Consider the following 71724-nt stretch of genomic DNA (forward strand, 5'->3'; position numbering starts at 1 on the left):
TTGTTTCTACAGATTTTACAGCTAGTTGCCTGCCTTGAGCTTGTAATAGTTATTTTTCATGTTTTTACATTAACCTAGCTCTTTATTAAAGGTGACTTCATTGTGAGCGTTTTCTCCCAGCCCACAGCTGCCAGGTAGGGCAGTGAATACATCTGCTAATTCAGAATAGTGGGAGAAATGTCACTGTGACTCCAGAACCTTTGTGAAACAAGCCTTTACATTGCACGGTGCTCGCTTCATTAACTTGATTCTTAAAATGAAGTTGTGTTTAATCATCTGTTACCTTAAATATGCTGGGACACTACTGAATTCTAATGGTGTGGAAAGACTTGTGGAAGTCAGTCTGAGTCACGCTGTACTTCTGACAAGGTACCTGGTGGTTGTTCTCGTCATGGGTGCTGACTAACGCTGGCAGCTGTGGGTTGGGAGAGCGGTGGTGAGTTTCTTGATCTACGATAGTGGAATTTTCTGGGGTGAGAGGGCAGGTTTCTGAGAAGGTGAGAGGAAATATCAGCTTTCACAACGCAGACCAAAGCAAAGGAAGGGGTGTCAGGTATGGGCGCAAGAAGTCCTCGGTGTGGGCGGGATTTTCTGAAGTTTCTGCAACACAAATAGTGGACCAAAATAATGAACAAACATTTGGTACTTCCTCAAGAACAGATACTTTGCTCATGCAGGAAACTTGAATATCATCTTGATTGCTATCAAAGTAGGAACAGAACAGTGACTCATTTAAAACATACATATAAAAACATATATACGTGTATATATACACTTATACACGTATATATGGTTTCCTTTTCAGCTAGTCAAGGTATGGTGGTTGTAGAAGTGTTGGAGGGGCTACTGGAGCTGGCAAAGACTTGACCCAGGATTGATGTCAATGACCTATGACGCCATCTAAAATAAATGCAGTTAGGCACTAAAAAGTTGTACTGTCACTGGTGTATTTTCCTTGTGGCATTATTTGCCAAGAGTAAATCGATTTGAATATAAACGGTAAAGGATCTTGCACTTATTCTTTAAATATGCTTTTAAAAAAATCACAATATTCATATTTTTTCTTTTGATTTTTTGTTGTTAAAACGCATCGTGGTTTCATTATCATTAATAACCCGCAGTTCAAACTTTGGTAATAATTTGGATTGAATAACTGAATTGGGATAACATTATATACGATAACACTTTGGAATCAAGTGCAAGCCCTGTCATACCGAATGTCAGCTTTCAGCAGACCGTCTTGCCCCTAAAATGTTGGTGTTGGAGAAATCTGTTACAATAAATCACAAAATGGAAAGACTTTTGCAAGGTAACAGCACTGATATTCTCCAGAAGATTGCTTACTTGTTAATTCATTGGGTTATACATTCCTAATTTCAGCCATTGAAGAAAACCAATCCAACTGCTATTTAGCGAAGCTACTAATTTCTGCTCTCCCTGTATTGACTGGAGAAGGATACGGGCACTGTCAAACTGATTCAGCACGTCCTGAGACGGGGAGGGAGATCTTCTCTGACACCCCAAAAGTGTTCATCCCATCTCTCACTTCCTCCTCATCCTGAACAAGCAGCTGAGCATTCCTGCCTTGTCACTGCTTCTTACTGATCCGCATGTCTCCCAAATAACATCCAAAATAAGCTTTAGGGTAGCATCAGTCACCCCAGCAGAGCTCCGAATGTCAGCAGCTGCCCTATTTTAACTAAAGGCAGGCAGATGTCTGGGCAGAATAGATCTGGTTTAGGAGTTCTGCTGGCCAGGATGTAAAGATCAGCTTGAAATTATGGGGACAGGTGCTGGGAGTTAAGATTCAACCTGCCTCTGCTCGGATTATTTGAGTAATCATAAAGTAGTTGCATTTATAAATGTCTAAAGCAGCGAAGAAGGAAAGAATTGGAGCACAAATCTCTCTGTAGCAATCCTGTTTCTGCCATTCTTGCTTCAGGATCCCACTTATGAATGTAATAGCTTTAGTAAGTCTGTAATAGCTTTAGCAACTTCTGAATTTAAAGGTAGAAGAGCAGCAAGGCTGCTAAAGCTCCCTTACAGCTGAATGACACTTGTTCAGCTCTAGCTGAATCCTCTGACAGATCTGAGGCTTGGTTCTTAACTGTTCAGCCTAGAAAGGTGCTCTCAACTGCCTTGCATACTCCATCAAATTCATAACTTTAAGCTTCTTTAGTTATCCATGAGAACTTATCTTTTCCTGCTACCAGCACAGGAAGCCACGCTACAAAAGCATTGCCCTTGAATCTAGCATGAACCTGAATGTGTTTCAGGTGTTCAAGTCTTCCTGAAACACCGTGATCCAGCTTCTAAATGGATTAGTTCACTGCTTTGACATCATTACCCAAAATAAAACATGCTTACAGGCAAGTAACTTGAAGAGCAATGGATTTCTCCAGGATCCCACCCTGGATGATCCATCTTTTTTGTGAAGCCTGGCACGTGTGATACTGCAGGACATCATACACACATGCTGCAGCAGGATACGTGTGCTCCATTCCTGATGAACGGCAGTGGGTTTCTGCCTTAGGAGCAGTGTTGGATAAAAAACTCCGTGATCCTTGGGAGCACAAAGAGTTTTGACGCATTCCAGTAATGGTGAGATGAGTAACTTCTTAAGTACGCCAACAAAATTAGTTACCATGTAGATCGACTTATAAGGTATTTGATGCCATAATTTAATTTCAGGCAGAAAAGCAGTGCCTTGGAAGAATCTTTATTTAACCTTGAAATATTGAAGAGCTTTAATACGCCTTGACATTCAGTACCACATGCAGAATCCCTGTAATTATTCCTTCCTACTCTAATAAAGAGCAGGCACTGTACAGCACGAGTACTGAGGATAGTTTTGTTTCATGCTTGAAAGGAGGAACACGTCGTATAAAGTGCACTTTGTACTGAGCTGTGGGAAAAGAGGTGAATGGGAGGCTAAACCAGAAGCTTTACAAGCAGTTCAAAATGTCTCGTACGCTTCTTCTCTGCCTGCCTCTGTGGGCAGCTTTGAATGAATGACGAAGCCACACAAAATGAAAGAGGCACAAAGCCAAGAGCTTACTGGAGTGGGGAGAGCTCTGGAGGAAACCTCTTCTCCCATGGCTCCCACCTGACTGGGAGGGCAGGCATCTGCCCATCAGGCAGGGTTTGTGCCATGGTGTTCTGCCCCTTCCCTCTGTCTGACACTTGTGCCTCTGTCTCCTTGGAGAGTGACCTGAGCGCTGGTGCTACCACAGGAACAAATACAGGAAATTAATGTTGAAACAACCTAAGGTGGGACTAGCAGAGCATTTGTGGGCAGTACTGGTGGCTGTGCTCTGCCACGTAGGTTTAAGCATTGAGGATTTTCTTGTCATGCTTTGGTGTCAAGAAATGCGAGACTGGTACCTGAAGCCAGAATGTTAGAAACTTCTGGACTGTTTCTGGCAGAGGGTTAAAGAAAAGGAGGTGGGATGATGAGTGGGTGTGAAGGATTTTTTTGCTTTCTTAAAGGAGGTGGCAACTAGGCTAGCTATCGAGGTGCCCCTTACTGAGGAGAGAGTGGAATTGAGAGGACTTGGTGAATGTATTAGTCTCATCAGCTGGATAACTGAGGGAGCTTATGGAAGAGACAGCGCAAAGGCTACAGCCTTTGGTCAGATCTGACCTTACAAGGTGTGAAGGAGGCATCAATAAGGATTGAGGGTTGGAAGTTGGACATCTCAAGGTTTGTAGATATCAACCAGAGAGGACAACAAGGAGCCAGGAGTTCACAAGGTACATGGAAATGGCAAGTCTGGTGTGATGGAGGAACAAAGCAGAAGGAAGTGTATGGTCTAGTGGAATCACCAGAAAGTCTTTGTGATGGACTGAATTACCAGAAGACAAAACTGAGTTTAACTTTTGCAAAGGGAATGAAAATACACGTACAGATTCCTTAACTATAAAAAGAAAACCAGGGAAAAAGCACAAAGGGGGAGGAGCAGGAACCGGGCTGAGACCAGAGACCAGCAACTGTAAGTAAATGTTTTCAAGAAGATTGACATTGCCACCCCATGGCCAGTCAGTACAAGGACACAGCGATGCACATCCAAAGGCTACGGCAGAAGGGATGGTGGGGTTACGTTCCTACAGTAAGTGTCACAACTGCTTCTCTGAATTGACAGTGAAGGTCGGGCACCTTGGGTAGAGCACAGCCTGAGCTGTTCGTCATTCCCGCCACGGGCACCAGGGTAAGCCCCACGGGTTCACTTACACCCCACGGTACGTGGTCTGAACAGAGCAGACTCCATATGCCAAGAACACCCCAGTGACTCACAGGGTCACCTGCTGACCTCCTCTGAGCTTTTAGTTATCACAACAGGTTACTTTCCTCGAGGCTTCAAGCAAAGGTAATAGAAGCCTCCCTGTGGTTTGCTGTGCTCTGCTCTATGGAAATTAAACATTTTCTTTGCATCTTTCGTTACCTGGACAGATGATGTGAAGCACGGCAGGGTTACAAGCCTGAAGTCACTCTGTGGGTCCTAGCAGTCAGAAGGAAGATGCTCAAATCTCTCAACATCTACTCAGTGGGCAAGTTATTAGCTTGCATGAACTCCCCATGCCTTGCCAGTCACCTCTTCTAACCTCCACAATATTCTGACAGGCAAATCAAAATGTCAAGTCAAATAAAACACTGAGCACCTACGACAGCAGGCTGTCATATGGAAAACAGAAAAAAAAGAAAAAAAAAAAGCCAAAAAAGGAGGTTCAGGGTGTTCAGACAGCCTTTTTCCAAAAGACTAATATATAGTTTGTAGGAAAAGAAACAGCATGACAGAAAATACCGGCTCTCATTCAACTGCAAACATGGAGCACTTGTGTCACTTCTCACATACCGCTCCACCTCTTCACAGGTGTGTGTGTGGCCGTCATCAGCTCCACTCATCCCAATTCATATTTCTTGGGGAAATTTTCTTTTTCTGTTGAGTTATATAGAAGGTGACTGAATTATCTGAAAAAAGCCACATGGAGCTATATGAGAATGTAGGATAACAGAGAAATACTGGGTTACTGATAAATCCTAACTTTTTATAAGCTACCGCATTGTATAGATTAAATGATAGTTTTGCTGTCATAGTTATCTGTGCTAATTACAGCAATTAGAATGCTTGTGGAGAAGGAAATTTGCAAAAAAGAATATTAAGTGTTCAGCACTCAGCTGCCTGTCAGCTGAAAGGAGGGCGAGTTAATTGAATGTAACAGTCTATCCTCTTTCTGCTGTAAATCAGCGGTTAATTATAACGTGCAGCTACATGGCCATATGTCATTTGCGCTGGCACAACAGTATCGTGTCCCGTTATTGATCACCGCACTAGTGGAGCTGAAAGCGGTTATACCCCTGCACTAAAGGCCTCACGGAGGTCTGACTGGTTTCAGCATTGCATAAAACTCACCTTCATTCAAAACGTAGGAATTAAAATTATGCCAAATATCCTACCGGAATCTAACATATGTTTAGTGTGTTGCATTAATATGTGAAACCTTCTTTCACTATTGCTATTCACTGTAAATATACTTAAATATAAAAGGAATAGATGAAGTGGCAGAAATATCCCCTAGGAGCAGGTACAGAATTACTGAAAAAAGAGCTGTTGCCGAGTGCAATTTTTCTGTAGGCTTCCTGAAACTAAGCAGAGCTGTCCCAAACTGATTTAGTGTCTCCAGGTATCTAGAAACTGGCTACTTTTAATCTATAGCAGCTTTGGTTGCCTACTAAAAAAAAATGCAGAGTTGTCTAAAGGCCTGCTTTTCTCAAATGTTTGTTTTCTATTTAATGGTGCCTGATTTGAAATCCTGCTTAGAAAGTAAATGTGGTTTTCATATGAGCGTGCCATAGAAATTGTTCCTCTACCTCACCCCTCGTGATGAGTTTTCAGGCCAGAGGACTGGTCTGTGTAGCTGCAGATACCAGAAACGAGTGTGGGAAAGAAGAAAAAGCCTTAAACCCAAGAGGCCAGTTGTTTGGTGCAATAGAGCCTGGGGCCCCAGCTGCAGCCACTGGGAACAGGAGATAATGGCATAGTTATTGGAATATTTTAAAAGGACAATAAGGAATATACGCTAGAATATACTGCCAGACATTCCTCTAACTTCCCCCCCCATAAGCACTTTTTCTCTGTGAGGATAAACCGGACCATAACAGTATGTATTTGGCACAAAGTGCAATACAGCAGGGCAGAGAAGTAGGCTTAATGAAGCCAGCCAGGCTAATTGTGAAAGGGAGGTGCTTTCCAACACAGATCAATCATGTCTTATGTTCTGCTTCAGATATAACTCAATATTGGACATCATGCAAAAATATGACGTTTTGTGGTGCCAAGAAAGCCGTTATTAGGCCACTTTATTAGACTGAGCATATGGTAGTCTGTGTGTTTAATCATTTTTATTCCCTATTAACCAAATAATAACTGGTGAGTAACGTGAGGTATTTTGTTGAAAAGGGGAGTTGAGTCTTTACAGTATTTGGTTGGTTGAAGGTGAGAAAGCATCCAGCTCCCTTCAACCAGAGGAGCAAACACACCACTTACTTACACATCCATTTATACACCTGTGTCTGGCAAACAGGGAGTTAGGTGCCCATCTAAATGTTTGCACTGAGGACTCAGTGTAAGCACAGACAGAAAATTAAAGGATAATTAACGCTTTGCCCATTTAGACCAGAGCCCTTGATGCCACATTCTCCTCATGACAGCTGCAGCTAGAAAGGTTTGCTCCAAAAGGACAGCGCAGAATTAATCTCATTTCAATAAATCAGAATCTCACTGAAGACATTACCTTTATCTTAGATTGTGTGTTTTTATTGCACCTACCTTACCTTTCCTTCTTTGGGTATGTAGCTTCATAAATAATCGCCTCTTCCGTGCAGATTGTTATTTGAAAGTCAATGGCTTTCAAATTTGTTTTTTTTCAGGTCAGCATTGGGATACCTTGTGGAACCAGAGCTTCCAACATGTGAGCTCTGAGCTCTCTGCAGTGCCTTGCTCTGCTTGGTCCTATGTTTTTGGTGCTGCAGCTCTGGTTTTGCAGCATCTCTGGAACTCTCAGTCATATGGTGACTGCTCAAAAGGTGTATCAGTCATATGCATCCTCTATGGTATAAGAGCCCTCTCTAATTTGGCTGCTCTTGGCCTTGGGTTGCTCCCCCTCACCTTGCCCCTCATAGGAAGCCACAAGCAGAAAAGCAGGGACCCGATGGAGGTTGTTCTGGTGCTCTCTGCTCCAAAAAGCCAAGATGAATGTCATTTCTGAGAGGCATTTTTATTTCTGAAAGTACAGAAATCTATCGAAGAGCTGGTATCTATTCAAACAGCTGACTGTTTGGGGCAGCATGCCCAGAAATGTTGGTATTTGAGCTGAAAATGTAAGTGTTCATACACCCTACTTCCTGCGGTTGTGTAGTTATGGTATGAGTCTGCTTTGTCAGGCGGAAACAAAAATACCGTTCTGCCTTTTCCCTTTTTCTCAGATGTCATTTTGCAACGTACGTCTCTTTCCCAGGATTACAGGGGCATAAGCTCTTCCTGAAGCTGGGTTGGTGGTGGCTGCCTCCATCTAGTTGTTTGTAGACTGACTTGGAAATTGCAGTGACAGAGAACAAAGAAATAAGGAGTCCTGCATAAGGAACGACTGCTGTTTGCGGTTCCTGTGAAGGAGCGAAATGGAATATCCTGGGTGAAGAGGTCAAAAGCAAGACACAATGGCACTAATGCCACTGAGAGCCTACACTGATGTCACAGTGTTATGGCTTGAGGTAGAAGGAATTTATTTCTTCTTGTCTCGTGATGGACTGCCTGCTTTCAGGTAACACAGTCTTGTAGCAGTGTTCATCAAACTTTTTGCTTGCCTTCTGTGTTAACAGAAACTCAGTTGCCCTCAGGTGAGTGCGAACAAACCAGTTTCTGACTGTAGTGCAAACCTGGCTCTGCAGGAGGGGAACCCATACCACTGCTTAAAAGGTATTTTATAGTTACAATGTCAAGATATTGATACCATAATTGCAGTTTCTTCTCACTGGCCTGGCCAGGAAAAAGGGTGTTGCTGCTGAGCAGCACTGTGTTTTTCTGATATTTCGTATTTCACTTGCCAGACCTAATCATGACCTTGCAATCTGAGAAACACCCACCACCTGTACAGGGCTGGGTGGGAGCATGAACTTCTCTTACACAGAAACGCTAGTATTTTGAAATGCTTTGTTCCAAAATGGGACTTTTACAAGGAAAAATGTCAGAAACACTAGTATGTGTCTTTTCCATTGTCCCTCTATGTATTCTATATATAATATATAAAAGGAAATAATGTCCTATTTCATCTCCTGGCCGCTCTTGCCAGCTCCCAAAGATGTCTGTGCACAAAGCTGAATTCTGGCCCTCATGGTCAAAGATTTGCCCATGACCTTTTTTGTATCACTGCTTCACACAAATCTGAAGGAAGCTAATTGAAAGGTGGGCACCTCTAACAATTGTCTTGTGAAGTTTATCTCCTGCAATTAGTTAACCAACTCCATATTTAACATGTACCTATCAGCAGGTGACAGAGCACCCCTTTCCTCTGTAGCTAGAGTAACACTCCAAACCTTTTCCTCAGCATGTGCTTCATTCTTGGAGATCTGAAAGTCTGCACTTCATCTGCAAGCGATGCCTGGGCTGGCATCTTTGCACTGCACTTCTATGCAGGCAGGTTCATGGGGCTTTTCAGGATGGTGATAGGGTTTATCCAATGAACTTGTTTATTTTCTAATGCAAACACGTCGGTGATGACTTCAAAACAGAGGTGTTGCACAGCTGGATGAGAGCTCCTTTACATTTTGGCAGTGGCTCATGCACCTCCTCCTTCCAGCTCCTGGTTATTGCCTTGCTGCCTACCAGGGATGCTGCAGGCTTGCACTGAACTGAGACTGAGTGCATGTGGCGTGGCTGAATTACTGTCAGTACCTGGTGCTTCGCTGCTTTCACAGCTTAATTAAACTCCAAGTGTAATTCTGGGGCTCTGCAATTTAGTAATGTCTGAATTAAAACTCTTTATTCTTGGAGATAATCTAGAAAGTGGATTATTCTTTCTGCTGGGCTGCTATGACCCGTCTTGCCTGGCAAATCAAAAGTTGTTGTGGTCAGCTGTGAGGGATCAGACATAGCATGGGAGGTCCCGAGTACAGTGGAGCAGCTTTTGTAGTCACCACAGCCTGGTCTGGACCTCTTGCGGTCCTTTGTAGTCAGGTCATCTCCCGCCTCTAACAACTCTGGGTAGCCAAATGACTGAGAGTGTCCTGCAGGTCACCTACCCTGTTTATCGCCTGGCAGAGATGGTTCTTAGCAAATCAGGCTTTCCTCCTTCCCAGAGCTCATCTTTTGGCTTGAGATAAACTATGTGCCAAGTATATACCAAGGCAGACGCCTTGCAAGCCTTCTAACATTAATTAAGAGAACAAATACAGAGTGAAATTCTGCTCTTGAGCTCTGTAAATACAGAGGCACTCCAGAGAAGGCAATTTTGAGATTGCTCTGGATTTAAGACATTTTACTTGGCTTATCTGATGCTGCAGCCTTGTTACCATCCTCCTGGATGGACCTCAGGCTGCTGGGTCTTTTGCTGACAGGTTTGGCTGTGTTGTGGCTGGTCTCAAAGTGCAGGTCTTTGGCCTTGTCATAAACAGAACAATTCCTTAATTTTTCTGCTGGGAATGGTTTTCCGTGTTAACAAACCAGTCCATTCTTTTAACCCTCTGTTCTGCTGTTGCTGCTGCTGTTTGCACGCATTTCCACTTATACTTCATACCAGCCTTCATTTTTCCATTACAAATCTCCACAGCTGCTGTAGATATTCCTGATCCCATTATATTAGCAATTATAATCTCTCTGAAATATATCATTTAATGCCACACACAATCTTTGACAGCATGCACATGAATGCTCTGTCGAAACGTAAATGAAGCTTGTAAATGTTAAGGTATCATACTCAGTGAAAGAAAACGCTAAAATCGGGGGCGGGGGGGCTCCATGTCCTATGTCTGCTGAAGCACAGACATTAAAATGCTGAAGTACATGTGAAATAATTAAAACACTGAGGTGGCCAATATAAACAGCTTGAAAAATAACAAAGTTGTGCCCACCAAAATAGTAAATGGAGAACCGATAGTGTGCATTTCCCATAACGTGTGTCGGAGGATTTGAAAACACCGCTCCCACTGGTGTCGTGAAGTTACTGCTCTAAATTTACTGTTAGTGGGAGAAAAGCCACCATTCACGGTTTAATATCTTACTGCTTGTGCCCAGCAATGAAAGCTATACGTTATTGCTGACAGGAGGCTAAATCCTGACTTTACCTTAAATCCTGAAGCTGAGGTTTGCTAGTCCTCATCAGTGCTGGGTATGGAGTCGAGAGGGGCGAGCCTGCGTTCAGCAGTCAGTGTTAGAACGTGCCACTATGTGACAGCATTAGACACTCTGAAATGCAGGACAGCACAGTAAAGTCACCAATTAATCTGCTGTGCCTAGTTATGAAAAACCAATCTCGATCAGCTGAAAACTGACCAGTAGAAGCCTGCACGCTCCTGGCTTTTAGCCCTGTTTTAGCTACTCACTATTACTTGGCAGTAGAATCTTAAAATCCATTCTCAGTAACCTTTTTCTTCGTTCTGTAATTGGATTCATTAGTGACACCGGGACTAAGGTGTTTCCCATGTCAGTGACTTGAGAGACAGCTGCAGTTAAGCAGGACAGCCTGGAAACTCCAGCCGCCTGAAGAGGAGAAAAAAATTGCAAATGCATGATGCAACACCTTAAAGAGGACAAAACTTCACTGATCTAACAGTTTACTCCTCGGATTCTAATGCAGAGTGATATCTTCTTGGGACAAGTATATGGACACCCCAGAGGACTGGAAGCTCTAAGGCTGGATTTATCCAAGTTGGAGATAAATCAAATTTGGCACAAGCTAGCCTTTGCATTTTTTTCTAACGTTGAGATCTAATTAAAAATGGAAGGTAAATGTGGTTAAGATCCCACAGAAGAATGTAGTAAGAGATGCCACACACTGTCCTAAATACAATCTTAATGCAGAATCCTTGTTCTCGACCAATCATAGAGCCATGCTCCCGGCCTATTTTTGTCACCACACACTTTTTGGCTTTTTCAAAGTTTGGGCTGGACTCTGGCATAGCATTCACCACAACTGTAAGGTAAGTGCATGAAATTTTATTTTTTTTTTAAATTTGTTGTGGAAACTGGAATAAGAAAATTCAGGAGAACTATCTGTTCCTGCCCCTACTACAGAACTCCTATGTATCAACCGAATCACTCCAGTCAAAATGTTCCTAATTTTCTAATGTCAAATATTTGCATGTGTGGTTCTAGGTAGCTGAAACATTGAGTATTTTCAAGCTGCAGCTTAGGTTTGCTGTATGTGTATATACATATATACACACACATATAAACATATATATACTCAGTAATGTCTTGGTATTGATATCCAAGCTGGCTCATTTTAAATTAAATCTGATCTGATAAACCTACAGTTCTGTACTGTATATGTACATTTATATACATAAAATGCATGCACAAGTGTCTATACATATGTACATACATATACATGTGCGAGCTGCAGGTTTTTCAGAATTAACTTAAGACAATCTAGTTTGGATACCAGTATCATTCCTGCAGGAAGCACAACCTTCCCCGTGAGTCATAAACCAGTTTCTTGATGGCAGTGACACTGCAACTCACCAGGTGGCTGGTGAAAAATGTTTGTGCCTTAACGTTTTTTTAGCCTTCTAAAAGTGCTGGGTACTCTGCAAATGCTGACACCCTCCCTCTACAAACCAGGCCTTATGCCCTATTGAGTAGGAAGAATACGACCTTACAAGAAAGCTGATTAAATGCATTAAAGTTTAGGGCTCCTGTAACTCCTATGTTCCAGTAAGATGCCCATAAGATGACCACGGAGAAATAATTTTATTGAGTGCACTTAAAATGAAACCAACAGTAGTTTATAAAATGCATTGTAACTACTGGTTTATTATACAGAAAACTCAACAAATACTAAATTTACTATAAAAACATACAACAATCAGAGAAGCAGAAAGGAAAAAAAAATTTAAAAAAACACCCCCGTGTGCACAGGGGTAAGAAGCATTTGTGCAAATGGATGTACTCCTGGCTTGGAGCCAATGGGGGAGAAAAAGAAATTGCTATACACAGATTCCCAGAAGGAGTAACAGAAGTTGCAGCAGACTGTTGGGGGCTGAAGTATGTCAAGAACGAGATTAGTGATTAGTAGCTTCAGACAATTTGAGCTGAGTCTGCTCCCAGGTAGTAGACTCCACAAAATTCTAAACATGGAAGCAATCCTTGGTGTTTTGCTGCTACTTGTGACAGTAAGTATAAAAATGCTTAATTTACTTAATGGGAGAAGGACACTTGAGCGCATGTTTAAGGGTCCTGGCAACTTGACAGCAGCAGGCTTTAATTTTCATTGATGTAGAATTATCTTTTCACTGTCATTAAAACTCCCATCTCTGAAAAACCATTACCCGAGTAACTGATTTTGATCAAATACAAGCTTTATACACAGCATATTCAAATTTATTTCATTTTTAAAATCCAAAACTAAGTATACGTTGCCAATAAAATACTATTTTATTTTTTGTCACAGGCACACAACAATGTCATGTTCTTTATTCAGACAGTATATATCTAGCCATTTGTTTCCATATAAAGAAATACAGCAAGAGGCCTATGGTCAATCCGCCCAGAGCAACACCTACTGCTCTAAGACAGTTATTTTGCATCATCTGCAACTCCCTCTGTACTTGAGTTGGGCCTGCTCAGCAGAACAAACACAACTGCACATATCAACGACATGCTTCCGAGGTAGTAATATCTTAACTGCTCTTAAATAATATTTTTTTTTAACATTTCACATATATACTACAAGTAAAAGGGAAAGCTGGGTACAAACAAAAGAGAATATACGCTGTTAGTGTAAGAAAAGATCATTGTGGAGGTAGAGCTGTAAACCTATGAAGCTTACAGCAGGAAAAACTTGCCATGCTCCCAAAAGCTCAAGCTTATTTCCCCTTTAAAATGGTTAATGGTTTTAACTGAAAGACATAACCAGTTACACAAGTAACAATAACAAGGTAAAATTCTCCTTTAGCTCCATGTATTGAACAGATATAACTGCTATGGTAGAACTTACCTCTCATTTTCCCCATATTCAGGACATTTTTACCATTAATTTTCATATACACCTTATTTTACATAATTGCTTTATCAACACTTTTTCTATTTATACATGATTTTTATCTTTACAGCTTAAAAGTTATCTGTCAAAAAAGCTTCAAAAGTGTAGAGTGGATTTATCTGTGATTTTAATATAAAGGGAATTTTATCATGGAAAGCTTTGTTTCTTACCATAGAGCAACAGGTAAAGGAAGCCACCTATAAGATGGGAAGATGGGTTTAGATTTATCTGGGGGGCAGATGGATGTTGTCCTTCCCATGAACCCACACCTTTGCTCTCTTGCTGGAGAATGTGCTGGCTCTTCCAGCATATCATACTTCCGCACTGAGAATGAAGAACCTGTTAGCACTGTTGCAAGAGACTGAGAGAGTGGATTAAATGAGAGAGCTAAAGCCCCCTCACTCTGAAATATAGCAAATCTAAAAAATTCTGGAAGGTATTGTTGCTACATCAAAATTAAGGTTTAATTTTAGACTCAAAATATGGTATATTATATGTATCCTTCCCAAAATCATAGCATTTTCCCTGGGAGTATGAAATATATTTTGTTTAACTTATAGGTAGCAATGTACAATTTGGAATGAATTAAAGAAGTTTGACACTGGAAACCACAATTCACAAAGCAGCAGTTTTAGTTAATTGAATCGTTATCTTTCTTGCTGCTTCTTGAGCTAAGGGATACAGTGGTTTACTATAAAATTAGTCTGTAAATAAATGATTTCAATTAGTGGTTATTTTGAGAAGAGAGCTTACCTTCTGCAGAAGATTTAAAAAAAAAAAATCTTTTCCCTTTTGAGATAATTGCATTTTCAGGCCTCTTATAGAAAGTGTTTTGGAGATGTCAACTCTGTGAGGTGTAAAATTGTCAAGTACAAGGAGAAATAATCAAGAATCTTAAAGGAATTCAAAGTGGACTCTTGTAATCTATACTTACAAACCTTTACACAGTACTTAGAAAATCTCAAATATAGTTTAAAAGGCAGTAACAGGCTAATGTAAAGGTTGTCTGAAAACCTTCCCGGCACATCTGTGTCCCTGGACTTACTTCTTCAGAGGTTAACCTGAAATTCATTGCTTGAATTTACGGTAGTAAGTTTTGGAATAACTCCCACATTGTTTTAATTTCCTTTAAACCACTGCCAGATATTTCCGACTCCTATTTTAGCATGATTTGTCTGGAAATACACCAAAAATTCATGACACAGTAACAGGTTATTCAGTATTTGAGTCCAAACTGTAAGTGCCCACTCATCCACATTCTAATTTATAATCTTCAATGTGGTCCTTTTCAATGGAGTCATACAAACCGATGACTAATTCCCACCATCAACAAATGTCCACTGCAAACTAGCAGTAAGAAAAAAATGAAAAAAATGCATTGTGCTATGTGCTCGTTCATTCTACAAATGGGGTATTCAATATGCAGCACCGAATGTTCTGTGGTATATCTTATACAGGTCTTAGAAATGGCAGGCTTTGTAACAGCATACCTCCGGTCTTCTGTAGAAACAGAAAGAACAGTTTACACTCAGGCTTATAGATTAAAAAAAAAACCAGCGTATTTTTATAATTTAAAAAGCTGTTACAATGGCTAATGACCTCCTAAGCATACAAAGAAAATGGTATAGATAGTCAACATTAATCCCACAAATGTTACTGATCACAGGTAAATAAGGTGGGCTTGGTGAGTTAAGGGGAAGCCTATTGTAGGACTCATAATTTGAAACCCCCTTAAGTAAAGATGAAGGGGAGGGAGGAACAGTCTATTAGCATCTTAATCCTTCACCTGTATGCAAATTGACTTTTTAACAGTACATTCCTAGTACTGAGATTGGAACGGCTTTAAAGGCCTACATAGAAAGGCTCTTGGAAAGAGTACAACTTAAAGAATGACAAATATACATAAAAATGCAGAGTACTTGTTTCAATAACAAAATACTAGTCTTAAAGCAGATCTTTAGCCACCTGATCGCCATCCTTCTTGAGGAGAATATTCTTCTCAAGAGCGACAACCTGCCTGTCAGGTTACCTACCTTTTTCATCAGTGTAGGCTCCTCAGCAATCTGGGCTGCCAGCAATCCTTTCCATAGGTTGCAAGAGTTAGACATGACATAGGTTATTTGTGCAAAAAATATGCTTGGGCACTGCACCAGATCTCAGAAATCTGAATTTTGTTCTTGCTTCTGTAGGTCAGCTAGATGGGTAACTTGCAAGGTTACCACTCTATTGCTTAGCTTCTTCAACTGTAAGAGGAGGATGATGATATTCACTAGCTTTCAAAAACCATTTTAAGATATACATGGTTAGTTACTAAGCAGTGTGGATTTTCCCATGTGAGTAACACACAGCTGCTAATACCCTGACTTATCCCCTTTCATATTACCATCTTTATTTAAACATTCGCTATTCTTACTGCGACATAGCAAAACACTCATTTTGTCAAACAGCAATTGTAAAGAAGCTTTTATTCAGCACAAGTGTAATTAGAATAGTAGAGAACTGATGAGATTGTCATCAGCTTTGAGCTCCAGGGACTATCTGGTATTTTAAGTTCAAGTAACTGAAGTAGCAAAAATAGTTTTCAATTCAAGTCTGCCCTCCACTGGCTTAATGAAACACTGCTAATAAATTTTGGATCATAGTGTCTTTCTGTAATGAAGTGAAGGAACTAAATTAATAGAGGCTGATACAATTTATTAATTGCGACCTTTAGTCAGCATTTACTTTTAAATTTTTTAATAGTAGTTAAATAATTTGTAGATTTCTTTTTCAAGTCCCACTTAGGCTCCCTGGCAGGCTTTTGCTCTTCAGGTTTTCAAAAGCCCACCGGCGTATCATTCTTTTCAGTTGCTGGAACTAATATACAACATAGGAAGTAACATTCTGCACGTGGTTTGAAAGACATTTAATAGAAAAACTACAGAAAATAATTTTGCTGTGATACAATTAACAATTCTAATATATAGTGCTATGTAGTAATCAAGTCCTAATATCCTAAAAGAGACCAGTATCAGTCTAGTCTAGCCTAGTCCTGTCACTAGAAGTAGTCCTTCCCCCTAAAATGCGAAAGGAAGAACAACTTTTATTACTGCATTTATTTTAGAGAAAACTTTCCATCACAATTCCTACATGCAATTAACTCATCTCTTAACTCAGGAGGACTCATTCGCCGTTCTATATTTAAAGTAGGAAGGTAATTGGGGGTGGGGGTGGGGAGAAAAAGCTATCTTAGTTATACTTACTCACATAGACTCATCTAGCATGATTCCAATCCCAAGGTGACATTTGCGTCTGGAATACAAAATCTGTAGCATTATGCACTGGAGGATGTGATCAAGCTGAAAAGCCTCTGGTTCATTTATCTTGTCATCGTCATGCTTCGTTACACTTAACAGCATCTAATCTCTTGTGACTGCTACCTAAACCTAAAATAAAGAAGTAAAATGTTGTTTCTTCAGATATGTACTTAATGTACACTTACAAAAAAAAAGGGAAAGAATAAAAGTATTATAGAAATGTCATTTTACTTGGACCTTTCAAATGCTTGAAAATCAGGGTCAGATTCATAGCTTGCTCCAAGTGTGTCTAACAGACTTTATAAAGCAGAACATAAAGAACTTTCAGAAGTTCCTTGAATGTCCTCTGCTTCTGCTAAAATTCTTGCTGAAATGGCTATCATTCAAAATAAAACCCTTAGGAATCCATATGCTATTTACCAGGAAGCAGTGAAAGGCCCACAACTAATCTGTCCTTACTGGTTTGTGGGTGTTGTGGTGGTGGTGTTGGGTTTTGTCGTTTTCTGTTTGGTTGGTTGTTTTTGGTTCAGGTTTTTTTTTGTTTGTTTGTTCGTTTTGGTTTTTTTTTGGTTTAGGTAGGAAGGTATACAAAAACCCACTGAAATCTCATTAATCAGTCCTGTATGTACTGTTACAAATCACCCTCTTCCAAACCACCAGACTCCAAAAAATCAGTATCTAAAATGACTGCCATTCTGCACTTCTAGGAGATCGCTGTTTGAAACCAAGCATCTTGTAAGTCCTTTAAAATCTTTATAGATGTATACTGTTATAACAACATATTCTTCAGCAACAAAAATCTAGTTGAGATCTGTTGACACATAAAAGGTTTATATTCAAATATCTTTACAGGAAAATCCTCCTAGAGCTACTGAAACCTTCACTGCTCAGATGCTAAAAAAAGAAGCTTAATTTAAAAACAAAGAATGAGTAAATATGGATATTAGTTTTGGCCTCAGAAAATCCTTTAATCCATCAGATTTTTGCGTATCACTGAAAGTATGTAAGGAATCAGATTACTGTTTTCATCCTCGGCCAAGCAATCCATGCAATCATAAAAACATGCATTTAAGAACTATTGTGTTTTTAGAGGAACTACTTACAGTAAAAGGTAGCAGTATCTTTAAATGTAATACTTCGTTTTCATTATTAAATGAAGATGAGGGGAATGGGAAAGTCAAGTTTCAAACAACAGTGAAGTTTCGCAGCAGGCAATATTCAATTTTCAAGTACAACAGTTCTTATCAAAGGTCTCTAAAAGCATTTGATGAGGTTCTGTTGAATGCTGTCTCACCTCAGACTGCTCTTTCACTGGCCTCAGGAGCTGTGATGAAAAAAAAAAAAGAAATTATTACTTTGTTTGCACTCAACTCCATAGTACCACTCAGTTTTGTTTTATTTTTAAAGAAATAAATTGTATAGTTTTTGTACTGAAAATAAAACACCACTATACTCTGCTTTTTGCTCTTACTGCCCTGATCATTAAACTAATTTTCTAGCTACGCATCTGACAATACCACTTTTCTTTAAAATATCCTGTATCAGACAGTGACCAGAGTACTACCAAGAAGCATTACACAGAAATTCACATGAAAGATTATAATCTGGACAGAACTTTTTTTATATGCATTATATATGCGTTACTACCGCATTACAAGTATGTTCTGAAAATATGCTAAATGCAACAACTCAAACATATTCACCTCCAAGTAATCTAGGTCTTAACAATATTCAAGAAAGAGATATTTTACAATTCTGACATTTCCCACAACGTAATCAGACGGCCTTAGTCTTTTTTATTTTGACTGTATTGCTTTCCATTTCTATTTGTCTCTTTGAAATGACAAGGAACGTTGTAGTACTGCACAGTAGCTGGGTTTTATTAGACTAAATGAATGGGAATACTAAAATAGAATGGAAGAAAAGGACCATCATCACTAGGGCACAGTGAAAATAGAAAGTTTAATCGTAATAATAAAGTGAAATAGAATGTCTAGTCACAATACACTACCATTTTTACTGATATCATAAAGATTCAGCCTGTAATGGAAATCTGTTAAACACCTCTTGCTTATGGTCTTGTATTATTTATACTGATTTACAGTGTAATCCTTAAGTATGAAATATCTACTGCAGTTCTTTGAAATGTAAGTTCCTCCTAAACAGAGTCAAACTCAAACTTTGTTCCCAAGCAGATTAATTTAACGCAGTTTCTTGACAGTAAATTGAAGGGGAAATCTCAGAAGTGAGAGTGGTAAGTGCATAATGGAAGTCTGCAGGGATTTCCTATGCAGGGTTTACAGTGATTTTTCACAAACGTTAATGTGTCACTTCACTTGGTCTCCTTCTTCAGACTTGTGAGTTGCATGCATTGTTGCATGGCTTTACATGTGGTGTGTTGAGATAAAGCTTTAGAGGTCCGGAATTCTTTAACCTGAAATGTATCCTTTGCACCAAAAACCAAAGACTAAAGCTATCACACCGAGTGACATCATTTCCCTGAGCTAGAGACTGATGCTTAAGTGATTCAGTCACATCTATAAGAATCTCATTTCTCTCCTTTACCCATAAAAACGGAAACATTTGTCCAGTTTACAATGAGTGTTAGTGGTATTTATTTGCTATGAAAACACAGCTCTTGTGGAATTACTGCTAATCAAGTTAATAAAACAGTAGGGATTCACATTCCTGTTGTCCCAGTTAAAATCTCTGCAATTTTATTTCTGATTTTATTGTTGTTGCTGATCACGTGAACTATGAGGCAAAAGAAATTCAAAGAGGATTTTTGTAACAAAAAACTTTCAGCACATATAAACACTAGTTTTCTTTTGTCACTCCAGCAATTTGGTCTCATTTTTCTAATTCAGTGGATACAACATTCCAAGTGGTTTTGTCTCCATTATCAGCCATAAGAAAAAAAAAAAATCAAGTAAAACAATACCCTTCATGGAAGTGTTACCACAATAAATTATAAACATGAACTAGTACCCACAGTACTCTCACAACATTCTACTTCTGTCTTCTCCAGGCAAAGCTGCCTCCATCAATTTATTACAGTACCCATTTCTTTGGGCATTATTTCTCCTTTCAAAACAGCTCATTGTTTCATGCCCAAGCGTAGGTACCTTAGTTTTAGGGGCCAATTTTCAGTATTTCAGTCATTTGACGAGTGATGTCCCACCAGCTTGAACTTTCAGGGAAGACAACTGATGCTCTCTTTTAGCATTTGGCTGAGTCAATAGCTCACCAAAGGACTGCTGAGCTCGTAGACCCTCTGACATCCTAGGTGCAACAGGAGCCAGATAAAGGCACAGAAGACTTCTGGAGTCAATACAAACCTTTATCATTGGCATGCTCTGTTTTTTTGTGTTGTGTGGGGATTTTGTTTGTGTGTTTGTTTTGGTTTGGGAAGGCTTGTTGGGGTTTGGGTTGGTTTGTTTTTTACTGCAAATATGATACTTTGGACAGTACGAGGCCATGGATATGTGTTAATGGTAGAAGCACTGTTCTCCAGTCACCACAGATATCCCTTCTCAGCTTCAGTCTGTAACACTGTATAAATGGAGACCATTAGATATACAGAATCAACTTTGTTTCATTTGCATACAAAACACATGCACTTGGGCTGCTCTAGGCCACACCACTGATTTTGTTTGCAAGAAAACTGCGGCAAAGAAATACTAACTTTCTTGCTACTAATTTCTTGGCTTCTATGGTTAAATACAGGAAATAACTTACAAGCTTTTGGTCAAACATCAGAATTAGCAGACATGAGAAATGAAAGCAATCAAGGAAAGGTTCTGTGCTCTGAAAATTATTCCTTGACTTGATGCGTGAAGGAAAGAAGAGAAGCAGCTGGTACATGTGGCACGCAGTTGTAAGTACCCTTTCTCAGAACACCCACAATAAGAATATACTGTATCACATGTGGCACTCAAACCAATTTATACTCAAAGGAGACAGACCTGTTTAACCATATTGATCCGTTGTTTAACACACTTGATCCTCTGAATCTCACTTACACTAAATTACAAGAAGTTTAATGAAAATACCTTTTGAATTTCATTCCAATGCAGCTGGTCATGTTTTACTGCAATATTTTGTAAGAGATCATTAACAAACCGTGTGCTGTAATGAACAGTTGGTTTTGTGTGTTTAGAAAGAACAAGCTGTAACAGTAACTACATTGTAGAAACAGATCTGATTTGGTCCCATCTACAAAGGAAAAACAATTTAATAAAAACTGCTGAAAATAAGTTCCTGCAGCAACCTCTTCTCTTCCTTTGCAAGGGTCAGAAAAGGTTCATTGGTTTGAGTTTTTTCTCTTTTGAGGATGAAAAGCCATTACTGACAAATGAATATGCCTCTTGCACTACACTTGTTCAGAAGAATAGTAAATTTATCATTTTGAATGTTTGTACAATTCTACTCATGAGTACTAGTTTGGAAAGTTTGACAACAGTGATATACCAAAAAATATTGTAAGCTAATGCAAACCTATGGATAGGAAGACCTACCACAATTTCAAGCTAGAATTCTCAGCTCGAATAGAAGGCTATCCCTAAAATAATTTAGCAATAGTTATATAGTACTCAATTTCAAGATCAGAAATACAGCAATCCACTGATGGACAAGTAGCAGGCCAGATATGACAAAGCAGGAATACGTGACCACACTGGTTAAGTACAAACTCACCTTTAGTGCCATCAAGAAAAAAGCAACAGACAAACAGTATGTCACAGGGAGCTCTGTCTTTATGGATGAATTATTTGTATTACTAGTTGCCTAAGGCTGCCACAGGAAAGCCTTCATTAGTATGTTCCATACATTCTGGATTTATTACTAAAAGTGTTCCATTAATCTGGAGATACTATTTTGAAGTAACATCATATTGGTTGCTAAACAATGAACTGGAAAAAGCCCTACCTGCAAGATGATACCAGGAACACTTTATTTTTTTAAAGTGAAATGAAGATATCTAGCTAGTATTTTTCTACCTATCCCATCAGCTTATTTGCTGCAGAACGAGCGGATTCAGCCAAAACTGATTGTTTGAAAACTTCATCAAGCAAAACTAACTCTTACAAAGTCAATTGACACAACATGTTCTTCCCATTATTATGTGTCATTACTTGGAGCATACTTTGTTGCCCCTAATGGCTGAGAATATAAAGAAAATATGACATATGATCATGTCATGTGCTACTTGTCATGAAGGCATATTCTTTTGGGAAAGGTGTAGGCTCACAGTCCAAGCTTCAAACTGATGTTCATCTGCTGATAAACTACAGCACTAGTGCCTAACCTTTCTTTAGGGGATAAGCTACTCAGTTTATAAAGAAGCCACTCACAAACTCTAAGCCTCAGCTTTACTTGTTAGATAGCATTAAATAGTGTCAGTCACTAGACCAGAAATACTGATGTATCCCATCAACATGTTTAATGCCTAAGAAAGCACAGTGCATACGGACTGGTTTATGTGAGGAAAGGCTGTTCATGCATTCTGTAACGTAACAGTGCCTTTCTGCCACCACATCACCAAAATACTCTTTTATCCTCCACATTTTGATTAATAGTAGATCGTGGCAAAAGCAAGCTGTGGGCTGCCAGAAACCCTCGTGTGGCTTGCAGTTTGCTACCTGTCCATACCTGGAAAGCTAGGAGCAAGCTCATATTTTGATCATTTCAGAATGGCAGAGCAGGCATCCACACGTTGGAAGAGAAAATGAGGTATTTGTGTAAGTGATATTTATTATCGCCCTGAATTCTTTTTTGGATCTAAAAGCACTGACCTGATGTTATTCTTAATGCGACAAAATAGCTACAGAACTTCAAGTAATTGCCTTAGGCAAACCAATACATAACATGGAGAACCTTAAGCGTGTCTGATCAGTAAATCATGACTATGAACAAAACTGAGTAGATTTCTGCGCTGCCACAAGGAGTGATTTCTAAGAACTTTTTTCAGGGTTTCCATATGCAATTAAATTCCCTCCAAACTATGACAGGAGTTTGACATAGTTAGCAGACATGATACAAATTGCCAATACTAAATACTGCAGCCACATTAGTAATACTACGAACATGAACACCTGGATCTAGCATTACAGCAAAAGGCAACAGACTACCTGAGAAACAATGAAAACATGGTACACATATGACATAACCGGCAGAGTCAACAGCACAGAGGTCATGCAGCAAAATGTCTCATAAGTAGTTGTGTCAAACATCTCGGTGTTTAGGGTGCTGCAAGGGGATCCTGCAGAGGCCACTCATTTATTAATTAGAAAAGAAAGTGCCTCAGGACTTAATCCAGGCTCTGAGTTTGGAAGGACAACAAGCCCTAAGTGCTATACTGACATTTTTTAGATATTAGGTCTAAAACCAGAACACCTGTCCCCATTATTTCTAGTCAAGCTTTCATCCCCAGAACACACTTCCACAGACCGAACGCACCGCACAGTCTGGTATCAAAGGCGGAGAGGCATTTCCAATTTCACCCAGAAACATTTTACCTATCGCTCCACCTCTACCTCCCACTTACCAAAAGGCACTTCCTCCTAGCCTCCAGAGCCGGCCACTAAAGTCTGCGCGTAACTTGAGAGGTCCGGGGGAAAAAAAAAAGAAAAAAAAAAGGCAAACCAAAACAATTAAATAAACGCAGGACCTACAGGCAGAGGAAGAATGCCCACAGCTTTTGCAACCCTCCTCACCCTCGAACAGCGCGCTGCCCTTGGCCGGTCACCCTGGCCTTGCGCGGTGACAGGCCGCGGCGGGCCAGGCCGCGCTGGATCTGAGGCGGCAGCGAGACACGGCACTGCGCATGCCCGGTGGGCGGGGAGGAGCGCTAGGATCCCCACAGCCGCCATTTTCTTGCCCTTCTCAGGGAAGAACCGCCTCGCACCGGCGTGTCTCCTCCCCGCGACCCGGCGGCGGCGCGATGGAGTCCCGCCCCCCGCCGCTGGCGCAGGGTTACGAGGCAGGCTGGGCGGCTCCTCCTCCTCCTCCTCTTCCTCCTCTCTGCCCCGCCGCCGGCATGCCGAAGCTTAGCAAGGAGGCCAAGCAGCGGCTACAGCAGCTCTTCAAAGGCGGCCAGTTCGCCATCCGCTGGGGCTTCATCCCCGTCGTGCTCTACCTGGGTCAGTGGGGACCGGGGGACCGGCCGCTCGGTGGGGCGGAGGAGGGGGAGCGCTGAGGTGGGGGCGGCCGTCGGCGCGCGCTGCCCGCCCGGGCCGTTACTGGCCGTTACGGACCGCGCGCGCTGTGGGGGGGGAAGGGCACGTGCGTGGGGGAGGGGCGCCCCGCCGCGACCGGGGCCCGGCGGCCCCTCTGCGCGCATGCGCGGGCAGGGGATCGCTGAGGGGCCTGGAGCGCCCAGGGCCCAGTGTGGCGGACGGTGGGGACCCACCGGGTAAGGGTTGGGGGACTTGCTCTTGACAGAGCTGCCAGGTAGTTGGGTTTTGTTATTTATTTGTGTTTCCCCTTACAAAGGTTTTTCTGACTCTTTCCTGGAGGCTGTTGCCGCCCTGGGAGAGCATGTTGGGCCTGCGTGCCCAGTGAGGGGAGGGCCGCGGCGGGTCGGGCACTTCTGGGGAGCAGGCTGAGCATGCACCGGGGCAGCTTAACAGCGAACGATTAAATCCTGCATTCAGTGACTGACGGCTTTATTGAGCAAGCCTGTGTGTTTCTTGCAGTAGGGAGTCAGTGTGTGAGGAGAAAGGTGCCCGCAGCCGGGAGCTCTGCTTCCTGGCGCTGAGGAAGCCTCTATCTGAAGTTCAATTTCCAGCTAGGTGAGGGTTACCGTTTCTCCCAAAATGGCGTGGCTCCTGTGGAGCATTCAGGGGATGCCTTGATGTCGTGCCTGGCGTCCAGGATGTATTTTGCTTGCTCCTGTTATGGGGCTGGCAGGACATCGCTGCCACATGGTAGTTCTCCCGCTGAGTTTGGGCTGTGTGCCATCAGCTGTCCTTGTTAAAAAGCCTGACCTACTTAAGATACTCACGTGTGCAATAGGCCTGACATACTTGTTCACTTGGTTTTGGGGTCCCAGGAAGGATGATCCCCGTGGTTCGTCTGGCTCACTTTCTGCCCCAACTCTGTTGGGCCTTTTGGGAAAAGCATCTAAATTGGTTAGACATCTCTGCCTTGAATGCAGACAAGGAGGGCTGGGAGCTTGGTGTGTTTACAGTCAAAGCTGATAGGCTGTTTTAATTAATTGAGGGGAATGCAGTGTCCAATTTGAAGGGCTTTGATTGTTCACATAATAGATAACAATTGGAGAAAAGTTAGTCTCTTCACCAGTTACATATGTGCTTTAACAACTACAAGTAAAAGAGGTCACTTCAAATACTATAGAAAAATCTAATTGGTAGTATTAGATTTAAAGTTTAATTACACTTTCATTTTTAAAATTATTTTAAAGTTAAAAAGTTAAAAAAATATTTTAATTTTTTAAGTTATTTTAAATTGATAATTTTTGGGTGGGAATTTCAGCAGTGTTGTGTGACCTGATTTTGCTCTTGCCAAATTTTTTTTTTTTTTAATTTTATGACTATGAATACGGGAAGGATGTTCTTTGTTCTGAGGGACACTAAGGGAAATTAAATAAGTTACTTCAAGTCATATAAAGCCTTCTTATTGTGTTTACAGTTTCACAAATATCAGGGTGCCTAGTGTATTTCTGTTACGTAGCGGTGAGAAACTTAAGTTGTAGTAGTTTAACTTCATGTCTTCAGAAAATGTGTGCTGTTCCACATCTACATTGCTGCCTTATAAATTTGTCTGCTGTAATGAAAGGACATTAAATGTAAGCACATGAGAGGGGGATGTGCAGGTCCCATCTTTGCTTGCCATAGGCATTTGGAGTTTGGAGATGGCATGCACACAAAGTCTGTAGAATTGGAAGACCCTCTTTTGTACTGGGATTACACTTGAATGTGTGAGGGAAGGTGCAATGCAGTGGAAGGGTAAGAGGCTACACAGTCCTTGATGTCACTGATCCAAGGTTAATTTTTGTATTGACCCCTGTGTATATGAAATAGATGCTAAACTAAACACAGCTGAGGGAACTTTCAGAAATGTTGAGCTTTTAACTTTCTCTGAACAGCTTTCTAGGTCAGGATGGGGTGCTCAGGGGATGTAGGAGGGAGCCTGGTATGTAAATGCAATTATAGATCATTGGTAAGGTTTTTTGGTTGTATTTTTTAAACTTGCTTTGAAGTGGCTGCCCCTGTTTTAAGTAGGGAAATTAGATGAGGACAGTTTTGTTAAACCTGGCATGCTAATTTAAAAGTACTTGGGGGTGGAAAAAGCCAGAAACATTCACACACACAGAGTGTTACTCCTAATACAACTTCATGAATTTTAAAGCAATTTTGCTGGACAGTATGGCAACCAAAGAAAGTGGGTCAGGATGTTTAATAGTCTCAAATCACACACAAGGTTAACTTCACAGGCACTGCGTTAGCTCTTTGAAGATAATGGAGATTTTTCCATTAACCTTCATGGCCTGTGTTTCAGGCAAGCTGACATTATTTATTTTCTGTAAACGAGGGAACTAATAATAATTTTCCATATAACATCCATTTCTAGATAGCGAGCGTGAGAGTGTGTTGAACAGTGCATGAATTGCATGATTCCACTTCAAGACTTTTAATTTACAGTCCAGCAGGCAAAGATATTTCATACACTGAAGCTTCAATTGCTTCTCTAGCATACATTTGCTTTAGTGAATTGGTATTTGAGTCATTAGCTGGGGATGAACTCTTCACAATTAACTTTCTTTTCATTTTCTTGAGTGTTAGTAGATTGATAAACATCTTGTTTCTTTACAAGTTTTAGTACTAGGTAGCTTTTCAAAAAGTGCCAGTAAAAATAGAAGATTTTAGGATGATTTAACATTAGAATTCTGTTATCTTAAGTTGAGTGAACTGTTACTGAAATATTACTTCGAAGTTCTGCATCAGATGTCATTGTAGAACATTTCCTGTTAGGACTCGAGGTGCTCACTTATACCAGTTATAGGTGTCACTCTTGGTACCACCCTGCTAGGTTGCTTTCTGAACAACATTTAAAATTGCGTGCTTCTGCGTGTATAGGTATGTATGTTTTGATCTCTGGGGTAGATAACTTCCTCCATTTCACACAGCTAGTTGTCACTGAATTTTAAGTCTGATAAAGATGAAGGTAAGAGTTTAAAAAAAACAAAAAACAAACCTCATGCGGCTGTTATTTATTTTGTCTGTTTTCTAACCCTGATAAGAACGTTTAGTTTGTATTCAGGTTAGTACACAACTTCATGAATCAGTTCTCTGCTCAGTACATTTTCTGTTTTATTGCAATTTAATGTGCTGTAATAATTTAATAGTGATTTAACTATATAGGAATCTGCACATACATTACATACATACATATATAAATATAAAAAAATACGTATGTTTCACTTCAGGTTTTAAGAGAGGTGCAGATCCTGGGATGCCTGAGCCAACTATCTGGAGGTATGTATCGGTTCCAAATGTACATACTAACCCAGTGCAGATGGTTACCATTTTGGGTGTTTGTCTGGACAGCAATTGGTTTTAATTGTTTGGGATGAAAGCATAGCTGGTTGTGGTTCTTATTTCTTTAGAAATCCAAAGGAGATGACAGCAAAACGCAAGTTCTTGGGAGGGCCTTTCTCTGAATCTTGCATGGCTTTTAATGGATGGGACTTCTTGTACCTTTTGAGTGGAAGCTGCCCTTCTGATATGTTGTAGAGCTAGCGTATGCAAGATTCTGCACTGAGGAATAACTTCTCAGCTTTCTAGCATGAGATTGTAACAAAACCCATTCTTCTGCCTTTGCAAATATGGTAGTAACACTGCATGAAGTAAAGGGCTATATCCTTCAATATTGGTCACTATCATGAAGCAAAGCGCATTTGCTCATGTTGCCTCTTTCTTGTGTGACTGTTTATTAGTGCTGCAATGTCATGGCATTAGTAATACTTGAATTCTTGTGGTATTTGAGTCTTGTTGGAGGGCTTCCATGGGTCAAACTAATTAAATTTAAATTTTGAAGAAAGTGTGACTCCGTTATTTTTTTTTAATTAGCTTTTGTTACTGTGCAGAACCAGGTATTCCTAAAACAAATAATTGATGGACTGTATTGTTTGCAAAGTCATATATTAACTCTTCTAGCTTCACATAGTTACAATGTATAGAAATCCTGCTTTTAGGATTCAAGGATTCAAGGTAGCTACTTTTTAACGGTAGAAAACATGGCCGGGGGGGGGAGGAGGAAGGTGTCAAGATCTTATTACAATTTCAGTAAAATCTTTTGTTGTCTTCAAAGCTAATCTGCTGGAGTTGTTTGCTGACCGTTTCTATGTTTAGCTTCACTAGCAGTTTGAGACTCTCTTTCCTGGTCCATTGAGTGTGTCTCTGCACAGCGTAAAGAATGTATTTCATACCAGAGTGTATGTACATAGATACCAGAAGCATGTGTTTGGTCTAATCTGCAGCTTACAGATGCTCATTTTTCTGAACATGTGTTTGCGCTCTGTAGGCTTAAATTTTATTTTAAAGGTGGCATTATTTCAGTATTTTGGCGGCTAGTATTCTGCATGTTTACAGGCCTGTTCCTCCAGACTTGTGTTTTACAAATATCCATTTAAAAACAAAAACATGCTGCAAATCTGACTTTTGTTTCCTTTCCCCCCTTCCCCCCCTTTCAGTCTACTTTGGGGATGAAGGATGTGGCGGTGCTGTTCTAGAACCAGGCGATGGACAGAGAAAGTGTCTGAAGATGTGTACATTCCAGAGGATGAGACGGACACTTACACCAGCTGGCGCGATCAGCTTGCTAATGGCATAGGTTGTACATACAACAAAATGGAGTTTATATGGACCTAACTTATTTGCATTACAGTGTAATTAAATAAATACAATTTGAAAGGATACACATTGCTTTTAAGTCTTTACATAAGTATAATGTAGTATTTTCTTTATTACAGAAAGGGTAACCCATCGTGTGGTTTTGGGCTTTTTTTTTTTTTTTTTTCCAAAGTATGGTGACATTCAACCCCCATATTTATCCCTTTTCTTTTGCGTAAGGATTCCTCTTTATCTTCACAGTAATCAGAAAACTGAGTTAATGTTCAAAATACTTCAATTATTCTCCAAAGATTTCTTGCCTGGATGTTGGTAAGCTTCTACAGCTGGTCACTGCAGAGGCTTTTTCTTTCCTCCTGAACGTGTTCATCTCTGGATGCATTAAGGATTGAGAGATGTGTATGTTTTTTCCTAGAATAGCCAGATAGTAAAAAGTATTTTTTTCTACCAACTCTATCTTTAAACACTACATTACATTTTCTGTAATTTGGGATGGGAGTACATGACAAAAGTGGTCTTTGTGTGTGTCATGGGTATGTAGTGCTCTTACTGTAAGAGGAAGTTATTAACGTACAACTGAAGGAAGAAAACAAGTACACGAAACAAGGTGTATGCTCTGTTTTTACTCCGAAGTCTTGCTCTTTGGAATCTTGGTGGTGTGACTTGCAGTTGGTTTTCTCCCTTTTAACACTGACATTCAAGCACTGAAATGGCAACTGCTTGGTTTCTGTTAAATAGAAGCTGCATTGGATAAATTAGTCTCTCCCTTCTAGAACTGAACAGGCTGGTTTCTATCTATGCTGCCATTTAAAAAAGTGTTTATTGGCTCCAAATTATCATTGCAACAAAAGTGTTCTAACTTTCAGATTGTTTTTTTGTTTTTTAACCCCATAGATTTTCAGACAATTTTTACGTTAATTAAATGTTTAAGGAAAAGGAGATTCCTTGGTTTCTCATCTGGTATGAAAATTCGTGGTAAAATGTTACTGTATTTAAGGGCAGACGTGATTGGAAAGGAGATGAACCAAAAGGAAAAAAATTAAATTGAAAGACAAGAATTGGGAAGAAAAAAAAAAGTGGGAAGCATTGATGGGAGCTAATGCAAATCAGCATGTTCCTTAAAATCCCACTAATTGTGGTAATTAAATCAAATGGCGTGGAATAGCTAATGATAGTAGACCACTGACAGGGGAACAGAGCAAGGACTGAAGGCAGAACACTTGTGACCCTGTGTCCTGTTGCTGGTGCAACTTTTCTAGTGCCTTTTTTCTAATGATAACTTGAGATTAATGTAACCGCTTGTATGTCTCAAATTATGAAAGGAGTCTTAAATTACGAAAGGAGTTCAAATTCTGATCCTTTTTCTTGGCTGATCCTAATTCAGATAGTAGTGAAATAACCTGTTTGTACTTGATAGTGGCTTTAATAATGATCAGGAATGCTTTTTCTGTTGAAACTAGTGGAGTAACCTGAGATACTCAATACTAAGAGATACGGTATTCAGTGTAAAGTAACTCAGATTTCTCAAATCGGATTTTGCATTTCACAGGGATATACAATGCAGCAGTAGCTGGATGGACCCAAACACCTGCTAAAGTATATTTCATGTGCTCTTATTTTTGTGTCAGATGCTTCGGGATGTGGTTTGTGGGTCCTAACCGCCGCATGGTTGCTCTGGCTGCTTTCCATGAATGATAGTATTTGGCAAGAGATAGAGAAATAGGGAAGTGTTCTTGTCTCTTTCATTAAAAGCTTTACATAAGCATGGATGTGTCAAGCACAGGCCAGATTCTGTGACCTCAGCATCCTGAAAATTTCCCTTAAAATTTTTTGTAGTTCATTTTTTTTCTCGAAGACTTGAAATTACTGGATAAACATTGCTTATGCAATTCTTAGTTTTAAAATTTCACTTAAAGCACATTGGATAGCAGATTTCCGGTGAGTCACTGCTATTGTGGAAATAAGTGAAATTCGTGTTCTCTTTAAAACAAATCAAGTATAGTGTAGGGAAGTCAGTGTAGACTCTTTGGAGTTTCACATTGAGGAAAAGGTGGCTTTCATAGTGTGTTCAAGTCAAGAGAAGTTGAATGCTAATATGTAGTAGAACATTTTTCATTTGTACAACCAGACAGTGTTTCATTCAGGATAGCCCTTTCTCTGTACCTAAATGGTGAGTGAAACTTCTTGAATAAACACTCCTTTTCTTTTCGCTGAAAACCGGAATAAGCATTAATCGTCTTGGTAATCGTCTCTTGAAATTACTTTGCAGTTACTGTCGTTTTCACAAAATTCAGATGTGCTTATAAGAGCAGTGTTCTGTTAAATGTTAAACAAATTCCTATGAAGAACCTTCATTCCCTAAAGTAACTTCAACAAGTATGCTACTTTTTTTTTGTTGTGGGGTTTTTTTTTTGTTCGGTTGGTTTTTGTGTTTTTTGTGGTGGTGGTAGGGAGAAGAGGGCAGGTCTCTGGAGTAAAGTGGAGGGACTCTCATGTTGATTGAGGCTGTGGGCTTGATGTCAGGTGTTACTTGTTCCAAGTGGTTTAATCTCTAATTTTTGCTTTTCCATCTTTCTCTGGGTAAAACCTGAGACAGTTTTATTTTACTGTCGGATGGGAGACACTTAAAAGAACAATCATGAACTCCCCTGCTTGACTGTATTGATCTCTGTCAAGTGAATCAGTAGCTTCTGGAGCTGAGTATGGATTCTTTCCTGTAGTGAGGTTTGCGATGAAGTCCTGTAGGACCACGTATAAATTCCTGCTGTTGGAATAAGGTTGATGAGTGTAGTTTACTGAAAATCAAGCTGTGATTTCCACAGCTGAGCTCAAGGCTACAGTCTGAGATGTGTGAAATAAAATCATTGATGCTTTCCTGCGTGCTGTGAAGATTGTACTAACTTTGAGGTATCTTCATCTGATCTTACCTGGAGATAGCAGCTGTTTGGCTGTGTGTCTTGTGCCACAAAGTGGAGATGGCATGTGCCTGTGGTTGCCTTAGTGTCAGGGAAGTACTCCGGGTGGGAGGCTGTCCTTGGAATCTGTTGTACCTGGTGACAAACAATTGCACAAGGGCCCAAGGGGAATGTTTCCACCTGGACCAGTCTTAGGAAGATCAGAGACTGCTGTGCTCGTTATGTTGCTTGCCAGAAATGAGGGCATCTTGAGGATTTTAATGCAAGAAGAATGCCCCATTTTCCATCTCAAGTGACCTGTAGTCCCATGCTCATGGTCCTTTCACATCAGGAAGACAAGGCTTGTCTTTGCCAGAAGGTGCTTGCAGAAGGTCTGCCTCTGGGATGTCTCCTGCAAGAGTGACAATGGCAGCAATGGCTTTTGTTTGGTTTCCAAGGAGGGTGTCTGTGAACAAGGGATTGTCCTTAACCTATAACTGAAAAAATAGTTTCTCCTCCAGCCAGACCATATAGGAAATATTAGCAGTGTCAGGAAGTTATGATGGGCAAGGAGCAATGTGGTATCCTGTCTTCTGAGTATCTGGTTCACTGGCACACTGACCACAACAGCTGCTGGTGGCCTTACCATTCAGGGACAGTTTCTCTATTTTCTGATAATTCTATATTTTCTTAAAACTGCCTCTCCCATCATTGTATTGAGCTGGAGTCAGAACATCAGTTACGACCTGGTACCACTGGGTAATCGTGGTGGGCGGTAACTCTTCAGACCTCAGTTGTGACAGCCCCTTTAGCAAAGCTTCCCCTGCAGACTCTGCTCTGAGGAGCTGCCCTCGGGTGCAGCCAGCAAACAGTGGAAAGGGGGACAAAGACGATGGGATGGGAGAAAGTTAGGGTCCTGAAAAGGCAATAAAGACAAGGAGGTTGGTCAGAAGAAGAATAAAGAGTTGGAAAAAGGCACAGGGTTTTTAATGGTGAAAATGAAGTAAGTGGTGAGAAAAAGGCATGCATGTCAGAGAAGGAACCGCCGAGCCCTGTGGTGCTTGGTGTGTGATGCTGAGGGAGTCTTGTGAGTTTGGTGGTTTTCTTGGTCTCGGTGCATGGATGGGGAATCTCCTGGTAGCAGGGTGTGAAAAACTGGTCCATTTAGTGTCATCCCTAAACAAGGGAGAAAAAAAGAGAAAGATACCTGGCTTTCAGTGTAAGTTTGTTCTTAATAAATTAATCTACAAAGGAACCTATTTGTTCCAAAAACTCAAAGCCTGACCAGTTGTGAGGTAAAAATGAAGCTGACAGGAAATTTGCAACAAGTATTTAATTCTGCTACAAATTCCTGTTGTAGGTTTGGCTAGTATAAAGTTGCTGTACTGTGTCTCATCACAACTATAAAATGGAGGGTATGTGGTTTTTTTCTTGAATTAGTTTATCAGCAAAACTCACATTGACTTATTTCTACAGCTTTCAAACATTTCAACTCTGCAGCCCAAAGCAATGTTCATAATTTTGTCACAGCAGACCCCTGTGTAGGCAATGTATAAAAACCCCTCCTTTGCCTCTTTATACAGCCGTCTTCCAAAATGGATGTAGATGACAAAATGCTTCTTAAGATGTGTTTATATTGCATTGTGTTGTAAGGGAAACAGGAATCTAACGCATTGGGTTTTATCAGGAAAACAATGCTCAGACAAACTATATACCCTGGGTATTTTTGGAAATATTTCATTACAGACTTGGAATTTAAGCTATGATGATACTGATGATATATTTGGAAATAAAAGCTCATTACATCTGTTCTCACCACAGGAGCAGAGACCACATCCTGGTGAAATGTCATATGACTAATTTAATTTTTACAAGTGACTACTTAATTGCAATTTCTAAATAGTTTTCCATGATGGTATGCAATGCAATAGCTGTTTCTTGGTTAAGCTTGTGGGCTACATGCATTGTTTCTTGGTTATGCTTATGTTAATTCGGGATTAGGGGACGGGTAAGACAGAGGGGATGCTTATCTGCTAAGTGGAAAAGGATATTTCCTCTCTGATTATTTCTTCTGGTTAAGACATAATTTCCAAGTTCCTATCAAAAATAAGAAGTTCGAGCAACTGCAAAGCAGGGAGCAGTTATTAGCCTGGGAAGCGAGATAAGCCTGGATTTCCATTTATGTTTCAATTCTGTTTTTTGGGGTCCACCTGATTCTCGTGGAGAAGTGGAAGAGGAGACAAAGACTATTGCTGTGCAGGAGCGACGGAGTAGTAGCTAAATTTTGTCTTTTGGGGACTTTTGAGCTGAGGACGGGACTTTGAGCTTTCCCTCAGTGATTTTGCTTTTGTGGGTGTAAGCTCTATGTGATTCGGGTAATAAAACTGTTAATAGGGACAATATGATGAATAGCAAATTCTATTTATGTGGCACAGGATATACAACTGTATTAATATGTAAGTTCAAAGGGATAAAGAAACAACTAATCATAAATACATTTGCTGTTACTGAAACCAGTCAGAATTTTGCCCTTGGTACAGTTGAAACAGAATAAAACCTTGAGAGTGCTGTGTTAGGTAAGCACTGTCTGGTAGAAGTAAGTATGGCAAGGCAAATCCAATCTGAGTTTTCTGAATCTGAAGATTAATGTTTAATTTTTTTAAAAAATAGATTTTCTCATGAAAGAGTCAATCTTCTTAGATCCTGGTCACTCAATAGAAATTCAGATTCCAAAATTTCTGAAGTGTGTTTTCTGATGACCGCCAAAGTCAGTCTTAAAAGTATACTGAGATTTGGCTAGATAAGTTTAGATGACAGGTATTAGTAGATTTTGTTAAGAGTTCAGCGAGGAAATGGCATTTCAGTGTTGGAGCCTGCAGAGATTGCATTTTCTGAGGGGTGAGGGGGTAGGTTTTGGTTTTCCTCTTATCAAGAGTAAGAAAGAAATTCACTGAGATCAGAAATTGTTACCTAATCATTCTGCTCAAGAGGCAAGGGTTTACAGAAAGCTTCCACCCCCAATATCACAAGGTTTGTAGTAACATGAATGTATTTGGCGGCACTTCTTGACCATTAGGATCTGACTGATGTATACTATGGTGTACTTACCTCTCCACCATTTCATCTTTTAAATTGAACACAGAAAAGATTTAGTCACACGTAACAGTGGCGAACTTAGGGGGAAGTTTCCCATCGAGCTAAGCCAACCTAATGGCTCATTGCTGCTGAAAAGTGATCCAGAAATCTTCCATCTCTTGTAGCATCGGCTCTGTCTTGCTAACCTCACTTGTCGTCAGCTGTTAATAAAACCCATAAAGTCTCTTTCATGTAGGTGCTGTTCTTTCCACCAAAATTTAGTGTTTACATAGGTTACTTGGCAGGGGATGGCACTGCAACCTGGGAAGTGCACCAGGCTGAAATGTTTTCCTTTTTTTTTTTTTTTAATGTTTCTTACCCATCTGATGAAAAATATGGTTGAAAAATAGAAAAACGATACTTCAGAGACTGTCATTGCCAAAAAAATTAAGTAATTTTGCATTACATATTAGTATTAGGTTGCGTTCTGTCTTTTAAATTTTCTTTTCTCTCTCGTCTAGCATTTTAGTGTGATGTCCACAGCACAGAGGAATATTTTGTTTCTCATATTTAACACTGTATCTTAATACCGTGGGCTTTTTCTTGCATACTGTAGAGTGTGTGCATGCTTTTTAACATAGCTTCACCCTCTTCCTGCGATGGGAAAGCAAATTCAGGATGAAGCGAATTAGGAATCCTTTGAGCGTTCCGAAATCTCTGTGTGAGGTTAACGAGTAGGGAGGCAATGGAAATACAGGGAAGGGCTAGCTGGGATCTGCCAGGGGAGGCTGGTTCTCTACAGCAGCAGCCAAAAGGCTTCTTTGCTGGGTAGTTTCCTAGTTTTTATAGGCAATTATTAGCAAGTCTTGTTGGCTTGGGGTGGTTTTTTTTGCCTTGCTCTGTGAGTTAGCTGTCAGTTAGGAGGAGCTCTCTTCAATAGAAGTGTTGAGGTATTTCATTGTTCCCAAAAGTAGCACAGTTATTTTTGAGGATTGATTTATAAGAGTTAGAAGTGCTTGTTTTTACTATCATTCTGGTTTTTTTTTATGTGTTTGTGCTGGTCTGCCAACTAAAATAAATGTCTGTGTGTGTTTATTGATTGCTGTAAAATACTTTCTATGCAGCAGGCTGGAAAAAGGACGGTAAGTTGTTTAGATTGAGAGGCCCCATGACACGCTCAACGGTGTTTAGTTCTCCTCTGACTTCCCCGTGAATTCCCCACCACAAGCCTTTGTGTGCCAGAAGCACCAATGAGTGTAGGTTTCAGCACATGGTGCTTATCCTGGGGACAGTCCCTGAGGTTGGCATGGTGACAGCAAGATGATGGCCAATGGGCAGCAAGCTGTGCTGAAGCACTGTGAGAACTGTGGGTGGCTGTGGAGGAGCCACAGGTAAGGTGGTGGCAGCTCAGTGGCATCTTCAGTGATACCTATCCCCCCAGGAAGGACTTGAAGTTGACCTTCCTACCCAGCAAGCGGTGATCTTTGCTCATCTTCTACAGCCAAAAATGTAGTAGTATTTATATATTTACTCGAATGGCAGACAACCTGGGTTGGCCACCAGCTGAAGGGTGCCAGCGGGAAGTGTGGAAGCTTGTCTATTAATTGTGTGAGATTTCAGAACCCTGTATCTTAGATGCCTCCTGGAATTCAAGGAGGAAACTGTGAGTTTGTTTAGCTGCAGTGTACATAGTAACTGATGGTGACCTCAGGCAACCACCCACTACTGGGAGGGGTGAGGCCAGGAGATGCCTTTCTTTTTGGTTGGTCTTCTTTTCTTTCATTTTTTCCCCCTACTCGGTTCTCACATAGTCATAATAAAGTCCTTAAAAAGTCCAGTGTGGGATCCATGGGCAGCAAAGCTGGTGAGGGGTCTGGAGTGCAAGTCTTACGAGGAGCAGCTGAGGGAACTGAGGTTGTTCAGCCTGGAGAAAAAGAGGCTGAGGGGAGACCTTCTCACTCTCTACAACTACCTGAAAGGAGGGTGTAGCGAGGTGGGGGTCTCTTCTCCCAAGTAACTGGTGGCAGGACAAGAGGAAATGGCATTGAGTTGCACCGGGGAGGTTCAGATTGGATATTAGGAAAAAATTTTACACTGAAAAGGTTATTAAGCATTGGAATGGGCTGCCCAGGGAAGTGGTTGAGGCACCATCCCTGGACGTATTTAAAAGACAGGTAGACATAGTGCTTAGTGACGTGGTTTAGTGATGGTTTTGTCAGAGTTAGGTTGATGGTTGGACTAGATGATCTGAAAGGTCCCTTCCAACCTAGACAATTCTATGATTTTATGATCAGTATTTGGGTCTCATAGCTATTATGGACATAATAAGGGCCAGAATGGTCTCTAACCTAATGGTCACTAAGAAAATCTCTGTGAAGGTAAGCTGTGAAAAAGCCAAACCAGGCTTTTCTCTGTCTCCTAGAGCATGTGCCAGGACAGCTAAAGCAGGTTCTTCTGTGTTGCGAGAAAAAACGCGTTTGCCACAGACATCTTGAAAGTGACTACTTTGAGGTCTCCTCCTTCCTTCTTGAGATGTTGCACAACTGGAGACGTAGGTTTTACCATATTGGGCAAAGCCGTGGTTTGGTTTGTTTTGAGCCTCTGAGATGCAGGCTCTGGGTGGACTGGTCACTGTTTTGGCATCCCCAGCAGTGGAATGCATGTGCGGACCATCAGATGGCTCAGGAAGAGGAGAATTTAGCGACATCGTTATCCACATTCCATGGCATGCCTTTCATCTCCTCATCTGCACCACTGTGCTGCAGGAAAGAGAGGGCAATTAATGTTCCACCATTTGTAGGGACAAAGCTCAGGGGGCTCTGGCCGCTTCCATCATTTGTGTGTGCTGTGAATTCCTCGAGTTTGGGTACAGGAGGTACCTGCACAGCCGCAATGCAGCAGATGCTACAGTTAAGGAATGTTTCAGGGCTTTGGTACTCAGGCTGAGGATGTGGGTTTTTTTTTCTCTGCAGGATATTCAAGAATTCTCATTCACATTGTGTGGCCTGTCCATGCTAGTGGGATATAAATTACAAAAGATATACATTAGATTGTCAGGAGTCATCGAGGTCTCAGCAGCACTATGTTGATTTATGTCACCTAAGAAAAGAACCTAAGATTTTACATTTTTTTTCTGCTTCTTGGGGAAGGTGGGGGAGAGATGTTGAATCAAACTTGGGAAATTCCCTTGGGTGACAGCAGTAAGTCTAATAGATGACAGTATTCACATGAAACCTGTTAATTCGGTGTCTTACCATTTTATTCGCTTAAAAGAGGTTGCTTGACTTGTAAGCATCTGTTTGAAAACAACTACAATTTTATGGAGTGGTGTTTACTAAATATAGGGGACTCGTTCATTTGTTTCTCAAGAGCAATGATGCTTTATCATGTTCATTCTGAAGTGCCATGTGCAGCGCGTCTGGTTCCTTTATATTGCATTTTAAGAATATGTTGATCAAGCTGTCTGTATGTGTGTACGTCTGTGCTATGTTGATAACTGACCTAATTATGCAGATAGCCACTTTCAAGATCTTAAATTTTATTTTGATAATTGTGAGTATTAGAAGTTGGATACATTAGAGTTCCTTATTTAAAGTTCAAACAGGTTATACAGGTGTTTTCTTTAAAATCAGCTTTTATTTGTTCTGAAAATATAAATAAGTCATAAATACCATCACAAATATTTTAAATGCATAAGTTATACAAAAATTTTTCTGGCTTCTGAAAATATTTTTTTTAATACATATTAAATAAGTTGATGTTCTGAATAATACTGTTAGAAATGAAATAAAATAGGTCCTTTGTTTAAATTATTTCTAAATATCGAAAATATAAATAGGAATCATTCCAAACGAATAAATATTTTAAATATAATAAATAGGTTCCTGCAAGGAAATGAGAATATACATAAATGCAAACCATTGTTACTCTTTCTGGTTCTTAAAACAGAACAACACTGTCATCTGCCACATGACAGATTTGTAACAAAGGATTGTACCTGAATTAAAACATTCAGGCACTGAAACTCCTGGTGTTTTTCACATAGCGAACGGCCCTCACGGTTTTCTCCATAAACGAAGTAAAATCTCGGAGGATGAGGTGGGTGGTGATTTTCTCTATCCAGGTCTTATCAGACTTCAGCTTTGCGCGGAGGGATTCCTGGGTAGCTGAGTCCGGGATGATCACTTCATCGGGGTTTATCACCTGTGAGAGAGACAATATTGGGGTGCCCCGGTTAAAACATTGTCATTGAGCTTGTTGGAGAGCATCAGTTTATACGGTGAATATGTTCCCGACCAGCTGTGTATCCACCCCTTCTGTACCTCCCTGGGACCTGGACCTCCCTACAGCCCCCCCACAGCTTCTGCGGTGGGGTTTGAGGTACCTCAGCAACTGCTACAATTCCTGCAGAAGCATCAGAGGGTCTTATCTGATCTACACCATGTGTTCCGCTTTGAATGCTACATCTGGTGTTGTGGCCCAACACGCTGCACTGAACAGATCCGTACATCCCTCCTGCTGCCTGCCAACTGCAGGTTACTTGGGAACATGCTGAGCGTGATTCGTCCTAACCTGCACTGGCTGCTATGTCCTGAGTCATAAGTTAATTAGGTGACATTGTATTTTGTAGATTAACAGTTTGTAAAGATCTTGAACTTGTTTAGCTGCTTAATTCTTACTTTCCAGGCATTTAGGCACGTGGGAGACCGAGTGTCAACCACTTTCCCTGATGTGTGGGATCGTAACTGCAAGATGAGTAAAAGGAGCTGTGTACCTAACGCTGACTGACAGCGCCAGGCACCTGGTACCCAAACGCCTTCTGAGAACTTGTCCTGTGAAGTGGGTAGGTGACTTCTGAAAATGGGACTTACCCAAATCATGGAGCTGTTTTAGATGATGTGAGGTCTAGAAGCCTAACAATGAAATATCTACTTCATCCTATTCCATTTTGTGATCCTGGTTTTAGGATCTACCCTTTAATAAGAGACAAGAGTATGTGCACCTCCTCCTGGATCATCTTTCTTTGTTGAAGTTCAGTAAGATACAAATAACATTCTTTCTGCCCAGACTATTTGGAAGTGGATCGTGATCGCACACCCAGTTACTGGTATATCCAGCTCCTAGCTGCATGCTGTAAAAGTTTGTATCTGGTTACCCAGACAGGTATCATGCTGATGGATCTACCTGACCACAAGTGCCAGCTTCTCTCCTTGCTCTGTTTGCCTTAAAAAGCAGATTTAAGATGACTTCTCTCATAAAGAAAAAATTCTAGCCCTGGAGATCAAGACCCCTCTGTAGTTTCTGTAAGCACAGATTTTGCTTTTGACCATTGTGTTGAATTCTGCCATTTCCAATTATCTCAGCCTAATTGTCAAAAAAAGGACAGGCTCCCCCGTTTATGAAACGAACTTTCTACAAACTAATATATCAAGTTGGGAGCCAGTATTCAGTTGCTGTCTTGTGATGGGACTATTCTTCTTAGCTAGTACAGTGTGGAAAAAAACAAACAAACAAACAAAAAAGGCAGTTCAGCTCCCTTTCACTTAAAGAATGATGGACATAAATAAACGTGTTAGAAAAGGTATGGCAAACACACAATGGGCTTTTTCAAACACCAAAAAACACCTTGAAGGAAATAAATGGCTCGAGATTTCTGCAGTCCTTACTCACCTGGGTGGTTCTTACTCAGGCAAATAGTTTCCCTGATGACGAAGTATTCATGTTAAGGGTTATTAACATGAGTAAGAACTGCAGGAATGAAGTGAATTTTTGAAGTGGGATCTCTCAAAGCTCTCCAAAACATAGGAAATGACCATCAGAAATGAATAGCATTTCATTTACCAAAGCGAAAGAGAATTGGGTGTTTGTAAAGAAGGAATATTATTATTTTTTCATCATGATTGCAAGCTAAAAGTGTGCTTGTCAATGGGCAGCACCTTTAATTTAGTCAAAATATGAACTTATGTTCTGAATTTAACTGCCTGCCTTGATTTTTTTTTTAAGCTGCTGCTATCTCAATATACCATACAGCTTGGCTTAAAAGTTTGGTTTGGAGAGTTTTAAAGATTATTAATATTGTAAAAATGCATTTGCTTATATTTGTGTGGGTTTGTTTTTTTAAAAGAAAAGTTATTTATTCCTACTTCTTAGGGAGTTGCAACATTAGAAGGCTTGGACTGAACTGCAGTTCTGCAATGAGGAACAAACTCACCGAGAAATCTTATTTCTAACAGCCAGGCAGCATTAGTGTATTTGTTCTTAAAACAATATGATGCATTTAATTGTTGGTTTTGGAAATTAGAAATAATCATGGAAAGTAGGAAGAAGAGTTGGTTGTGTGTGTGTTTTTTTTTTTTTTTTTTTTTTTTAGGAAAAGAAAACAAAACCTTGTAAAATCTGTAAGTTAGTCATAAGGGGAAGTATGTGAGCGTTAAGGAGCCATCACCTGCTTCCGCTGAGAGAAATGAAAGCGGGAAACGTTCAACTTCGTGTAGCATCCCATTTCTCTGACTACACATCCTTGCTAAGCCGTAACAATTAGCGGAGGGAATTTAAAATCAACTCACCATCTGTCTTATGGTACGTGCCAGGTGCTCTGTACCGTAGCACAGCGATTCCACGTTTTGCTTTTCACTAGTGAAAGTGTCTTGTACGTATTCAAGGTATGTCTGAAACGCGTAAAGCCCGCTGGAGATTTTCCTCAAGCATTTATCCTGAAATGAGAGGAAGGTGAGAAAGTCACTCAGAGTTTAAAAATGCCTCGATTGTACAGCGCAGGTAAGCGGGTGATGCTTATAGATAAAAGCGTGGAATTCTGTGCCGCCCCAAAGCCGACTGGAACCGGCACAAATCTTTAGGTCAACTTCTGCAGTTTTTTGGAGCAGGCAAAAAAGCATTGCCCCAGGGCTATAGGGTTAGAGCAGAAAGGAGAGCGGTTCCTTGCCTCATCGAAGCCGGTGAGCAGACACCCATCTTCCTCCGTCACCTTGGGGAGGTTGAGGTGGTTCTGGGCCAGCATTTCCATGCTGTTCTCGCAGACGGTGAACTTCTCGCACATCTGGGGAGAGACACCAAGAGGTTTCATCGCACCTCGCCCGCAGGCAGCCTCCCCCGGGCCGGTTCTGAGTGAAGTGTACGAGCCCCCCTCCCACCCCCCCCACCTCCATAACCCCGTAAACCCACCTCCTCCTTCAGCTGGGTCGCCCGGGCGTGCAGCAGCAGGGCCAGCCGCAGGCTGTCGGGCAGCGCCGCCCGCCGCGCCGCCGCCGCCGCCTCCTCCAGCTCGGCCTCCCCCGAGGAGTCGGCGGCGGGCAGCGGGGCGGCGGCGGCGCTGGGCAGCAGCAGGAGGAGCAGCAGCGGCGGCAGCAGGGCGGCGGCGCGGAGGGCGGGCTGCCGGCGGCGGCGGGCGGTTGGGTCGCAGTCGCAGCCTTGGGGAAACTTCATGGTGCGGCTCCTCGGCTGCTGCCCCGGCCCTTTCTCGTCGGGGAGGTTGGCGGGTTGAATGAGCTCCGGGCATCCCTGAACGTGTATTTATCGAGGGGGCTTCGAGATTATTCATGGCCCGGGAAAATCCGGCATGAGAACACGGGGGTGTGTGCGAGGCGCAGGGCGCCGGGCTTGACACAGCGCTCGCCCCGTCCGAGCCCGGCAGGATTGTGAAACGCGGCCGGGGGGGGCGGCCGGGGGACGGGGGGGGGGGGACGGGGGTGCAGCCGAGAGCGGCCCGCGGCGGCATGAAGTCATCGTTCTCCTGCACCGTAACTCCTTGAGGGCCGGGCAACACCGGCCCCCCCCGTTCCCCCCACCGCCAATAGCTCACCTGGACCCCCAGGACGGGGGTCGGGATCGGGGCTGGAGGCGCTGCCGGCAGCCTCGGAGCCTGCCAGCTCCAGCCGCACAGAAAGTCTCGGAAATCATACGTACATGCATACTTTATATATTTTATATATTTTCATGTGTTTCAATATTTTCACTTATTTTAATATTTTCACGTGTTTTAATGTTTTATAAATTTTGAATTATGTATATGTATCTCCATATTTTATCTATTTTAATTATTTATGTACATGAAACTAAATGGGCACGTTGAGGTGCTGTGTGTGTATAAGCCCCGAGTTGCCGCTCTCCCTGTGGACTCCATATGGGTCAGGGCGAAATACACCACGTTCATACACTTTAAATGCCCGGGGAACGGGCTGAAGCCAGCCCCTATAGCTCCAACGGGAGAGCGGCTGCAGGAAATGCCACGCAGTTCCCCGTTATCTTTCACGTTATCTCCCTTATCTCTTTCTGCCTACCTGGGAAGTGTGGGGGGAATTTTCACCTTTCACGGAGGAACTCTTCACCCAGGGCAAGTGTGCCCATTTGGCTCAAGCGTGTAGAGCGTGGACTGAGTCAAACTGCAAGGCATGCTGACATTGAACTTTTGGAGTGTCTTGAACTGATTTTGGCCAAACAGACTTTTTTTTTTTTTTTTTTTTAATTAAATTGGTGCTGTTTTCTCATGTAAGGAAGAGCAGAGAAAGACTTGATTCTGCTCCATGAGGGCACAGAGTGTGGAGAACAAGAACACGGGGCATAAGAGAGTTGATAGAGAGACTGAACTTGGGTGTCATCATTTGGACTCTCCCTTTTAAAAAACCCTATATACTACTAATTCATTTTCTAAGAACGGCCTGAATAGAGAGCCTCAGGAAAGGAGCAGGGTCCTACTGGTTTTATCTTCGATGTCCATTTCTGCCAGTAGCAGAAAGGCAGCTGCAGTAATTTTGCCCAGTGGAGAGATATTAGCGCTGAAACACAAGTGTGAGAGAGCGAATCTCAACAGCAGCGAGTTCCCTGAGCCCAGTTCCCTGAGCGCGGCAGAGGGGAGCTGTAGCAATAATCTTCTGTAACGTTAGCTCTCCCTGACCAGGTCTGTGGCATTAGGCGTAAGAATAAAGCATTCCACTAACGGTATGTTTGACTAGTATCAAATTAAAGGATCCTGTTGCAAGGTGCCAAAGGATTAAAAGAGCCAGCCCATGTGAGCTCAGTGCTGGTATTTGCCTTCTGATAAGCATCAGGGGCAGATACAGCAGGGACAGGAACTCTTGATAGCACATGGACGTACACGTCTCGGAGAGGGATTTCCTTCCGCTGCCAGGCGGCTCACAGGCTGCTCACTGCAGACAGCCAAACTTTTCCTCACCCAAGTGAAAATCCTGACTGTTCCTAAAATTGTCAAGGCTTGGTAGAAGACTACATTTCCTTAATAATGTCTTTTCAGCAGGGATTCTGTAAGTTAGTCTTGTTTGTAGTTCTGTAATTTTTAATTTTGTAACCTTATTTTATGAGTTGTCCTTTCCTTCTTGTGTCATGAAAATGTCTATTCCTTAGCAATGTCCAGAGAATCTTTTTGCACTGATCAGTGTTGTACAGGGATCAGTCTCGGTGATGTGTGTAGTTACATCATCGGAGTGAAATGAAAACAAATTTCAACTGTTGTTCCTCATCTAAAAGTCCCTGAGCCTTCAGTTACTATTGTCTCCTTTTGCATTTTGGGTTTTTTTTTAACTCTTTTATGTGATTGTCTGTGTGACTTTTCAGAAGTACAAAGTATACTTGCATGCCCCAGCGGAAGTTGCTCATTAATGCCTTGGAAACTCAGTTTGATAATCTAGGACAAAGCGTAGCATTCAAGGGAAGGAGGAACTCAAATTTACACAATAGCATTAAAATGCTTCTGCTATCACTCTGGACAGTTTTGTGTGGAAAAACACTTTTTTAATTGGCACTGCACATATAAGAAATATTTTGCACTGATCTATCTATGGTTTAAGTTTGGGGAAGGTTTAAAGGGGGTTAATTAATCCGCACTGTGCTGCACTGAGTTACACTGATTCATCAGTAGCCACATTGTTCAAAATCTAGTAAGCTCTGACCAAGCTGCACTTGCTCATGAGTTAGCTACAGATCAGGAGATTTGCCTGCTGGTACTTTAAAATGTCTAAATAGTATTACTGAGACTCTAAGGTATAATTTCTAGATACAGAGGAACCAGCATAGCATCTTTGTAATACTGCAGATTACTCTTTTATCCTTTTATTGCTATTGTTCTTCATTTTTCTGTGTGTGTTCTTTTTTTTTTTTCTTGTCTTTTAGGCTATAAGCCAGGTGGCTGCAACCTGACATACAAAACTTTCCTTAGGTGGGATTTCAGAAATTCTGGGTGTTTATCCGACTTTTTCTTCTGGCTGAGCAATGAGTGGTACTACTGTACTTTTCTGTGGGAGCAGAGGGACCAGTTCTGAATGTTGTAAAAAAACCTTTCCTCTTGGACTGTCCACATGTGGAAATTACTCCCGGTTACAGTCGAGAGCGAGTTTATAGCCAGGGAGCCAATCCAGGATCATTCCGTGTGTCAAACTCTTTTCTAGGATCAGCAACTCACAGACCCATCCCAGAACAGGTTCTGGTTCTTCTAGAATTGCTCTGCCTGGGGGCAAGCCCGTGCCACTTTTTTCCCCTGATAACCTGGGAGATCTGCAGACAGGAGGCTGTTCTCAGGAGAGGTGGGTGACACCAGCATGGAAATGCTACCGTCGCTGAAGAATTCAACAGACTGCAGAGCTGTCGTGGTCAAAGCTTGTCATCCCTTTTCTGTCAGCCATCAACCACATGTCGGCAAGGAGCCCCACCATGGGCAGAGGTAAAACCCAGTGCTACTGGCAGCAGCATAAGACCTTGCTTGCCGAATGCCGAGTCAACTAAATGACTATATAAATGGCATTCCTAGATGGAAAAATGAGGTCTTTTCATGAAGTAAGAGAATTACTAGGGCTGCAGTATGTTCCGCTGATTTATTTGTGTGTTTGGTTTGGCTGATTTTTCTTTCTGATAATCTCTGCTATTCTACAGTAGTAATACAAACCACTAATGTCTGGAGAATATGACTTCAGATTGTACTGTTGGTAATAAGAGAAGGAATACAACTAAAAATTTGGTGTTCCTCTGAAAAAGTTTTAGTTTGTGTGTGGAAGAAAATACCAATGGTTGGTAGGACCATTCAAGTGGAATCATGACAATGACTAAACAAATAACTTCCAGATGTCTTGAGTGAGATGGAAAGCTGATGTCCAGGTTCCCCTAACATATTTTTGGTTGAATATCTCAAAGTTTGAAATGAGGGATCTTGAGTTCCTACAGACCCTGTAAGCAGTGGAGATGAGTTCTTTGTAGTCCATCAATATGTGAACACTTCACCCATTCTGGAGCTTGTTTATTATAAGGATCTTGATGTTGAGCATGCACTGACATTACAGGGTCTGTAAATGTTTATGTGCTTCTCCTCTACATTTTCTGGAGTTTTCATGGTACAAAGCATTAGTAGTATCATCTTCAACAGTCTCCGTCAAATATCCCAACCTTCAAAAACTGGAACTTTTTTTTTCGCCCATGTGTTTTCAAATAAACGGTCACCACGGGCTCTGCTAAGAGCCTGAATGTGTCAGTGTCAAACCAAGCTGCCCTGTGCTGTGTTTGAAGTGAACAGGTTGAACAGGTCAATAATATCCTCTGTTGGTGTTTCTCATGAGCAAACATTGCTTTGAGAAGCTGCGCGTCACGGCAGAGCGCTGGAGCGCTTGACTAACGGCCCTTTGCTTCTGCAGCTCTGCAAGTTCTTTGGTTCTCTCTTGGTTGTTTGCCAGGGAACTACGGAGTTATTTGGGGATTTTGGGGTGAAAAGCTCTGCAGATTGCTCATTTTTTTTTCCCTAGAGGCAGACTTGCATCATTTTTAAACAAGACTGGGATGTGTAGTAATAGACTTCAATTATTTACTTGAGTATATTACATGCAAACACCATAAATTTCCATGCCTTAAGCTAAATCAGAGGTTTAGAGGAAAAAATCTTAGTTAGCTTTAAATGATGCCCTGATTTTCAGCTTTATCTTCTTAATCTTGAGAAGATAAATCATGCCATGGCCTTCTCTAGTCAGCTTCCAGGCTGGCAGGTGTGCAGTCCTGGGTGAAAGAGGTCCTGGAGATAACTGGTCTTGGGGAGTATCCAAATGCCACAGGTCACTTTAAATAGACACAACTTCAAATCAAAATGATTGCAGGCATTTTAACTCCAGAAAGGGAATATTGTAACACTCGCCAGTGGACCTAGGTGTGCACTCGGAGCACTTTGCTGCTGTGGCTGCGCTGATGAACAGCATTGGGAAGCGATTCCACAAACTTTTCTCATGGGAGGAAGGTAGCTCTCACTTTGCCTCTTATCGCGGCGCAGTGGTGCCTGGTGCGGTGGGTGATGCCTCTTCACAGGGCTGCATGAGGCACCAGAGCAAAGAGTTGACTGAGTTAGAAATACCCCGGTGGCCTTTTTGTCTTTCACAAGCACGATACCTGCACGCTGCCTGTTATCTGGCTTGGTTGTGATCCTCGCCCGCTATGGCCACACACACTGTTTTGACAAGGATCCCATTTTACGAATATTGTGTTTGTTGGGCTGTGTTTCTATGGAAAATCTCTGTCCTCTTTTAAAAATAAATTGGTTGTAAATTCCGCTTCTGTTTAAGGAACTTTTTATTTCCCTTTGAGCTGTCTTCGAAGCATGACAGATGAAAATTCGAAGAAGTTCTATGACAGAGGAGGAAAGGGAGGTTTTTCAGTCACTGGGAACGATGACGAAGATGAAAAGAGAACACAATGAGGAGCGTGAGTGTATGGGAGGTACTGAATGGTCCAAGTATTTGTTATCTTTATTGTTTACTATTTTTAACATAGTACATTAGATGCAGATTGTCTTTTACAAAGCATTTAAACGGCAAGTTCTCCCACTGAGGAGCTTGCTCAATGCCAAAGGAAACCGAAGAGGTGTCAATGTTTATCCATAAAGTAATGACACTCGTGAATGCATACCAAGTCCGGTTCACTTCATTAACCATAGGATCTATTTCACTCTTACATAAAACTTTGACGTGTTGCTCAACAATGCATCTGTAGATCAAAATGTGTTTACCCTGGTTATGCCTAATTTTGTGGTGCCCGTAATCTCTTCATCAGACTGTTGTCTCGCTCAGTTTGACATTTAGCCGTGCATCCTCTTTCTGCTTTTCCGGGTGACATTGTAAGTTATTGACGCATAACCCAAGTCACTTAAATGATATTTTTTGTACTTTTTCCTGGATAGTAGCAGTTTCTTTCTGTACTGAGAACAGAAGTTGGGTGGTATCAGTGGTTATTTTTGCCGCTGCATGCAAAATGACGCAAGAGATAGTACTTCTCATGCTTCGGGGAGCTCTATTTCTACATCAGAGCTTAGAACAGGGAAATATAGCTGAGTGTGGGTAATATGTATCCCATCTGAGTATAATGAGACATGTAGACTGTCCAGCTGGAGGGCTATCTTTTACATATGCTATAATGTGGTAGTACTGCTTAACAGGCCACTGATAAAAGTGTTGTAACTCCATCACCAGAATCAGATGCAAGGCTTCAGCACGCTCCTTTCAGGAGATAACATTTCATTAGCAGTTTGTATGTGTTGGGAATTTTTCTTAGGAGATGGGTAAGTAGAAAACCAAACTGCACTCTACGCCTGCAATAGCTGTCGTGTGGTTTCATGAAGGTTTTCTAGCTCAAGGATCCTGCAGTGACATGGTGGAGCTGCTGTGGAGTCTGCCACTTCGGTCACAACATTTGACCTTACAATCTTGTTGAGAAACCTGAATATCACTACTCAGAAAGTGCCTCACGCTTTGGGTTTTTTTTTTGGTCTTTCTTCCTCTCTGGGTGAGTTCTAGCAGACTCCTTTATTGTTCTAAAGAGAACTTGTGAAAGAGAACCTACTTACTGTAGCGGGAGCCCTTTCTAATTACATGCTAGCACACTAGAATAGGATTAATAGGTTGTGCTGGGTCTGTAGTCTTCACTCTTCCCACACTGCTGTTATTGAAGCAAAAGTATCCCAGGGGACAGTCTGACTATAAGGACTTTGGTCCCATCACCAGAGGATTCAAGTGGTCTAGATCCAACTAGATTTTTCCTTCAGATGGCCAATTAGATGGTCTGGTGCTTTTTGTTTAGATTGCTCAACCAGGATGTGGGAGATGTTGAATCATATCCCTTCCCTATCTAAAAGGATTATGAACCCAGATTTGCTACTTTACAGGAAATTCTCCCAACTCCTAAGAATAATATTGGCCAAGATATTTTCCAGTCCCTCCTCTTAAAGTGAACCATTTCTTGTCAGAAAGAGAAAGCTGGGAGTCCGCCTGCCATCTTGGTGCGCTGGCCTGGATTCCAGGTGAAGTTTGCTCAAATGCATAGTACAAGAAATTTGGCCCTGGGGCAGAAATAGAAAGAGGAGGGCTCTGACCTCAGAGCTGTTGGGTAAGCCTGGGCAGGGGTGGGGACCTCGCTTCCTCCGTGGACTGCCTTTTGGGAAAAAGAGCTGGTGTCTGTGGTGAAACCCAGGAGGGTTGGGTGTCGCATCCTCCCCGGCAATGGGTCCTGGTTGCCTGGGAGAGACACCTGCTTTCCGAGGGGGGAAAAAAATCTCTTCTCCCTGGAGTTTTTTACAGGTTGATGCAAGAGCTCCTCATGCAACAAAGCGGCTCTCGCTTATCCCTTCCTCGGTGGGGGATCTGCCCATGCCTGGCCGGGGAACACCGCGGCTCTGCCTGCCCCAGTCAGGCGCTGCTGGCTGTAAAGTCCCCTGGTATCGCTCGTCCCAAACGCAGAATGTGCTCCGTTTCCCCCGCTGAATGTTAAAAATACATGCGAAACCAAAAGTTGAAAGTGAAAAAACAGAAGCAGTCTGGTTGAACCGCTCGGATCTGAAAAACCCCCAGCTCTTCCCTACGGCCGAAGCTACGTGCGACCGGCAATTCTGGTGTGGGGAGGGAAGACGTCGGGTATCTCCTTTTGCACTTTAGCTCTGTAGCATCAAGCATCACTCCCTGCTGCTTTTACTTTGATCTTCTACATTGTTTTTTATGAAACAATGCTCAAATCTTGGGATTTCTCTGATCTACTTTTTCCTGATACTGCTTGTCTGGACTTGTCGGGCTGAAGTGCTTAGACTTCCAAAACATGTCTGTGTCAATGCAGTGAAATGTATTCTCTTTATTCCCTGTGAGTACATTAAGCATTGGCAAACGTGAACAGAGAGCAAAGGCTTTGGTCAGAATTACAGAATTTATCCTTTTAAGAAAGGAAAAATTAAACTTTTGTGTTTCATTTCACAATATTTTCATTATGTGTTTGTAATAATCTATGCAAAATTTCTGGTGTGAAGTTGCATATTTTATACATTTTGCAAAACTGTTATTTTCAAAAATTTCCCTGAATTTCACTGAATTTTTAGAGTTGGGAGGGACCATAAAGATCATCTAGTCCAACTCCCCTGCTGAAGCAGGATTGCCCAGAGCATGTTAGAGCAGAGTTAGTTGTTTTCTACTATTTTTTTTTTTTTAAATGACTTTTAAAAAGTTGTATAGAAGACATTCCTTGATCCTGCTGTGCAGTTATCGGCTATGTGCTGTGTCTCCCCTTTAGCCGGGGTGCCACATGCGTATTCAGTGAAATCTGCTGCTTTCTGCCTGACATTTGGAATGTGGTTCCACAACTGTTATGAGCTGGTATCAATGTGGGAAAGATGCTACCAAAAAGAGTGACGCTGCTAGTCCGTAGTCTGAGACTCCTGCCTCGAGTCACTTTTTCTCACCGCCTCCCATGTGTGTCAGCGCTGGTGTTTGAACAGCTGTGTCAGACCGGGGAGAGGATCTAGTTGAAAATTAAGCCACCAAAGGAATTTAATAAAAAAAAAGTTTTCATTGGGATCTGTTCTGTGGTCTGAGTCAGTGTGTGTCTGCCCGGACGCTTGTGTCAGTATGATGGAGCCAGTTGCAATGCAGCTCCTAGGACCGTATCAGTAACAAATAATAAAAATCACTGTGGCTCTGTGGGCTTTGTGTTGTACACGACAAAGGTTTTACCTCATCTCAAAATAACAGTCACCTCTCACATCTCCAAAGCAGCACATGCTCTTGAAACCAGATTAAAAAAAAGTTTAAGACATTGACGTGTTCATCGCTTTTTATTAACAGACAAAGCTAATAGCTAAATTAAACTTGAATTCATGAGGACTTCTGTCTCCCCCGCTACTTTGAGTTCCAGATTATGTTTTGGACATATTTGCTATTCCCTGGATGGTTTTTTTGGCCAGCCTTACTCCCTTTTGCCCATGGAAAGCCATTACACGTGTTTTATGCCGTTGTAACTCCGCTGATGTTGACAGGACTCCTCTTGCCTGATGAAAGAGCGAAGAGAGCCAGGCTGAAGAGTTTTGCAGCCACAGACCGCTGTCAGGGCATGCTTTGCCATCTGAATAGGTAAGTCCCCAGCTGGCAATTTTTCCTTCTAAGCAACATGATGGGCTTGCAAGACCCTTTAGATTGCAAATTTCATGAGCTCCTAACCTCTGGAAAGCAGAGGTTTTGAAAGCAGTGTTGATGTGTGGACAGATGGTCTAGACAGAGCTCACCAGTGCTCTTGGGTCTACCGAGAGCCTCTGCAGAATCAGGAGGCTGCAAACAGTCAGCAAAACAAAGCTGACATTTTCTGGCTTGTGACGATGATAAAAAAATGCGTGGGAGGCTCCTTTAACATTTCTAGAATTCCATTACTTTTTGTTTCATGTTTCATGGCTTACTTATTCTGTTAATAATAAGCAAATTTTTGTATATTGTTTCAGAGAACCGGTCACAAGGGCAACGCTTCTCAAAAGGGAAAGATCAGTGTCACACAGAGGTAAAGCTGTTTTAAAACTTCCTCAGTGGTATGGTAAAATTACTGTAAGAGGGTGAACTCAATGGCAACACTTCTATTTAATTCACTATGAACCTGGCACTGTCTTAAATGTAAAAGGAAAGACAGAGAAATGGATAAAGTGGGAAATGGCTTCTACCATCCTCCTACTCTCTGTACAATTGGTTCACTCTCTCCTGAGCCTCAGCTCCTTCTCATTAAACTTCTGAGAAAACTTTTCTAAAAGTAGTACCATCAGAACAAAGGCTGGCACAGTAAGAAAGAGGTCTAATATTTGTGAGCTACCACAAGGAAGAAAACAAGTCAGATCATATCAGAAAAGGAGGAACTACTGGTCCCAAACCATCAGGTGACATCTGCTTGAAATCCTTTGCTTGTCATTGACGCAGGACACTTCTTTGCCAGCGTACAAAGGCACTCTGCCCGTTCTGCCACTTCTTCCTTTGAGTTAGCCCCTGAAGCACTGGTAATCTTGACATAGCCTGGAGTAACAAGAAGAGTGTAGCGATTAAATGTCACAATGTACAGGACGGGACCACGGCATTTCATAATTCCAAAATGCAGTCCCAGGTTTTCTGGAGTGACAAGCTTTTTGTTTTGAAATTATTTTCCTGTGACCACTTGCCAGAAGTGACAGCTTCTTTCAAAGATTTTGAAATAGATTATTGTTTTTTTAATTTTAAAAAAATATGTTGAAACACTTTTAATTGGTTTAATAAGGGCCTTTTCCTGAATAGCTCCTCCTGACATCTGTAGGAATCTGTAATCCCACAGTGCAACATCTCTTGATACTCCTGAAGTTTGCTATTAATTCCCTACTTATATGTATACTTTTTGCATCCTCAGAAACCTCCCCCTGCACTTACCTTCTCTTTCCCCAAATGTCTTTTCCCTCAAATCAGCTTTTGTCTAGGATGTTCCTTTGTGCATAAGTGAGAGGCTCCCTTTCAGTGTTAATACAGCATCACACTATAAAGTATAGAGAGTTTCAGGTAGCACGAATCTTCAACTGGACTGAAAAACCCATGAGATGCCATTTCCTTGGTTAGCATCAGAGAATTTTTTTTTTTTTTTTCCTGGTAAAGCACTGGCGAAATCCTTTGGAGCAGCTTGTGCAAGTAACTATTCTACTTCTGCTCTTTCCTGTTTTATTTTTCTCTTTTGCCTCTTGCTTTAGCACTTCTAACTTGCCATTCTCAAGCAAGAGTTTATCAGGAAGGGAAAGGTCACATGAAAAGCATCCTTAAGTTACGCTACCACAAGCCAAGGCTACTCTGTAGCCTTGCAAAAGAAAAATCAGTGGCAGTTTTGCAGCACCCTCATTTTTTTCCCTTACAGTAATCTGGAATGATTTTAGTAAGTCAGAAGTTATTTACATGAAATAGAAAATATTCCTTTTTAGCTGGGAATACTCTAAAAAATCGGGATCTTGGTGTGTCTAAACTGCAGGACAGCTGTGATAGCTGCTCAGCTTTCTTGTCTTGGAAGTGAATTAGAAACGAGTCTAGAATGTTGGGTATTTTTCTGTGCCAAAACTGGGCACATTTGAAGAGGTAACTATTAAGAAACTTACTGTATATTAGGTGACATGTAACTGATCGTTATGTTGTTGGTTCAAGACTGATCGGCTCATGATGTCCCTTGCTCTGGAGGTGGGTAGCAACGCTGCGAGGATGATGAGGGTGATGTTACACACCAAACGTAAATGCCCCAGGGCCAGGGACTGCTGGCACTGGGGCCTGGCAGCGTAATGCTGCAGGGCCTTGTTGTCACCCAGCGCTGCCGCAAAGCCAGATAATCAGGAAGCCACAGTGACAGGCTTTCTGAACCACAGCTCCCACCATCTTGAACGTTGTCCTCAGTGACATAGCTGTCCTCTTCCTGACGCAGAAAAGGAGCATAATTTCTTCAGCTATACTATCCTATGTTTGCAGATGACACCAAGTTGGGTGGGAGTGTTGACCTGCTGGAGGGTAGAAAGGCTTTGCAGAGGGATCTGGACAGGCTAGATTGATGGGCCGAGGCCAATGGGATGAGGTTCAACAAGGCCAAGTGCCGGGTCCTGCACTTGGGTCACAACAACCCCATGCATCGCTACAGGCTTGGGGCAGAGTGGCTGGAGAGCTGCCTGGCGGAAAAGGACCTGGGGGGGTGTTGGTCGATGACTGGCTGAACATGAGCCAGCAGTGTGCCCAGGTGGCCAAGAAGGCCAACAGCATCCTGGCCTGTATCGGGAACAGCGTGGTGAGTAGGACTCGGGAGGTGATCGTCCCTCTGTACTTAGCACTGGTGAGGCCCCACCTCGAGTGCTGTGTCCAGTTTTGGGCCCCTCACCACAAAAAAGACGTTGAGGGGCTGGAGCGGGTCCAGAGAAGGGCAATGGAGCTGGTGAGGGGTCTGGAAAACAAGTCTTATGAGGAGAGGCTAAGGGAGCTGGGGTTGTTCAGCCTGGAGAAAAGGAGGCTGAGGGGAGACCTTATCGCTCTCTACAACTACCTGAAAGGAGGGTGTAGAGACGCGGGGGTTGGTCTCTTCTGCCAAGTCACAGGCGACAGGACAAGAGGAAATGGCCTCAAGCTGTGACAGGGGAGGTTCAGACTGGATATTAGGAGAAATTTTTACACTGAAAGGGTTATTGAGCATTGGAATGGGCTGCCCAGGGAAGTGGTTGAGGCACCATCCCTGGAGGTATTTAAAAGACGGGTAGACATAGTGCTTAGTGACATGGTTTAGTGATGTTTTTTATCAGAGTTAGGTTGATGGTTGGACTAGATGATCTGAAAGGTCCCTTCCGACCTAGACAATTCTATGATTCTGTGATCCATACCTTTGTGATAGACAGTATTTATACTTTACTCCAGTACAGCCACCTGTACTATATGTCAGCTGTACTGACAGTGAGAGGAGCGAGGGGGAGCTGGAGCTGGTTCCCCATCCAGGGGCATTCCCACCCCTCAAGTTCAAACTCCCTTGAGCTGATTCCCAGCAAAGCTGCCCAAAACTCAACACAGTGTTTAACGGACCCAGAGTGAGGAGGAATCGGCTCCCCTCCCTGCCATGGGACAGACAGCAACTATGATCACGCTCTACTTTGTAGTGGAGAAACTCTGGTAGAGGGATGGTCTCTAATGAAAATTTCGGCCTTGGCTCTGCAAGGAGCCATGTGACAGCCTCAGGCACTTCACGTGGCCGGAATTGTTCTTAAATGTTCACCCAATGGTCACGTTGTGAGTGCTAATTTGAGATATTTAAGTGTCTCTGTTCGCATTTCCTTTTCTCCAGCTCCTTTCATTGTGTTGTCTTAGATGGGGAAGGTCTTCAAATAGATGCTTAGCCCCGTGTCTCTGAGCAACGCTGGTGACACTGCTGGTGACGCTGCGCCCATGCAGCTGTGAAACAGACGAGGATGTCTGCGGGACCAGGGCTCTGCTATGACAAAGGATTTTTTAAGGTATTGTTGTCTGAAGCCTTTAGCTGCAGTGCGCATTTCCCAGCACACACAGAGCTGGCAGATGTAGATAGGTACCTTTCTCTCAGGCAGAATTTTATGCATCATGGCAGGAATATGTTAAATGTTTCCTGAAAGTAAATGAAAGCTTTACAGACTGAGCAAGACAGCACCAGGAAACAAAGACATTTGATATCCTGGCATAAAACATCATGCTTAGGCATAGTAAATAGTCAGTTTTATGTAAATAATGTAGTCTTATCCTATTACAAATAACCATTTCCATTTGCCTGGTTTGCGTCATTTCTCTTTGCTGAATTCTAACTTTCCAGTCTTCTGCATTTTATTCACTACAGTTAGTTTACACAACCGATAAATCTAATTTTTAAAAGTTCATACCGTGTAGGTACCATTTTTCCTAAAGAAATAGCAGTGCCCACAAAATTTAGCTTTTAAGCTTAGTGCTCGTACCATTGAGCTGCAACAGAAGGTTGGGGTTATTGTTGGCAGTTTTCCCTTGTGTCATGTTATGGATTGTTTTTTTTTTTTTTAATGATGGTTTTGTAAGGGACTGAGCAGATGAAAGAGTTAGGCCTGGTTTAAGTTGCTAGGATGAAATTTCAGAATTTCCACTCAACTTGTGGTAGGACGTTTATCGTATGTTTTGAGTAGAGGATTGGGGATTTTATTCACAACTGTGTTTGAACCTAGAGAGTGAAACCGTTTAAATGTGGAGTATCACATTAAAAATTGTTTAAAAATCCATTTCTACACGTAGATTTCTTAAAGATTACAGGAAAAAAAGATTTTCTTGTATAGGTACCTCTTGTACCAAGAGTTTTTTGCCAATACCAGAAGAGCTCAAGAAGAGTTCAAGAAGATTGGGAGGAAGCCAACAAAATCCATCTTGTTGATATTCCCCATATTGCAAAACTATTTTAGTTATGAGTACTATAATAGCAGTGCTGGTAACTGTTTTGCTGGGAATGCTGATTGAAAAGGATAACACAACTGGGATGTCTGGACATGTCTCAACACAGAAAGATATTAGAAGGAAGTTGAAATCTTGCCTATTGGTAGCTAACTCCTCATTCATGATTTCACCTCTTCTCCTCAGTGTTTTTCCAGCTAGTAACTCCAGAAATGAAACTGCAGAGCTATTGCAGCATTTTGGATCCCAGCAGATAAGCTCTGACAATAGAAATATAGTTGAAGAAGTTACTGCCTCCACAACTATGAACGTACTGAGCTGTTGCTCTGTTTGTCTCTTTTTGCATGCTTTTGGGATGATCTTAAGTCATTTTGGACCACAAGCATGTCATAATTTTTCTGCCCCCTCTGCTGTTCAAGATGCAGTGAGTCCAGCATTTTCCCAGAAAACTCCTGGATTACCGTGGGGCAAAGTGTGCCTGTGAATTTTGGAGGGACTGGTACATGGAAGCACAGTCCTGGTAGCAAGTATTCTTAGTTTCAGACCTCTCAGATGAGGAAAATAACGCCTGTATGAAGAAAAGCAAACCTGGGGCCTTTATTTAAGAAGGTGGGGAGAGGAGGTGACCCAGGCAGTCTTAGGTGGTGGGCTGCAACAGTATGCAAAGCTCTCAAGAAAACTTTGGATGAAAGGACAAGTAGAGGTTAGGAGGTGAACAAGATAAAACGAAACACGACTTTACAATGTTGGATTGTGTCAGCCCAATAAACTCCTTGAGAAGCTTTTCATGGAGTCTTGTGGGATGCAGTAGTGAGGGAGCTGTGAGAAAACAGGGATTAGGTGTGCACAGAGCTGTCTAAAAGGGAGAGAGCACTGCTGAGTGTTAATGAGTACATGGAGAGGGAGGAATTCACGAGCTGGGTGCTGGAGCTGGATGGAAATAGCTGTGGAAGGGAAGGACTTTGGTGCGTACAGTGGATGTGCTGCTAATGTGGTCTTAGGGTGGTCTGGTGGGGCATATCCAGCAGAAAAGAGGGAGGTTTACTGCCCTGATTCAAAGATGTTTGAGAGATTTCATTTCAATGCTTCTCGTGCTTCTGATTGCCTGGGTTAAACAAAGATGGCCTGAGACTGAAGGGTGCCCAGAGTGGTCAGAGGGATGGAGAGCTTTGTGTTGGAACAGGGTTGGGAAGCAGATGCTGTGTTTAGTCTAGCAAAACAAAGCCTCAGAGGGGACCAAGACTGCTTCCTATCAGCAGTGTAAATACCAGAGGGGACACCAATGAACACGTGGGACTAACCTAGCTGTGAGTAGAAAGGTGTGTTTCAAATGAGAAAGTGCTTCCTAACCACAGAACGAATTTCCCAACCAGAAAAATTTTCGCAGTGGGATTGGTCTAGCACTGGCACAAGTGCCCAGAGAGAGTTCATCCTTGGAGGTCTGCAGAGCTTGAGTGCACGAGACACTGAGCAACTCGATCCCACTTTGAACTGGATGTTTAAGCAATGGGGTGGCCTAGACAACCTCCAGAGGTGCCTTCCACCTGGATTATCCCATGCTGCATTAGAACAAAGAAGCTCCCAGACACCTTTCACAGCACATTAGTGAGAAGCAAAAGGAAAAGGAAAAATAAAAGTCCTCAAAGCCCCAGATACTGTTAAGGCAGACCTTTACAACAGGATTATTTTGTACATGTAGAACCAAGGTTTCCAGGTTGTGAGCCTTACAGGGAAGACATGCAGGGACAAGACAGAACGTGTCTTGCCATCTCTCTTAGTATTTGGGTCTCACAGCTTAGCAGCAGCAATGATGCCTTCTCAGCATTTTTTGATACAGAGGAACTTGGAAAATTATTTATTGTTTGTCTTTATCACTCCTTTCCTCAATACAGTTTTCACAAGATTCAGAGTATTTTGCAGGAGAGCTGAGAATGGCCAAGTAATGAGCAAAAAGAGGTGCTGAGAGTTGGGAAAAATCATATTTTTCAATGAAAAAGTACAGCTGAGGCAGAATGAGGATATAGAAAAAGAGGAAGGGGAAAATGAAAGAATCAAAAGAGAATTAAAGGGAAGGAGGAGGGAAGGAGAAGTCCAGGTTTGCTGAAGAGATTTGCAATATTGAATTTCTTTGACCGTTCCAATGGCACAGCTTCTCCTAAATCATTTAGAAAGTGAAATAAAGTGGGGAAACAAAATTAACCTGGCTTTTATTTTTGCATCATGGAATTATAGAGCTTGCAAAAGATGGGACACTAGCCTGGGCAGAGTCAGCAATAAGTTTGACTCAGCTCTCTCTCCCAATTTCCTCGTCTTCCCCAGTGAGCCTACGCAAGTTGGTAGGACCATCTCTAGGGGAAAAGGGCAGTTGATTCATCAGGCTCATCCATCCCTGAGACTAGCAGGAAAGATCATAGAATCATAATATGGTTTAGACTGGAAGGGACCTTAAAGATAATCTCGTTCCAATCCCCTTGCCGTGGGCAAGGACACTTCCCACTAGACCAGGTTACTCAAAGCCCCGTCCAGCCTGGCCTTGAACAATTCCAGGGATGAGGCATCCACAGCTTCTCTGGGCAACTTGTTCCAGTGTCTCACCCCCCTCATAGTGAAAAATTTCTTCCTGATATCTAATCTAAATCTCCCCTCTTTCAGTTTGGGAGGGTTACCCCTCATCATATCACTACATGCCTTTTTACAAAGTCCCTCTCCAGCCTTCTTGTAGGCCCCCTTCAGATACTGGAAGGCTGCTATAAGGTCTCACTGGAGCCTTCTCTTCTCCAGGCTGAACAACACCAGCTCTCAGCTTGTGTTCATAGGAGAGGTGCTCCAGCCCTCTGAACATCTTCATGGCCCTTTCTTGTTTGTAACCCAGTTTTCTGCCAATGTCGTTCCACTGAAATAAATGCAGGCAATTTGGCTGTTAGTCCAGTAGACCTACTATTAACACAGAAACACATGTGCAAGGACCAGGCTGATACTTTACTGAGCTCAATAGAAATACTATAATTGAATGCCCACGAAAACATTTTTTAAAAATGTATTTTTTTACATTGAAGTAGGAGGCAAAAAACAAACATACAAGGAAAAACCGAGTTATTTAAAAGATATTTTCATGTAAAAGGATATCTTACTCACTGCTTTTGTTTGTAAAGAAAAATTTTGTATGCTTTTGGTAACCTGTAGATTAAGCTACAATTGTTTCTGATGCTAGAGGTACACAATGAGTTGTGTGATTTCCAGTGCCTAAGGCTCAGCTTGCCCTTGGCTATGTGTGCGAAATACAAGTACAAACCTTCACTGAGTCATGATGCAATTCTCCTGGTATGACCAATGGGATGCACCCTAAAAAGCTGCAAGTCTTGGCGTCTGTGTACCTGCGAGGTGGAGGGCAGCTGTGAGCTCTGCATACACAATGTGTGTGTGTGTGTGCCCACGGACAGAGGGGCTGCCTGCTGAGGTGGCACGGCCATGAGCAAGGACACAGGTCTGAGCACTGAAACAAAAACCTCCCCAGGAAAAAAAAAGATAAAAAGTTCTTTGAATGGTTTGGATATGCCCTGTGTTCATTGCCCAGAGACAGACAGCAGCGCGTGGGCTGGCATCTCTCCAGTGGCTTAAAGACCCAGGGCAGTTACGCACATGCTGAAAGGAAGACACGTCATTCTGGGGAAGGCATTAGGCGCTTTTGGTTGGACTGCCTGACACCCGAGGACACAGCAATAGAGAAGTATGCTGGCTTGGCAGTTGGATGCTGCAGAGGGGGCCAAGTGAAAACCAAAATGTTTCTGTGCTTGTACAGACAAGGAATTCTCAAATGCTTTCTTCCACTTCTCTTGCACATGTCTTTCCTTTTTCCACTGTGGTCAACAGAGAGTAGCTCTCTTATAAGCAATAGCCTCAATCAGCTGCAGATGTTCACCTCTGATAATCTCTTTACGTTGCACACATTTCCTGTCAGGACATGTTGTCTTTGTCACCGCAGTTATAGTTAGGGGGATTGATATTCTGAGTGGCTAAAAATTTGCTTTGCATCCTCTTCTGAACCCTCCAGTCTTTGAGGATCACCTCTGGAATATGTCCTTGCTACTGACGCCTTAGTTAGCTCCTTTCAGCTTTAGGAGCACTCAGCTGCCAGTGGTTTCTGGATCTATCTCCTGCAGAGTGGTCTCTGCATCTGTCTATCTCCTGCTTTGGATCCCAAAGACCTTCCCGTATTTGATCCACCTTTCCCAGGTGGACTGGCTGTCCTTCTCCACCCCCTTGCCCTCTGGCTGTGGCTTGTCTGTCTTAGCGGAGGATGCAACATATCTTAAAGACAGTGCTGTTGCAGCACATCCAAAAACCAGTCAAAGGAAAGCTGTGCTAGCTCCAGGATGCCAAGGACTCCTCTGCAGGGGCTTGAATCCAATGCTGGGACTGACTGCCGCTGCCTTGCAAAGACCAGTGCCACCTCAGGAGGTAAGGGTCATGGCTGGTGCACAGTCCTCTATGGAAAGGAAGAGAGAGGAAGGTGTTTGGTATGAACTCGGTGTGTATTGAGGCAGAAAATGGGAGGAGGTGCCTGGGGATCAGGTTGGAAGTGAGCCCACAGGGATGGGGAGGTTTTGTCCAAGCACTATATGAAGAGTCAGCCATTGGCAGCATCACCAAGCTGATGAGGGCTACGTGGTAGACAGATTGCAGGGACCTCAGACACATCTGACAAGCAGGGGTAATTACTACAGACGGCAGTCATGTTCCTGACATGCATTCGTTGTTGGGAGAGGCCAACATTGCTTTAAGAGAAGGAGAGATTTGCCCGATGTTCAGGATGGTGCTGTCTACAAGCAAGTATTTTGGCAAGAACATTGCAGTGGGGCTGGTACACACGGCCTTATTTTCCCCAGGAAACTAACTAATTTCTAGATGTACTTGCAGAGAGCTTCAACAGCTACTTTAGGCTGATACCAGAAAATATAGTGATGGATTTTGTCAGTGTTATGTTGACAGTTGGACTAGATGATCTGAAAGGGGATCTGTTCAGGGAACAGCCAAGCTCCAGGCAACTCACGTAGATGGATAATCTGAGTGCATCTGAACCTAATGGTTTTGAGAGTGAGGGCAGGGTTTAAACATGTATGTTTAGAAATTACATCAGGAAGGACTTAGGTGTAAAGTAATTCCCTAAGGGCAGGTACGCTGAGAGGCCTTAAATTGTCTGAATGTAGTTGCCTACTAATGTGGGTGGTGTGGATACAGAGGGAAGGAGAAGAATGGATGAAATGAAAAAAAGGCAGGCTGTGTCTCTACTCGTGAAGATGCCAAAGGCTGCCAGAGTCTCCCTGGGCAAGGAGACTCAGCCTTTATGTTATTCAGTCATCAAAATATAGCTGGCCTCACTTCAGGCAAAGGCAAATGTCACCCTCCAAAACAGTTTTTGGGCATGGTTTGGGGGTTAGGACTAATCAATGACCACTCCTGGCAGTTGGTGAGCAGCCATCCTGTGTTGGAAGGTGAGATAAGGGGCTTCAGTGTCTGAGAATGGCTTTAGTCACACTTAATTCACTAGAAAAGTTGGAGCAGTAGAAGTTTGGAAAAGTTCCTGGCACGTAAATTAGAGAAAACAAATCCTGGCCAAACTGTCTAAGAAATGGAAAAGTCTGTGCACGAAGTTATTGCATCAATCTTCTGCATTGAGTGATAACCTGACTTGCTTGGCTCCTACCTTGTAATCACCCTCACCCAGACCTGTATTTACCACCTTTGCCATGCAGTGCCACAGCCTGCCTTTGTTTTTCTGACCACTTGTGCCAAACACAGCTGTGACATTTCACAGCAGCTGAAGTGTAGCAAGGACCCATAGCCCAGCCACACCACTGGAAGGCACGGCCGATGTTTGCAACCCAGCACTGGGATCTGCCCTTCTCTTGTGACCCAGCAGAGACCTGGTCGCATCACCAGATGCATCTTCCATTGTGTCATCCCGTGTTTGCATTGGAGAAGACAAAGTCTTCATTAGCACTGTTGGAGAAACACCGTCGGCCCACAGTAGGCCAGTCCTTTTCTTCTCCCTTGACCAGCTCTCAGGGAAAGACACGTTGGTGGTATTGGACGCAGGACAGTCTTCCTGCACAAGAAGGTAGGGGACAGCGTGGAGCTTGAAACCTTGAGAGCACCTGGCTGCACAGGGTCTTTTTAGGAGAGACTGGTCTGAGATGGCACATAGTGAACAAGGTCTTTACCAAAATCCCCTTGTAAAAGGGGGCCAGTCAAGGCTGTGCTGCCAGGAGTAGAAATTTCAACGGGCGTTTCAGCTTCTGGGTAAGCTTTTGCTGTGCTGATTTCTGGCTGACAGGTGTTATAATAGAAGCACCAGTCGCTTCAGACCAATTACCTGGGTTGTACATATGCATAGGCTCCAGTAAGCACAGACTCCATAGACTCAAGGTCGGGGAAGCTTGTGCTTCAATTAGCCTCTATTCAAGACAACAGTTAAATGCACACAGAATTTAAAATGTATTCCTAAGATGCACTGAAACTGAATCCCTGCTTTAAATGTTTTCTTGGTCCTGCTTAGTCCAGTTGCCATTTCTTTAATTACCTCACGAAATCATTTCTCTCCAGACTAAGCTAAATTTACAGCCCTGTAATTTATGGACCAAACTTTACACCTCAATGCCTAAAAATATCAAAATAGCTATTATAAACCCAAGTTATACAACTTCGCTTTGCACCTCCGCTACACACAGTGAAGGAACAACAGAAAAAAAAAAAAAAAAGAAAAATTATTAGGCGAGAGGTTTGCCCTCCAGCTGGACTGTGTTCTTGTAAAAGCAATAGTCTGTGTCAAAGTTATCTAAACAGAGCAATCAGCAAAGGAAATTAAAACTGTCATTCTTTGACATAGAATACTGCTTGATAAGAACGCAGAACAGCTGTAAGCTAAATGAGCCACCTAATACTTCCTTTTTCATGTTGTCCTTTTTACAGACTTCGCAGTAGTGTTACTAGACTGGCTCTTGTCTGGTAATTGAAAGGTTAGTGCTGGTAAACTGTTTCTGCCATTTATAAAAGTATTTTTCATATTCTTTTGAAAAACAAACAGGATAAACTGTAACTGGTAACTGCTTTTGGAATGTGAATTGCTTTCTAAGTCTTCTGAGAAAAGAAAACGCAATTTCCAGGCCCCAGTCCTAGAAAAGCAAAAAACCGAAACAAACTCACTTGAATTTTACCTGTGTGAGAACAAGTTTTTCTTATTATTCTTTGACTTCATCTAGAAATATAAGTTATTGCAGACATTAAATGGAAAAAAAGGGGAAAAAAACTCCTCCAAACAACTCAATCAAACAGGTTCCCAGTGACAGGACGAGGGGCAACGGGCACAAGTTGGGACATAGGAGGTTCGACTCGAATATGAGAAAGAATTTCTTCACAGTGAGGGTGACAGAGCCCTGGAACAGGCTGCCCAGGGAGGTTGTGGAGTCCCCTTCTTTGGCGATTTTCAAGACCCGCCTGGATGCAGTCCTGAGTAGCATTCTCTAAGCAATCCTGCTTCAGCAGGGGAGTTGGACTAGATGATCTGTACGGTCCCTTCCAACTCTAAAAAAATTCAGTGAAATTCAGTGAAAACCCTCTTCTCATTTTGGCCTGGCTGCTTTCATAGTTCTAGAGAAGAACAACTTGGCAAGTGAAGAAACTAAAGTTTTCCCATTTTAAAACTCTATCTTTCTTCCATTTTTGCTATCATTTCAGGCAAGTTTACAAGAACTATATCCCTGGACCTGCTTAGCATTGCTAAAACACGTTCCCCCACCTCTCACTCAGCAGAAAAGACCTGCTTCATGCCCTGCATTGAACAGGTCTTATCTCGGCAGGCATTTTCACTGCCTTCTCCTTTGGACTCAGGGACGCAAATAATGTACAGGAGACGCAGTGCAAGTCAGCTAAGGAAATGCTCTCTTTACTGCTGCTCAAAAGTGGAAAGAAAACCACCCTCCCCATCCCTCAGGATGAAACGGCAGTGGAGGTGCCGGCTGCTGAACCAGCCCAGATTCTGCATAGAGATGGGAAGAGTGAGAGAATCCTCACCTCTTTTCTCCCCTCTCCGCTCAAGCTTCCTCAGACAAACTCACTGCCTTTCTACTCTGTTTCCTAGCATCTTAAAAAAAGGGAGCTCAATTAGCTAATCCCATTTATCCACTTACTGTTCTGTACGGCAGGTGGTTTCACAGTATGAATCCTATCAGGAGGATACAGCGGCAGCATTGCCACTCTCACACATCATGCATTGAACATTAAACAAGCATTCCAGAGAGCAAGAGGCTAAATATATAATAAATATTTGTTTCTTCCTACATTTGCTTTACTGGGTTTGAGCCTCTGGGGCATATTTTGCTGTTTTTCAAGCTCCCAGCTATCAACACAAGGCTTGACAATTGCTATTATTATTAACAAAGTCCAGTCCACCTTAAGGGCTCTGAGGCTCTTACAGCTCTAATAACGGTACCAACTGTACTGGAACTCTTAATAAATAGTACTGGGAGCTCACAAGGCTCTAAAGTGAAAGAGGCTGTAAAGAAACGCTTGCCCTCAGCATGCTTGTAGTCATTCTCCCTGAAGATAAACTGCTTAAGGAGAAAAAGTCAAGGCAGATTTGTTTGCTATTTTATTTCAATATAAAATATGCAGGTGACATTACTGGCACAACAAAGTTAAACACGCTGTCAAGCAAACAAAAGGACTTCAGGCCGCCCTTCAACTGAGGGAACATCTTTGCTGGCAGGTTAGTATAGTTGGGTTTGGCTTCATGAAATCTCAAATATTTCCTTTCTGCCATTCATGGTACCAATACATGGTAAGGATTAGTAAAAGCTATGCAACTTTGAAAATTCCTCAAGGAAAGTATAAATCAGCTTCTTGGCTGCATTCAGTCTTGTGTTGTGTGAGGGAGCCTGGGATTCTCCATTCAGTAATGTTACTAGTGTGTTTGGGAATTATTAAACAAGTAGGGAGAGATTTTTCAAAAGCATAAATAACAGTAATGTGGCCATCTCCCACGGGTGTTGCAAGTGATCTTGATGGAATTTCTGAAGCCAGGGTGCTTCCTGTGCTCTTCTCCAGGCTGCTGCCCAGGCTGATGTAGTGATCCTGGTGGTAAGAGCCCTGATCTCCTTAGGGCACTCTCCTTGACGCAACCTCATAAACCTCACAGATGAGGAGATGAGAGACTTGCCCAAGAGTGTGGGTGATCTGCCCTCAGGAGGATACTAGGAGCTGACTGGGAGGCTAAACTCATTATGGTTTGTCCTTCTTACATCTGAGCATTATGGCTTGCTGCTTTGTTGTTGTGCCCTTCTGCCTGTGTCCTTCCCTCACTGGACCACAAACTCATTCTGCAGGCACTGCCACCATGCATAGGAAAGACCTCGAAGGATTGACCCTCACATCAAATTGTGAAATAAAAGACTAGAGCTTCTTGGGACATCTGGTATAACTTCAGCTCCTTGTCACTCTGTTGCAGCCCAGCAGCCTCTGAGGTGGTTTGTCAGTCTTGTCTTCCAGCCTGGCATGTTTTCTGGAGTTTATAAATAGTCACTTGCATCAGTGAGCCTGTGGTGATAGACTACATGCACGGGCTTTGGGTGACAGAGGGGAACTACACAAGGATGTGAATTTCAAACTATCTAGCAAAGGAAAGTCGAGGTGTTCAGGTTTGTTTTTTTTTTTTTTTTATGCCTCCTTGATATTGTCTTCCTGTTTGTTTTGAGGTTTTGGGGAGCAGTGTTGTGCCTTTGGACCAAAGCAAAGGAATGGCGATGCAAGAGCATCACTAGGCTGGTAAAGAGTCTTTTAAGTTTTTTCTTAGACTGAATTTTGATGTGCATTCAACCTAACAGAAAGCCCCCAACAGAAAGAAACACATGGTGAGATACGGATTTCAGCTGAAGTGGTTTCCGGAGCTGGTTCATGCCTGTGCTGCTGATGGAGAGGGGGCAAAAGAGAGGGGGAAGAAGAAGAACAGGATGGGAATAAGCAATGTGGGACTGGAGGGATTATTGCTGCCTTTTTGTTTTGGCACAGACATGGTAAGCTGTAGCCTCTGTTTTAGTTAGTGCTGCAGAGAGGGCTACTTTTCAGAGAGGACTCCTAAGAGGAGAAGATATGGGCAGCTTTGAGCTTGCCTGCACAGCTGTCCCCAGCAGAGACACCAGTGAAGTCACGGTGGTCCTTGAATGACCTCTGGCATCCTGGGTTGGAAACTGTGCTGCTCAGGCACAGCAGAAACCAGAGCCAGGAGCCTGACCTTGCTACATCTGCGAGTGCGCAGCCATGGCCAGTGATTGCAAAGTCGAATTTAACTCACTCCTGTAATTTCAGCTGCAAGGACTGATGCGCTTCCTGCAGCCGGTTTCTTGGCTCATGCTCTGGCAGTGGCCCAACACCAACAGTGTATTCTAACACGTCGCCAGGGTTTGTCAGCAGAAATTTAGGGAAAGAAAACCACCAGCATTGCTCATATTAATTTTTCAGAAGATGTCAGAGTGCTGAGCAATGAGGCTTAAAAGAGAGGAACAACAACAAGGAAAGAGTGACTGTTCACCATGACTGATGAAAATGACATTGCAGATCCCAGCTTGAGTTTCATGGACTTGTAGTAAATCCATGAATCCGTCCAGTAAATAAAAAACCTCACAGTTTTGCATATTGCAGTATTTCAGATTCATGAGAGCATCATTTTGCCCTCACCAAATCCTACCTTTTCATGCCATCTGCCACACAAATGGTCCAGAAACATCTTGCAATTACCCAGGTCTCTGTAGTGACTGGGTCGTGTAATCACACCTGCCTTCCCTGTCACCGTGTATCATCTTTCCCTTGTCTGCTGTTTAATTTTATTTAGGTTTTATTTAGGCTATTTATTTTACTTAGTTTCCCTTTCCTATTTACCTACTGCCTGTTGTCTGTATCTTGGGTTATAAGATCTAGGGGCCAAAGTCATCTTCCCCGTGAGTTATCTACTGTCACTGACCATGAGATTTACTTCTGGCTGGGGTCTCCAGACTGAAGTGTGACATTGAACGGAGAAAAGAAAAACACTATGTAGGTCCGTCTGAAGGGTTTAGGGAAAATTAACATTTCCTAGAAGGTGAGCAGGACAGCCTAAAAGTCTGAAAAACTCCTTTAACTGATGCTCTGAGTTAGTACTCAGGTACTTAGACACCATTCAGTGCTCTGCAGCACCACTTCAGTAAATCAGACAGGAGAGAGCAGCTGGATTGCATCCTACCCTTTCAGTGTCTTTCTTGAGGATGAGACTTATTCCTGTCTTCTTTTGAATCCATGAGATGAAAGGTCAAGTTAGGTGACCATCTCGGAAACACATGTCATTGTACCAGCGCCCTTGTGGTGGTTCTCAGATAAGCTAGAACATGATCTATTAGAAGGTATATCTTCTTTTCTGAGGGATATTCCCCTAAAACCAGCGTGGAGTATAGGGCTGTGGTGATAAGAGGTTTTCTTCCTTGCATTTCTTTTCCTGTGGGAAAGCTGGCGATCCAGGTGTGTGTTACTGTAAATTTAGACTACTGGACGTGCTGCAGGGCTCAGCTGTGGTTCACCAACCTGTTTTGCTAGGACCAAACCACAGGAGCTGCCAGAGAAAGATCAATGCCAAAAATCACTTCACAAAAAGGGGGAAAAATACACCTGTACTTCTATTTGTGCTGTGCAGTTTAAATCCATTACCGGCTACACAAGGCAAAATGAGATATCACTTTGTAAGCAATCGCCTTATTCCCAGGTGCTCAGGTTATTAGGTGAAGACTGGAGGGAAGGGTGAAAGCAACAGCCCAAATCCCAGGTTTCCCTGACTCATTGCTGTCCTGACCGTGTTCTCCAGCTGCTTCCAAGCAAGTAACGTTTTCTGCTGAGTCACAGTATTACAAGGCATTTTCCCCTTGTGATTAATCCCTTCTTTAACCCAGCACAGAAACAGCAAACCTGCTGCTGATTTCTCCTCTCTCCTGCCCTGGGGGAAGTGCCTGGGTCACGAAAAAACATGGATTCTCCTCTGGTTTCTATCACCTCCCCTTTTTCCTGCCTCCTGCTCACAGCCAGCCTTATCTCTGGGGTATGGGAAGCTCCATGGCTGCCGTAAGGAACCTCCGGTTATCCCACTTACTATCCATCTTGCTAACCAACCTCTGCCAGAGGACGGTTGTAAGTGCCTTTTATGGGGATTTTCTTTGGCGTGAACTGCTGTGGTAGCAAAGTGCCTGTAGTACTCCTGCTGCCTTTGCTGCTCGTACTGTATGTTGCAACAGCTTGCACAGCCAGTTTCCCCACACCATCACATGTTAAATCTCTCTTGACATCAGCGGGAAAGCTTTCCAGCGCCTGCAGCCCAGCCCCGACCACGCCGGGACAGGAATCCGGGTCCTGAGCCGCATTTTCTCACTGGAGCGTTATGAAACACTTTGGACTCGACTCCTAACATCTCCGGGCTGACCTCGCTTCATCTGCAGAGCAAGATGAGCGCACCGACCTCCGGAGGCACGGAGCTGGAGGCACTTATGTTCAGCAACAGCAAACTCTATGTGCTGAAGCAGGTTGGATTCAAGAGCAAACCCCGAGGCTCAAATCCCGCTTTTAATGTATCAGGTGCCAATGTGGGGCAATGATTTATTTTTTTTTCTATTTATCACGTGTTTCAGGGAGAAAAGTGTTGGGTTTTTTGGTTTTTGGCTAAGATTCTGCGGAAAGCCTACGCCGTGAAGTCGGTGAGCTCAGCCATAATAAGCTAACATAGCTAACGCAGCCGGACTTCAGCGTGTGTCAGGCACCCAGAGGCACCGCAGCTTGGCCAAACCTTGTGGTCTGCAGGCCCATGTTTGTGGAAGGTGTTGTCACTTCTGACACCGGAGGAGGAAGGCAAAGTTACTTTCAGTTAGAGACTTGAGGCCAGGGTTTGATTAGAAGTTAAAAAAAAAACGCAGAGCAGTACAAGTAGAAAATCACGGTTATTGAAAAATAGGCGTTCATATACACATCGGAGAGACGTCACAACCCCTGATTTCCTTTGTATAAAGCTGGTGTCACAACAGCCTTTTGTCATCTTTACCTCATCCCCCCGCTCTCCCCAGCTGGCCGGTCCTGACAGCAGGAGCAGCTGTCACAACAGTGCCGACAGCGGAAAGTTAGGATGAACGGATGTCGGTACGTGAGAGCAATCTCCTGTATCTGAGGTCTGGAGTAAAGTTAGCTGCTCACAAAGGTGGGGGGGAACGTGAATGAAATTTGGCAATTGTGAAATTTCCAAATATCCTAAACACGGACAGAAGAAGAAACAGATTTGATTTTTTTTTGAAGCGGGTGGGTTGGGTTTTTTTCCCAGATCAGACTGCCCTTGCCAAACATTGGACGTCAGAGGCAATAACTTCAAAGCACTGGGCTAGTGTGAGATGTCACTGGGAGAGGTGTGTTGAATGAGCAGAAGTTCCCCGGGCAGCCTGGAGTTGCAGCACGATGCGGTGCCGTGGCGGAGGCTCCCGGGGCTCAGCTCTGCTGTTGCTGCTTTCACATCCTGTTACGTTTCAGGAAACCTCACTCCGTCTCCCTGAAAGTGAATGAAGTGGTTTCGTTCTCATTACTTTGCAGGTGTCCATGTTTTCTTTCTTTTCGGAGGAAAAAGGGAAGGTGAAGGGCCATTCCCTTGACTAGAAACCAGATGTATCTGCCGAGAACAAAACAAAGAAGCCAAAAGCCTTGCAGCTGGCTGAAACCCTGGAGGTACTTACTGCCTTTCCAGGGAAGCCAGTGAAAAGAAAAAAGGGAATGATATCCTTTATGACCCTTCCCAATTTCGTAAGCTTTATAATCTGATTTTTCACCAGCTGAATACAACTCACTGAATAACTGACCCAAAGGTGTTCAGTGCCTCTTGAGAGCCATGGCTAGTCAGGATAACGGCAAGCCTGCTAAAGGGAAACCGAAGGAGAAAACAGCGGTGACTTCTCCCAGAGCAAGGGCAAGAGCTGTTGTTCAGAGCTTTCCAGGATTGTGCAGGGTCCTCTCCCGCTTCCTTTTTCTGTGAAGGAGACCGTGGTGAGCTGGGGTGCCTCCTCTGTGTGGCAAAACAGTGATGCCCCCTGACTCTGTGGCTGTTAGCTGTAGCAATATTACAGTAGTTGATGAAACCGGCAGCCTCTACCAGATTAACTGCAGTCGTTCTCTTCACTGTAGAGGCAGGGAATTCAAGGTTCAGGAAAGCTGTTTTGTCTGAAGACACCTAATGAATTAGTATCAAAGCTAATGAAAATCCTGGAGGCCAAATGCTAATTTCAAATGCCCACCTTACCAGCTATTGTTAAAAGTATTTAAGTGATGTTTCTCACGCACACACCTTTACTGATAATTCAAGCCAAGCGACAACTTCAATTTATATGTCTAATGTTAGAATTAAAGTTAAGAAACCCTCAGGCCTGGAGGTTAATCACAAAATGCAATGAACCTGAACCCAAGGGTAATCCGCTCCCTGTTTTCTAGAGGTGGTGTTTCAAAGACCAGGATTTCTTAAAGAAATAACCATACTGCTGATTCTTCATCTGCTGAATGCGAATGTGCAGATTTTGCCCTGGTAGCATGGGCTAAGAGAGACCCCAGCCAGCTCTAATCAGAAAAGGAGCAGAGCACATTGCAATTACATCACAGGTTTTTCTCAGCATCACCCACAGCAGGACTGATAACAATTGGACTCGTTAAAAAACCACTCTTTTTAATATTCACAGCACTCTATTATAATTGGCCGACAGGTGTTTGGAGTTTAAGCACATATTCATTAGGATTGTGATAGGCATTTTGTCATAGCAGTAAATGTTAAGCTCCATTCTTCCAGCTTCAGGGTTTGCTACGAGCCGCACTCGCTCCCTACAGCTTTTAAAAGATACTGAGCTTTGTGAGTTTTCTCTGTTAACATAGACTGTATCTCAGGCAAGTGGGGTAACTGAAAGAAGTTATAGGAGTTACAGTTGGGAGATATTTAGCCTTTATTGCAGCTCACGAACACCGTCACATTCCTCTCTACAGCTGTGCATTCAGACGTCTGCAGTGCAAGTGTAATCTTTCTTTATCTTTTTTTAAATGATTATTTTGCAGCAATGTAATAGGGCCGTTTCCTATGACCGTAGCCAATTGCTTCATCCCAGTGTCACTTTTTCCAGCCTCCCTCTTATCTCCTTACCGTGTTCCACACTATGTAACCACAGCTTTTCAAACTGGTTTTGGGGCTTTGGGCCTTTCAGCAAGGAAAGATGTTCTATTTTTTTGTCATTTTCCCTGAAGCTCTCACCTTCTCTAATCTCCTCGTGCATCTCCTCGCATTAGCCCTGGCTGGCCTTGTGTCGCACTGCTGATCTTCGCTGCTGAAACGTTAACAATTTTGTCTTTACAGGTAACTCTCACTGAGAAAATATGGCTGCTGCTTCTTCTTGGCCAACAAGAAAGGTTAATAACAAAATAGATTTGGTAAATCATGTTCTGGGGTGAGAGGGCTGGGAAGGTGCTGGTTCTCCAGTGCTGGGCAGTGGGTGTGAAACTGCCCCAGTTCTCACGTTGGCTTGGTGACACTCCTTGGGCTTTTGACGGCTCTGCATACACCAGCAGCAGAAATTTCTGAGTGAAACTAGCCTGGCTCGCTGCCATCTGTTTGGCTGTTGATGCTGTGGCTGGATTTCCTTGGAACCAGTGAGATCACAGCTTCTAAACGCTGCAGCTTCCCAGCAGTATGCTGGAGGAAAGGACCTGGTCACTAAGTCTTTTATAATGTTTGGCTTAGTATCAGTTGAAATGAAAAACAAATTACATACTCCAACATCCCCTCTGAAATAGGATGACCTTTTCCTCCAAAGCTCCGAAAGCTGCGTACCTTTGTCACATCTCCCTGTTTGACCACTGTGTGTGTTTTTCAGCAGTGATGGGGACTATGTCTTAGTGTCCTTAAGAGTATTCTCTGCACAACGCTTAGGTACAGCTCTTGCTTTTTACCTCTTCTGACTCTAAAATAAAATTGTGCAGAATTTAATGCACAAAAGATGGTAACCATCCCCTAGAGATCTAGGTTTTGTATTAGATTAATTATGTCAAAGGACACAACTCTGGC

General features: G+C 42.5%; 2 protein-coding genes, 1 long non-coding RNA gene and 1 other non-coding gene across 4 annotated transcripts; 1 reads left to right on the forward strand and 3 right to left on the reverse strand.

Annotated features, from left to right (window-relative positions):
• Nucleotides 1-11946: 11946 nt before the first annotated feature.
• On the reverse strand, nt 11947-23344 carry LOC141466604 (uncharacterized). Its single transcript, XR_012463309.1, has 5 exons — nt 23095-23344; nt 17654-17874; nt 16501-16679; nt 15288-15497; nt 11947-14754 (listed from the first exon to the last, which is right to left on the reverse strand). It is a non-coding gene; the product is annotated as an uncharacterized lncRNA (long non-coding RNA).
• Nucleotides 17501-17588, reverse strand: LOC141466958 (small nucleolar RNA SNORD93). The gene has a single exon (XR_012463321.1). It is a non-coding gene; the product is annotated as a small nucleolar RNA SNORD93 (small nucleolar RNA).
• Nucleotides 23345-23490: 146 nt separating the features above from the next.
• TOMM7 (translocase of outer mitochondrial membrane 7) lies at nt 23491-28486 on the forward strand. The gene is made up of 3 exons (XM_074150960.1): nt 23491-23689; nt 26998-27046; nt 28264-28486. Exons 1-3 carry the CDS (start codon nt 23491-23493, stop codon nt 28277-28279), a joined length of 264 nt encoding a protein of 87 aa, XP_074007061.1. The 3' UTR covers nt 28280-28486.
• A 9914-nt stretch (nt 28487-38400) lies between these two features.
• Nucleotides 38401-41832, reverse strand: IL6 (interleukin 6). The gene is given in 4 exon segments (XM_074150773.1): nt 38401-38592; nt 40956-41102; nt 41333-41542; nt 41545-41832. Coding segments are annotated over 4 exon segments (837 nt in total).
• Between the last annotated feature and the right edge of the window lie 29892 nt (nt 41833-71724).

This window comes from Numenius arquata, chromosome 7 (assembly GCF_964106895.1).
Source record: "Numenius arquata chromosome 7, bNumArq3.hap1.1, whole genome shotgun sequence".
NCBI classification, from domain to species: Eukaryota; Metazoa; Chordata; class Aves; order Charadriiformes; family Scolopacidae; genus Numenius; species Numenius arquata.

Excerpts from the sequence above, each read along its gene's own strand:
- TOMM7 (XM_074150960.1), top strand. The coding sequence starts at position 23,491 with ATGGAGTCCCGCCCCCCGCCGCTGGCGCAGGGTTACGAGGCAGGCTGG. Across the intron at positions 23,690-26,997 it reads CCCCGTCGTGCTCTACCTGG|GTTTTAAGAGAGGTGCAGAT; the intron begins GTCAGTGGGGAC and ends GTTTCACTTCAG.